Source organism: Zea mays, chromosome 7 (genome assembly GCF_902167145.1).
Source record: "Zea mays cultivar B73 chromosome 7, Zm-B73-REFERENCE-NAM-5.0, whole genome shotgun sequence".
NCBI lineage: Eukaryota > Viridiplantae > Streptophyta > Magnoliopsida > Poales > Poaceae > Zea > Zea mays.
In genome coordinates this window covers 36,928,548-37,000,636 of record NC_050102.1, presented here as the reverse complement: position 1 = coordinate 37,000,636, position 72,089 = coordinate 36,928,548, and positions in this window count along the sequence as shown.

Genomic DNA, 72,089 nt, shown 5'->3' with positions numbered 1-72,089 from the left:
CGACACTATGGTCTTCGGAACACCATGCAGACTAAGAATACGAGCAATGTACAATTGGGCATAGACAGTAACCGGGTGATCTGTCTTGTCTGGCAGAAAATGAGAAATTTTCGTAAGCCGATCAATTATAACCCAGATAGAATCATACCCTTTTGTAGTCCTGGGTAATCCCACAATGAAGTCCATACTAATATCTTCACATTTCCATGTTGGGATAGGTAAAGATTGTAATGGACCAGCAGTCTTCATGTATATGGCCTTGACACGTTTACAAGTGTCACATCTAGCCACATAGCGTAATTTCAATTTTCATATTTGCTCACCAATAGAGACGATGTCAGCCAGAAGAACACATAAGGTTCCATGTGTGCAATTTGCTTCTTCTGATGACACTGTACTATCTGAGTCTGTTGGACGGCAATTATGCAACTTTACCCAAACAGAATCAGATGCACCATCTTGGGTAAAACACACAGAAAGAGGTTTACCAACAAGTGGTTATAGCACACGAGACGGGTGTGAATGTCGAATAACATCACGATCAACTCGTGTTAGCCAGGGAATCCAAGCCTACGAAAGGTGAGATAGATTCAGGAAAAATCACCAGCGGAGGGATCTGTAGATGCGGACTTTGCAACTAGTCCATTTTGTCCAGCACTAATCATGGCTCAACTTGGTCACACATGCTGGAAAAGCACATGTGAGGCGATCGAGACACGACTAGAGCGATAATTAGGTGGTTATTGGTCGACTTAATCTGGATTTTTGTAAGTACTTTGTTTAGAGTGGGTTAGACCAATGTGATTTCAGGCAAATCGATAAAACGATCTCTAAACTCAACCTTTGTTTCAAATGCAGTTACAAGTTAGTCAAAACCAACTTGTTGAACTACTTTTGACATTGAGTAAGTCCTCTCAGTACCATCGGTAAGCCAAGGGCTGAGAGTTCACATTTGCTAACAGGAAATCCTGCACTTGGTTAGAAATCTATTTGGTCATGTTGTTCATCCGTTTCTTTCATGCGAGATGAATTATCCACTTGGTTAGGGAATACATGGATTAAATAAGAGCGAATGAACAAACTCCTGCATTTCAGCAGCAGGGGAAACAAATCTTTATTTTGAGAGCTAATCAGTTGTTTTCTTACACTAAAAAGCTCCAAGGCTTCACCTTTACACAAAGGATGTAAAGGGAACTTGTATGAGTAGTCACTACCAAGATCAAAAGAAATAAGACCACACATGAAAGTGGTATGCCCTTTTGATCCAAAGGAAATGGCAGATGTTGCTTGATCTCTTCACAAACAACATAGAAATTGTTTCAGGGAAAGGTCAAGGGAAGATAACACATCAGTGTAATTCCATAATGGATCATGACTAGAGACCTCGATACCGACATGCGCCAAGCAGCAAAATCTTGTGTGCACATTCACAGGAGGCTCTCAGTTTCGCCGCGGTACCATAAGTCCTTAACCATGACACCATTACAAAACTGGCACCAATAATGAATCTCATGTGGTAAGAACAATTTGCGCAAAGATAACATATCGATATAGTCTAATAATGGATTATGAGTACTAACGGTGATACCAGCGGGTGCCAAGTAGCGCAACCATGTGTGTGCATCCACAGGGGCCCTCGGTTTCATCGCGGTGCCATCGGTTTTAGTCATAACACCAATGCCAGACGTAACCAATAAGAAATCTCATGCGACACTAATGGATTGGGCAAGGGTGACAATATACAAAGAGATACTCTACCAGTAAAAATGGTTACAAGTAGAGAACCAAGTAGATCATGGCCCGAGGAAGCGAACAAGGCATGGCCATAATCTAAACTTGATGAAAGAAGTATGATGGGAGACTGTTAATTCAGCCCAAGCATATTTCTATGCCCATCATAGAGATCACAAGGTCAAGGATTAAGTTGGTATGCCTTCGATAGATATGAAGAAACCAAAGGCATCAATTTCAAGAAAATGGTCGGACATGTTTTTCCTAGGTTGGGTTAATAAAGCAACATGGCGATCCGCAAGGAGAGGCCAAATACAATGGAGACCTCAACCTGCATCAACTGAACAGGAGAATGGTGCTAAAAGGAGACACGACTTGAGATCCTTGTTTGAAGTCCAGGTACATTTTAGGTCCGACAAAGAAATTATCTAGGCATTTATTTGTATGGGTGTGGTCATGGAGTGATAACGAAAAATTCAACTTTGGGTCGGATCACGGTTCACTAAATACGAATATAGCCCAATTTTGGGTTTAGGCAATCAAGTCACCAACTCTCTATTGGTCATAACTCAACCTGATGGCTCTTAGATCAGGGTTGAGAATTACTTTATGCTGGGCTAACCAGTTCATGCACAAGATAACATCTATGTCTTGGCCTTTCAGAACAACCATATTAGTAGGAAAGTCCCGTCCGGCCAATGTTACGGGCACTTGATAAGCCACTTCTTTTCACTTTTGGTAGCTTTACTGTCGGGCGGGGAAGACCATTCGTCAACCAATCTTCATAGAGGGAGGGGGCCTGAAAAGGTCCAGTTCACCATCAAGTGCTTCTCCCTCTACTCTAGAAGGTCCGGCTTCCATCCCGACAGGATCCGCAGGGACGTTTGGGTGCAGTTGTGAATACAACACATGAACTTCTTCATGTAGTGTATTATAATAGACCTGCAGTTATCCATGGCTAAGCTAAGCTCCTTCACGCGGGCTCGAGCTTTGGCTTCCTTAGCCCAGGCAAGAGGACGAGAGTTAACCGCCCAATCGAGCGCTAGATCTCGTTTCTCGAGTTGGTCTTGCAAGTAGCGGATGGCTGCTCTCAACTCGTTTATTCTTTCACCATCCACGACCCATAGATCATTCCTGTGATGGAGTTCTGATTGAAACTGTTCGACTTGTGCTTCCAGATCCCAGATAGGATCATTGCTACCACTGCTACTTTCTTCATGTCTTGGGGCAAGTTAATGGCGGGGTACGCCAATGGGTCTAGTAGATTTGCGCGCGGTCTTTCTGGTGCGCGACAACATTTCTCTAAGGGGGAAATCTTATTAGTATAGTTCTTACCATGATGCATGTATAATTACAGAATCAACCGTAGTTGATTCACACCTTCTATATGTTGCACTCTTACTACCTAGTCTTTAAGATAAACTCTTTAGAATACTTAGGTAAGAAGAGAAGAGATTTTCTAGGTAAGTCTTTTGAAAATCCTTTTGAAGATGCCTCATAATATCTGCAGAGAAGGGCTTCGCTCCGATACTAGCTGTGACGGAACCTCCCAAGTAATTAGGCCCACCTACAGTTGTCCTTGTCCAACAGACATCAGACAACCATGTAGATGTTCCTGAATCACTCGACAAGTTCGGTATCTTCTTTCTTACCTTTCCAGGAACGTTTCACCCATCTTGCAGACATTATAGAACATCAGAGATATAGAAATGCAGAAGCGATTACATAAACTTACATTTATTTAGAAAGCAAGATCAAGTTATTTATTACAGACCAGAGTATAGCCTAGGAGTGCTGAGTAATATTATTACACATACCAAGGGAGGCAAAAACTCCTCCCACTAGATTTATAAAAGTTTTATGGAGGACCATGTCCTCCTGCAGCTTCACTCTTGTTTCTCTTCATTAGCAACCACCTTGGAGCAAAAGCAACAAAAGTTTGTTGCTTCCTCACCTAAAAACAACGGGGGAATAAACCCTGAGTATGGAATTACTCAGCAAGTCTTACCCGACTAAAGAAAAGACTCTCAAGGGTATGCTGGTTAAGGGAGTCAAGGTAAGGCTTTTCAATAATCAAAGACTCTATTTTGCAGAAATGCTTACTAAAGTGAATCCTTAAAAATCCAGTTTTATTTGTCAAGTTAAGTAAAATTACCTGCAACTAGAGTTCTTTCTACCCTAGTTCAATCACTTGACCTGCACTAGCCAATTTCTTTAACAAACCCTTCATCTTTAGTGGATTTCTACGTATAAGTCAGTGACCAAGTCTTAATTACCGCGAAGGTACGGCGATCTGAATCGATTATACTCAGCTGAGGATCTCCAATCACACGACATATGTAGCACTTAACCCTTGCATATGTCAACCCGCCACCGGGGTTCTTAAGACCAGATCAGGTTCACGCAAACCGAGAGCACATATACACCGCCGTCCAGCCTCTTGCTATGGAGGGTACACGCTACTCTCGCCACCACTCCACGCCCATTTCGTGTTATCTTATTCTGGCCTTAGTCTGCCCGAGTCAAGGCTTACCCATGACGAGGCATGTGACCAGTTAAAGGGTCCTCGGTCAGCAGGCCTACATCGACACGGTCCTTAATCGACTCAGACGGAGACACTACACCGAGACTCCTTTCTCGTGCAAGTCACCCGCCCGGTCTCAGCTTAATTATTTCAAACCCAAAGTTTGGTACCTGGCAGAGGTACATCTTTTCCGATGTTAAATCCATCAAGGCCTTTGACAGATCCACCATCAAGTTTTATTTTCGAAAACATCCCACCCACTTTTGCCACATCATCTTTTGTAAAAACAAAACATTTTGTTTTTCTAAAGCAAGGCTAAGCATCAAAAATCTTTTGTAAAATGGGTGATCAAGGAAGGTAATCAAATTCAAGGAAGGTAATGCAGGAATTGTTTTATCAATCAACTCCTATCACCTAATGCATCAAGCAAGTGAAAAAGATTTTAAAAACATCAAGGAAGGTGGCAAATGCACCGGGGCTTGCCTTCGTTAGTAGGTGAGTCAGGCTCGGACCCGCAGATATCAAAGTAGAAACAATTTCCGGCCTGAGATTCCGAAGGTGGTGGTGTCTTCTCTTCAGTTACTTCGATCTCTTCTTTGTTTTCTAAATATAACCATATAGGTATATATATATAAGAATGAATGCCATGTAATGCTCATGATAGTGCAAAGATAATAAGAATTTATTATCTATGTCTTGAATACAACTTTCCTTCACGAACTCCGAGAACTTAGGGTTTCCGGAGTTAGTAAAGGAGTTCAAAGGGCAGGGGGTGGGGGTTTTGGGTTCTAGTTATCAAAAATGGTTCAAATCAAAACCAAACTCTACCCAAGGCTTCTAAATAATGTGTAGAGTTCATATAAAAAGTTTGGGCATTTTTGGACTTATTATCTATTTTCTAAAAATCCAGAACTAATGTTTTAAGATATTTTAAATACTTCAAAATTCTTTATTTAATCTAAAAATCATAAAACTATTTTTATTAAATACTATAGAAAATAAGAAGTCTAGGAAAATTGGTTTCACAATTTTAGGATTTTTCTACAATTTATAACAGATTTCCAAAGCTCTACTGAAAAAGAAAAAGAAAAAGATCAAATAGTACTGGGCCGGTTCTAGCCCAGGCGGCCCAGGTCCAGGGAAAACGCGCCCGCGCGCGCGCGCGCGATGGCAGTTTTGTGAAAAGAGCCTCGGGTTCTTGGCTAACTGGAGACAGGTTCTTTCACTGTTTCACTGTGTCACTGATGATTTGCAGAAAAGTCCTCCGGTTTCTATTCCTTCGCGGGGTGAAGTCCACGACGACGGTGAACGCGGCCGCGCTCCGGTGAGCACCTGTACCGCCCGACTGGGGCAATGACTAGGGTTCCCGAGCAACAGACACGGAATTGTACCCATCCCAAACCTTTCCCCCAACCTAGTTTCACTAATGACCAATAGGTTTGCTCTGGCCACGGCGACCGTGGACATTGCGGCTAGACAGTCGTGTTCCCGGCGACCGGAGGGCTCCTAGCGCAATTGCGCGGGTCAGTAAGCATCATAGACATATGAGAAAGCTTAAACGAGGGAGAGGGGAGGATGAACTGACCGGAATGGGGCTGGTCGCGGTGAGGTGGGTTTCGGGGTGGCGGAGAACTGATTTGGGGCGAATTCAAAATTCGCGAGCTCTGCCGAACGATTGCTAACGATTCTTGGAGGCTGGGTAGCTGATGACCTTGTGGGGCTGGTGGAGGCTTCAATTTATAGGGCTCAACGGCGGTGGCTGGTGAATCGGGCGAGACGCGCGGCGGCCAGAGGAAGAAGAAGGCACTAGCGCAAGCGCTAGGTGGCTTCTACCGTGGCGGTATCTCCGGCGATCACCGGACGCTCCTAGCGTAACTATTCCTGACGTGGTAAAGCGCTCGGACACGCGGCGCAAGACCGAGCGACGGCGGTTCACCGACGTTCTTATCGGTTCCAGCCGCAAGGCAGAGGGGAAGTACGGTGGGGGGGTCACTGGAGTGGCGTCCAGCGCATGGCTTTTACCGACGGCCTTATCTGGTCACCGGCGACGTGAATCGCAACGACGGTGGCATGAATCACGGCGAAGATCAGTCGTCGGCGGTGAAGTTGCCGTGCTGGCGGCCTGATCCATTTTAGTCACTGTACCATGGCAAGTGTTCGTCAGACAACCTGATAGAGTGATTTGCAGAACCAATAACTCCCAGTTTTGTGCACTAACTCGATTGCCACTCTGTAGCAAAGTTATAGCCCTAAGATCTGGCTATAATGTTGTTATAGTAACCTCAAGCAAATTCTGGCTCGATCTTGTTTGAAATTGAGCCCCAAGTTCAGGTAATCCTACTGTCAGACCAAGTTTCAGTCATCAGTTAGCGTGACAGTCCAACTTTGGGCTTAATTATCTCTAACATATTCTCAACAACTATGCTTACTCTCTTAAGCAAAGTTGTTCTCCTAAGATTGGTCTACAACTTTGATGTGGTGCCCTAGGGCAAAAACCCTAGAATTTGAAAGATACAAAGGCTCAAAGTTGAAGCAATCACACTGATTTCAGACTTAGGCTATATAGAGGTCAAGTGGTACTTTTTTCCAATTAGCCCCAAAACTTAGGGTTTAGCTTGTAAATCTTCCCGAATGTGAACCATGTGATTTTATATGCTTTAACATTATAGTTTTTATACTTTAGTCCAAATGTGCACTGTTTTTGCACATAGGCCCCTAGGGTTTGGATTTAGGGTTTTCCAGGGTTCCAATGGGGGTTTTTGGTATCTCAGGGGTATAAAAGTGATTCAAGTTCATTCTTGGGAACATTTTATAACTATTCCCCTAAAGCTTTTAGGTTTTCTCAACTTGGGTTAAGTTTTACCCCTTCAATCCCTACTTAGGGTTAAGTTCCCTATCCAGGGTTCTATTTGCAAAATACTATAACAATACAACTTGTTTGAAATTTTTACCTAGTGAATGCACTCTAGGTGTGTCAAACATATGCAATGCCAATGCTTATGATGCCATGCTCAAGTTTTAGTAGCAGTAACACCAGGGGTGTTACACTAAGGAAGAAGAACGAGAAGCTCAACATTATGCCCAAAAACTGAAATATCCGAAGGGGGCATTAGTGTTCAATGGCAGCGGAGAGGAAGATTTTTTGTACTGTCTCCCGGATAATAAAGAGATATCCGTCTGCCGGGAGATGGGTAGAAGCTTCGGATTTCTGAAGCTAGAAGATGGGCCCTCAGTATTATCAAAGGATGAATTGGCTGACAGTTTAGCATATAATAGCATAAAGATATAAAAGTTAATTTTGTATTTTGAAAACAAGCTGTTTTATTTGCTTGTGATTAACCCCGTCCTCCTCTTGCAGGGCTTAATCCTTAGCAATGCCCTTAGAGCACAGAAAAACATTGAAGATGAAGGGTATACAATGGCTCTGAACAACCTTCGTTCGGAGGTGATTGAACTAAGGAACGAAGGTCTTGAGAAGGATAAGATATTAATTTCATTGGTAAACAAAATAAAAGAAGACGAAGCTAGTTCGAAAGCTCAAGTTGAGGCCCAAAAGAGTGAAATTGAAGACCTTCAGAGACAATTAGCTGAGGCCAAAGAAAAATGCGCTGTTGCTGAAGCTAATCGAGATGCCAGCGAATATTGGAAAAAATATTTAGAAAAGACAGTTGCTTAGCTTCGCGCATCCAAGGAAAGATGTTTTGAAAAATCTGTGGGGTGCGTGAAAAAGATGAAGACTAGCTTTGCCAATGTGGGCGCCTATTCAAACGAAGACAACTTCATACGAGGCGACCTCGAGGGTGTTATCGAGTGGATCAGCGGAGAAGCCGAAGCTTTTGAGGAAATTTTAAGTGATCGGTGGGGATGTCTGTGCGTTCTTTGGTGCGAGAGGAGTTTCAGCTATCTTGGAGAGGGCGGGTTGCAATCATGTTAAAACCTTGGCCCAGGCTAAAGCTGCTTTCTCCGTGGATGACACGAAGGATCCCTCGACCGAAGCAAGTTTTATGGGTGGAAATTTTTTCACTGACACCAGGGAAAATGGCAGCCGAGAAATGGCTCACGAAATAATGAAGAAAAGTGAAAAAGATATTCATGAGGCTCGAGAAGTGGCGAAAAAAGCTGAAGAAGTTGCCGAGCGCGAGAGACGGATAGGTATCGTTTAATAGCTTCTAGCTTCGTCATTTGTTTTCATGACTTCGAACTAATTGATGTTTTCTACCGCAGCTGAACTACCTCCTCCACCAGAGCCATTCGACCCACTGGCCGACCCAAAAACAAAGAAAGCAATAGAAATCATTAATATGGCCGAAGCTATTGTCGACGAAGTTGTTACCAAACTGCTTAACGAAGTTGCAGAAAAAGTTCTGAAGGAAGAATAGTAGTTATTGTAAAAACATTTCTAGGATATTAATGTAACATTTGATTTACTAAGTCTGTAATATTTGATGTTTATAATTTTGAATCTAATATGTAAGTTGTTTGTAATTCAGTTCTTTGCGATGCATGAAATTTTATGTACATACCGTTTTTGAGCCTTCGGCGAAAAAACACCTTCCCTTCTTTTCATGCTTCGTAAAGAAGAGTGTTTATGCTTCGTAAGAATATCCATACTTCATAAAGAACATCCAAGCTCCATAAAAACATCAATGCTTCGTAAACAATAGACCTCTTCTTCCGTAACAGAGCTGATGAGGATGTACTTCTCAGCTTATTTTGTGCATTGGCACCTTTTCATTTTTGTAAAGCATTCTCCGAAGATCGTGTCATTGGTGTGCTATGATGTATGATGTGATGATATGCGAGATGATGCGATGATATGATGCAAAGAATGATGCTAATGCTGAAGACACGCAGCCACGCTAAAACACACAATCTCTGTGTCCCCTTAGGAACGATGAAAATCTCTTTGCCGCTTATTTTTCGGCTTCACCGCTTATTTTTCGGTGTAAGTTCTGCATCCCCTTAAGAACGTCTTTTGAACTTCTTTGCCTTCTATTTCGGCGGTATTTTTCACGTTGACTTTTCGTGCTTCGCCTTATATTTCGGCGGTATTTGGCTCTGCATTCCCTTTGGAACGACTTTTGAGCAGAAAACTTACACTGCGCTCCCTTAGGAACGACTTTTTGTAGCTTCGGCAAACTTACGCTGCGCTCCTTTGGAACGACTTTTTGTAGCTTCGGTGAAACTTGCACTGCGATTTTTAGCTCTGCATTCCCTTAGGAACGTCTTTTGAGCTTCAACAATTTTAGAGCTTCGTAAGTCTGTGAAGAAGATATATTTCATTCTAACAGAAGCGAAGCTATTACAAGAAATTAAAACTAGGTTTACATTGATTGTTCCTTATTAAAAAGAAAATGACAATGAATGTAAAAATGTTTCAGAGGTAGGATATCTCTCAATAGATGTGTTTTGACTCTGGCACAGTACTGTTGACTGTGCGAGCTTTGGATTCCTCCCTGAATTCCCGTTGCTGTTGAGAGTGCTGGTGCCCTTCTAGCTGCTGGCTTCAGGAATAGGTCGGTTGTAGTGGTGGCGGACGCGGGAGTTGTGGCCAAGAAGCCTGTGAATGGCTAGCCGAAGCGACGGAAGTTGCAGGGTGATTGTTCACATACTCTGTTATGTAAGGAGAGTGACACGAAGCAGTGTGTAAAACCTGCTTCGGCTGGTTCTGCCGAGCTTTGACTTCTGCTATTTCCTTTTGTTTCTGAATGGTGACATGGCACATTCTTGTAGTATGGACCTTGTCCTCACCACAGAATAAGCAGTAAATCTTTCTAGGCTGATCCCCAAACCTTCCTCCGAAGCCCCTGGCGCCTCTACCCCTTGGAGCTGGTGGCCTGAATGAGCTTTGCTGTTGCCCCAAAGATTGTGAGGTATACTGTGACCTCTGAGACTGACTTCTTTTGTCATCACCTTGAGTGGAGTTATGGATTGACCTGACGTGCCTCGGATGGACTCTTCCACTGAAGCCCCTGGTCATTTTGGAGAATATGTAAGCTTCCTCCCTTCTTTGGCGGAAGTCGTTGTTAGCTCGGATGTACTCATCCATCTTCTGAAGCAGCTTCTCTAGGGTTTGTCGGGGCTTCCTTGCGAAGTACTGAGCCGTAGGTCCTGGCCGGAGGCCCTTAATCATGGCCTCAATGACAATCTCATTGGGCACTGTAGGCGCTTGTGCCCTTAGTCGCAAGAACCTTCGGACATACACCTGGAGGTATTCCTCATGATCTTGCGTGCATTGGAACAGGGCCTGAGCTATGACTGGCTTCGTCTGAAAGCCTTGGAAACTTGTCACTAGCATATCCTTGAGCTTCTGCCACGAAGTAATAGTCCCTGGTCGAAGAGAAGAATACCATGTTTGAGCCACATTCCGAACTGCCATGACGAAGGACTTGGCCATGACAACTGCATTGCCTCCATATGAAGATATAGTTGCTTCATAGCTCATAAAAAACTGCTTCAGATCTGAGTGCCCATCATACATGGGGAGCTGAGGTGGCTTGTATGATGGGGGCCATGGGATAGCCTGCAGTTCTGCTGCCAAGGGAGAAGCATCATCAAAGGTAAAGGTATCATGATTAAAATCATCATACCATCCATCTTTGTTGAACAAGCCTTCTTGACGAAGCTCCCTTTGTTGGGGCCTCTGATCTTGTTCGCCTTGAGCAAGATGACGTACTTCTTTAGAGGCTTCATCGATCTGCCTTTGAAGATCAACCAGTCGCGCCATCTTCTCCTTCTTCCTTTGTACTTGCTGATGGATTATTTCCATGTCCCTGATTTCTTGGTCCAACTGCTCCTCCTGGAGTGTTGGACTAGTGGCCTTCCTTTTCTGGCTTCGGGCCTCTCGGAGAGAGAGAGTCTCCTGGTTCGGGTCCAGTGGCTGCAGTGCAGCAGCCCCTGGCGCTGAAGCTTTCTTCGGTGGCATGACGAAGGTCAGTGCTTACCGAAGGTGGTCAAAAAAGGGTTCACCGGAGGTGGGCGCCAATGTTGGGAACTTGTTCTCAAATACTATGAATTAAGAACAAGGCAACACAAGATGTTAAATGTTAATGCCCTTCATCCTTCGAAGCATTATTTCCCTTAGGATATAATGATCTTCAGACGAAGGTCATGAAGGTCATACCTTCATCATCGCAGTATATGTTAAATAAAAGAAGAAGCATATGACATATAAGAGACAACATAAACAATCATATAACATTATCAATTCATTCTTATTATATAATCAAGGAAAGGCAGGAACAATATTGAATTACAAAAGTACCTTCGACTTGATAGAAGGCAAAAAGTACAAGCGTGACGCAAAAGCAAGTACCAGACATCGTGAACAGTACGGGGGTACTGTTCATCTATTTATAGGCACAGGACGCAGCCTATGAGAAATTACATTCATGCCCTTTACATTTATTATTGACTTATAGATAAATCTATGAGGACTAGATAGCCTTTTCCCCTTTAAGTCGGTTCCTTTTTCTGCGATTGAGCCGAAGCTCCCTTGCGCGCAGCTTCGGAGCAACGACAACGTCACGATCATGCTCTTCCCATCGTATATGCTTTTATCCTGAGTTCGTAGGTACCTGTCCATAAGCCATGCTTGGAAGACATTGTTAAATTACATTTTTGAGGACCTTCGAAGGACGAAGGCCCCCAACAGTTCCCTTGTATGGTTGAAGAGTTGATTATGTTATTAGAGTATTTAGAGTCTTTGTGCTAGTAGATCCTTTGTTTTGTGTTTTGGTTATACCCTTGAGAGGAAGTATAGTCTTGGGATGTTTTATAGTATCTTCTTTACAAGTTGTATAAGCATAACCATTCATGGACATATCATTTCATGTAGAGTACCAAAAAGAAGAGGTGATTACTGAAGAAGAGTCTACTCCAGTGTCTCCTGATCAAGTGAAGGAGCAATCTAACTGGTTATTTAATAGAAGGATCTAACACCTCTTCTCTGCAACAAAGGCAAGCCCAGTGCATTTGCCCCTTCCTTGTAATTTTAAAAGACTTTTATATACTTTAAGTCTTGTGAAATGTGCATTAAGTTTATAGGAGTTGCTTGTAAACTATTTGATGCATTGACTACCTTGATATCCATTCCTTTTATAGATACTTCTTTGGAAGTATCAAATATTGTTTACAAAGTTGCTTAGCCCTGCCTAGAAGTAAATCTAGTAGATAGAGCTTGTCCTTGCAATAATGCCTAGCTCAGGGTTTATCCTAAGAAAGGATGGCTCTACCTACAAGAATATTTTCACCAGGATCATGGGGAGATCTAATGCAAGGTTCCCTATGATGTTTTAGTCATCATAAGGTACCCAAATAAGTACTAAGGATGAAAATACTTAAATCGAGACTTGGGCTAGAAACAGGTGATGTTCTGCCCAGGTTAATTAAGGATTATAGCGAATGTAAGCTTGATGATTGAGGACTATAGTAACTAGCCATATGCCCTGGTATAGGACAGGGTAAGTCTAATCTCAGATTGACCAATACCAGAAAGGCTACCACGCAGTGGAAGTGGAGAGATGGCGAGAGTAGCGTGTACCCTCCGTGGCAAGAGGCTAGACGGTGGAGTAACTGTGCTCTCAGTTGGCGTGAACACAGTCTAGTCTTGAAATAGCAGGGGCGGTGTAACACCTAGAATTTGGGAGTATAAATTTTCTTCCCTAATATTCACCAAATTCAGGTGTTACCTTCTCTCTCCTTTTCCCTTTCGCTTCTTTCCCTCCTTTTCAAAATAGTGATGTAGGGAAGACTAGTTTACAATTTGGATTTACGCTTTATGAATATATGTGAGTGTGAATATGCCAACTCGAATGTTTTTGTTTAATATTCGTTAAATATAAAAGTGTCATCAAGTTAGTAGTTCTTGCGAGTCGCACGTGCGCTTTTGCGCATCGTCATGCGCAATTTCGAGCGTGCCGTTTTTGGGTAGTCGTAAATGCGAGCTATATGTCACGTGCATGTTTAATTGATCTATTTTCTTGTATGGTGTACTATTCCTTTTCTGATTCAAAGATGTGAATGTACGTTTGCACTCGTATAGATAATGGTTCATTTGCGAGTCTGAGGAAGTTACAGGAGAAGACCCTGAGCAACAACTGGTTGGTGAAGGCAAGTGTCCTCTGACCTGTCTATGTCCTACTCACTCTATAATTCATCTCCCCTCATTACATAATTAATACCTAAGGATTTACTAGTCTTTGTTCACCCTGTCCTTGATTACCTATTTGGGTTAGGCTATTTATGATTAGCTTTATGCTAGCACTCAACTCTAATTAATGAACATGATAAGATTACTTATAATACGATGTTTATTCCTGGATATGATTATGGCATTGTGACACTAAAGGGGACTCGAGCTATTTCTTGAGTACCTCTCCGTAACGACTTGTTTGTTGGATGACCACCCAAGAAAACAATGCAACCATGAGGGTGGTATGGGACACCCTTAGCTAATTAATCAGGGGACTGAGGTTTAGTTTGCTTCACCGTTGTGCCGTCAATGGGACTCGGTGTACATTTCTTGCTCTACCGAGGGTGGACTGCCCCTTGGGGAGGAGTACTGTGCATTTAGGAAACCTAATGGACAGCTATATTTTGGGGAATCTTTATAAAGGCTTCGTAGTGAATCCCTAGGCGCTCACCTCGGGAGTGAACAAGGGTCTTGCAAACCTAGGCTAGAGAGGGAATCACGGCTCATGAGTAAAGTGTGCGACCTCTGCAGAGGGTTAGAAAATGATATATTAGCCATGATCATGGTTAAGAGCGACCTTGGGAGCTCCTTTGATTAGAGATACTATGGTTACAGATGATAATGAGGATGATGGCTTTAATGATGATGGCTCTAATTATGAATTCAGGTATTTTCTCCACAAGTAGGTATCTTTTGGGATAATTGCTTGGGTCTTTATAATAAAATCTAGCTTCTACTAGTAATAAAAATCTGACAAACTAAAAACGTTTGCCTTGAGCTTAACTCCACATAAAGCTAGTCCACTTCAGCCAAATGGGGCATCTACTGAGTACGTTGATGTGTACTCATCCTTGCTTTAACACAAAACACTAGGTTTCCCCACTGCAACCCCTGCTCAGGAGAAGACGAAGGTGTGGCAGAAGATTTCATGGAGTTTCAAGACTACAATGAGTTCTAGACTTCGATTAGCGACAAACCACCAATCGGTTGCCTGTGAAGGCCTTATCTTACTACGTTTCATTTAGCACTTTTATTTCTGTTTAAGTTAATGACTATGTGAATGTCTTCGACATCATGATGTAATAAGTTAATACCTCTTTACACTATTATTTGAGCAATGTGTGATGATGTCCAGTTATGTAATCATTGTGTAGGTGATTTCTGATCCTAACACATACATGGTTCGCATTCGGTTTGCCTTCTAAAACCGGGTGTGACATAAGTGGTATCAAAGCTGTGCTTACTGTAGGACCGCCAACCTAGAGTAGAACGACTGTTTTAAGGATTATGGACCCTTATTCTCACCTTGACCCTTGGTGTCACTTCAAAAGTCGATCGCCTCGACCAACCCTATGTTCTACTACCATATATATATTATACCTTCTAAAATTTTATCTTATTTTATTTCCTATTCTTTTTATGGTTTACTTGCTGATCATATTAGTTCTGTTATTACTCTTTTGCTTACAATGTCTTTTGTAGATGGCTCGCCTTAGGCACACAACACGAAAGTCGGTGATCCCTTTCCTGCCCTCTCGTCTTGCGGAGCGCCTGCTTTACCACACAGTGACTAGTCAGTCGAGTCACTTGGAGAGGCTGCACCACTGCCTACTTGAGGAGCAGGAACGTCAGTGCTAGGAGAGGGAGCAACGGGACTCTTCCTCCCCGCCTCAGCAAGAGTTGGAGTCGGTGATGCGTCCCTCTCTTGTGCCTCGGCTGGAGGTGCCCCTGCATCACCATAGGGCACCCCAGCTACTGGAGTAGCTGCTGGAGGAGACCCCGACAAAGACAACAATGGTGGCGGCTCAGACCATAGTACTGAGCTCTCAGAGGAGTAGGAGCCAGAAGAATGGGTCGCCCGACCCATCACTCGTGATGCCGCTCGCTGCTGTCACTTCCATGATGCGCTCAACATCCTGCTGCGCGGGGCCTTTGACCGGCACACTTGGTCAATCGAGTATCGCTGCGTGATCTACCAGCATAGTCGCGGGATGTACCCAGACCGCTGGGAGGCTACCTGCTTGGTGAACCTTCTAGAGGATGACCTACGAGGTGCAGAGGAATACTCAGAGCACCATGCCATCTCTGAGTGGGTCACTGCCGAAGCAGCCATGCAGGATGCTGCACGACATGCGCTTTCGCAGTATTGCTCATTGTTCAGTGGGGTGGCTGATGGTCTTAACCTAAAGTACTACCCCCACCATTCAACTGGCAGTACCAGGAGTGTGACTGTATCACCTGTTGGTGAGGGTAATCCTAGGTTGGGCAGCATAGTCAACCTAGCCGGCGTGCTCAACACTAAGCTGGACCACACCCTGGACGAGCTGAGTAGGGCTCGTACTGAGATCGCAGAGCTGCGGGCTGAGCGCGCAGCACGTTGTCACTAGGAGGATGGTTCTCCTGCCCCCGCCGAGACTCAGTACCCGTACCGCTCGCCTCCATGTGGACACCATGCCTATAACACCCCCGTTTGCAGGACCAATATAGATTTGGAGCCTTAGATCACTAGCGTCGGAGTTTGTAATAAATGCTTAAGTCAAGTGTGTTAGTCTTCGTCAGTCTTAGTTAGTCAAGATAGTTTGGTTATCCTATAGTTTTTATGCTTGTCATGATGAACAGATGTTGGATTTGGATCTTTGTAATGATTGTCACCAGAATGTGGGTGTCCCCTATAGTTTGGTTTAGCTAGTAATGTTAATAAAGTTAGTTATTTAGTTGGGAATTATCTGAGAACCTGTGTTTGATTGTGTTGAGAATTAGTGAAGATGCTTGTTGATTCAATGTTATGGAGAACTCTGTATCCCTTTTCTTATGCTAAAAGATTGTAGGATCAATTCTGATGTGTGAGTGCCTTCCGTAGATGTCTGACAATAGGCACCGAGGAGGGAGGCGCACTTAGCAGGAACAACATGCCCCACAGGATGAGGCACTCTAGCCGTTGCCTCCTCCACCACCCCTAATGATAGTGGAGCAAATGTTCTTCATGTAGACCCAGGTAGTGCAAGCTATCGGGCAGACTTTGGTAGCCATGCAACAAGCGCAACAACAACCTCAGCCACACTCGCAGATGTAGATGTCGCAAATGTCAAGAGATAAGCGTGCAGAGTTCATGAGAGGTGATCCCCCTGTGTTCACCTACTCTGTCGTCCCCATGGACGCCGAAGACTAGTTGCGTACCGTGGAGCGGGAGCTACACATTCCTCAATGCAATGATAGAGAGAAAGTCTTGTATGGTCCCAGTTTGCTAAGGGGAGCAACTCAGTCCTGGTGGGAGTCCTACCTCGCCAACCATGCCGACCCCGAAGCTATCACTTGGGAGGAATTCAGAGAAAACTTCCGCCGGTGTCATGTTCTAGAAGGTCCGATGATCGTGGAGAAGGAGGATTTTCAGGCACTAAAGCAATGACCCATGTCCGTCAATGAGTACATAGATAGATTTCTACAGCTATCCTGCTATGCTCCTAAAGACATCAACACTAATGCCAAGAGGCAATACATGTTCATGAGAGGCCTGGTTGATCCCATGCACTACCAGACGATGAATCTTCCCCACCTTCCAGCACCTGATCGATTGAGCAATCATGACTGAAAGAAAATGCAAGGAGATGGAAGACCAGAAGCATAAGATGAGCGGACCCCAGTTCGGGTGCTACAACCGCCCTCGTTTCTCAGACAGTTCATCTCAGCAGTATAGGCATGGCCACCCACATGGATATCATCAATAGAACCAGCGTCAGAACCAACAACAGATTTAGAGGCAGTATCAGCAACCAAAGCAGTACTGTCAGAACAGTCACCCGTGAGGAAATCCATACCAGAGGTAGAGTAATCAGGCACCTCGCATTCGTGCCCTAGCAGCCAATCAAAACAGTCAGGTAGCCCCAGTGCAAGGAGGAGGCAAAGGATGCTTCCACTATGGAGAGCAGGGCCACTGGGCGATGTAGTGTCTGAAGAAGATGGCTCAACCGCAGCCGGCCCCTAATGCCCAGCAAGACAGAATGGACCACAACAAGGAGCAGTCAACCGTGGTTAGATGCTCTACAACCATGAGAGACTGAACCATCTGGAGGCCGATGCAGTCCAAGAAACATCAGACATGATAGTAGGTACATTCTCACTCAAATCCCATCTCGCAGAAGTGCTATTTGATACCGGAGTAACACATTCATTTGTTACTACATCATGGGTAGAGGCGCATAACCTCCCAATAACCACAATGACAACACTAATACAAATTGATTCGGCTAGTGGAAAAGTTCGAACCAATAGAATATGCTTGAATGTAAGGGTGAAAATAAGGGGGATAGAGTTCCCCACTAACTTGATAGTGATGGGTACTCAGGGGATAGATGTTATCCTATGGATAAATTGGTTAGATAAGTACCAAGCAGTTATCAGCTGTGATAAGAGAACGGTGAAGTGGTGTCCTCATTAGGAGAGGAGGTGGTGACTGAACTGATTCCGCCCGAGTCAAGAATAGGAGGTTGCCACCAGATGACAATTGATAACAAAGGAGGCTAACCCACTCGAGGCCATCAATGTTGTGTCGAAATTTCCAGATGTATTCCTTGAGGACTTACCAGGTATGCCACCTGAGCGAAAGGTAGAGTTCAAAATAGAGCTTATCTTTGGCACCGCCCCCATTTCCAAGAGAGACTATAGGGTATATGGACCATAATTGGTGGAGCTCAAGAAGCAGATAGATGAGCTGTCATTGAAGGGTTACATCAGGCCAAGTATCTCACCTTGGGCCGCTCATGTCCTATTCGTGGAAAAGAAATATGGCACCAAGAGGATGTGCATCGACTACATAGCTTTGAATGAGGTCACCATCAAGAACATGTATCCCCTGCCTAGAATAGAAGATCTGTTCGACTAGTTGAGAGGAGCTAGAATAGAAGATCTATCCGAAGCGACACAAGGGGTGCGTTGCATCATGTATTTTGTTATCCTTCTCTTACATTTGTCTGAAGGCTTTTGCAAAGATAATGTCTTCTACACTACCGTGTCTACGAGGACATTGTGAACCAAGAACCCTTTGATAACACACGATATGACCATGGCATCATTGTGAGGGTAATCCTTGAGCTGAATGTCTTCTTGAGAAAAGGTGATTGGTACATGAGACCATTTGGACTTGATGGAGGGTCCTTGCACTCTGACATGTTGTACCCTTCTCTGTGCTTCCTTCTTCTATTTCTTATTGGTTGGTTCGGAACTTGAACCGCTTGTGACTGGGAGCACCAGCTTCGTAGCCAAAGGTGACATAGCTCGATCACCTTGTGAAGCCATTATCGTGGTCATGGAAGTGAGTTCACTGGAGGTGGGCGCCAATGTTGTTCACTTGTTCTCAAATATTGTGAATCAAGAACAAGGCAACACAATTGTTAAACATTAGGGACCTTTGTCCTTTGAAGCATTATCTCCTTTCGGATATTATGATCTTCATACGAAGGTCGTGAAGGACATGCCCTCATCATTCATAAAAATAAAAGTTGATACACACGAGAGGTATTATCCATTCATATATTAATTCCATGATAAACATATAAACATTAACATAATTTATATTACATTGATACCTTCGGTTTGTTTGAAGGTGATGACGCGAGAGCAATTACAATCCAGCGTGAACAATACGGGGGTACTGTTCACCTATTTATAGGCACGGGACGCAACCCATGTAAAAATACAATAATGACCTCAGCATATACTTATAATCCTAATGCCAAACATCAGGGATTAACCAGTCTTTTCCTCTTCGACTCAGCATTATGCCTTACCATCTTCACCACCTTAAGCCGAAGCTGGTCACCTTCGGCTTTCCCACACATATTCGTTGTAGCTTTGGCATTCGTTCTTGTCGCCTGTAGACAATATCTTCGTCTTGAGGACCTTCAGTAGAGAAGAAGACCCCCAACAGTTATGTCCTTTGGCTTGATGAATGCGCCATCGTTCTTCATGTATCTGATGAACACTATGTTCATGGATTACCTAGATAAGTCTATGGTGGTGTTTATCGACGACATTCTCATATATTCTCAAAGTGAGGAAGAGCATGTGGATCATTTGAAGATGGCATTGCTAAGGTTATGAGAACATCAGTTATATGCGAAGGTGAGTAAATGCGAGTTATGGATTCATGAAGTCATGTTCTTGGGTCACATCATAAGCAGAGATGGGTTAGCTATGGATCCAAAGAAGGTAGCAGACATTCTAAACTAGAAAGCACTGAAAGATGTTCGTGGAATCAAGAGTTTCATTGGAATGGTCAAATACTATCGGCATTTCATTGAAGGTTTTTCAAAGATTGCTAGACCCATGATAGCCTTGCTAGAAAATAAATTCGAGTTTAAGTGCACTCAGAAGTGCCAAGAGGCGTTTGAAGCGCTGAAATAGAAGTTAACTACAACACCTGTCTTAGTTCTGCCTGATGTTCACAAGCCATTCTCGGTGTATTGTGATGCTTCTTACAGTGGTTTGGGATGTGTGCTGATGCAAGAGGGAAGAGTTGTTGTGTACTCGTATCGACAACTAAAAGTCCATGAAAGGAAATATCCAACCCACGACCTGGAGTTAGCAGCATTGGTTCATGCTTTAAAGACATGGAGGCGCTACCTGTATGCGTAGAAATGTTATGTATACACGTATCACAAGAGTGTGGAATACATATTCACCCAGTCAGAGCTAAACATGAGATAGCGAAGATGGTTGGAGTTGATCAAGGATTACGAGCTAGAGATACATTACCATCCAGGTAAAGCAAATGTGGTGGCAGATGCTCTAAGCAGAAAAAGTCAAGTCAACATGATGGTCGTTCACCCGATGCCCTATGATTTAGCCAAGGAAGTTGACAGACTATGCCTCAGATTTTTGAACAACACGCAAGGAGTAACAGTTGAGTTGAAACCCACCTTAGAGCGGGAAATCAAAGAAGCGCAAAAGAACAATGAGAAGATCAATGAGATCCAGCAGCTAATCTAGAAGGAAGAGGCAAAGATTTTTGAGAAGATGTAGAAAAGGCGTGGTGTGGTCCAAAGACCGCATTTGTGTTCCCAATATCAAGTCTATTTAGAAGTTAATCCTTAGAGAAGCCCATGATACATCCTATTCCATACACCCCGGGAGTGAGAAGATGTATCAGGATCTAAAGAAGAAATTCTGGTGGTACGGAATGAAAAGTGTGATATCCTGGCCCCTGGGATGGGATGTCCTGGCCCAAGGCTTAATAGAATTAATAGAGTAAGTCGTATCAACAAGGTGAATCTGCTTTTTCGGAAGCCTATGTCGAAAGAACCTCCAAGTTAAGCGTGCTTGGCTTGGAGCAATTTGGGATGGGTGACCGACCGAGAAGTTTTCTCGGGTGCGCATGAGTGAGGACAAAGTGCGCACAGAAGACCCGTGTTGGTATGTGGAGACAATATATGATCCTAGAAAGCTGCCAGGAGTAAGTACCGTCGGTTCGGGGATTGGACGGGGTGTTACAAGTGATATCAGAGCTGACCCTCGCGGTTTCACGGGCGTGTGTGGGCTAGGGGGTTCGGGTATATGGCGCATGGCGCATGTGGGCCCGGAGTGGTCACATGGCATGTCATATGATGACACTAGACATACAGACGTGGCCAAGAGGGAAGGTTCCTAGATTGGGGTTGACCGACGAGGACGTCGGTCTTCTAAGGGGGTGGATTGTGATATCCTGGCCTCTAGGATGGGATGTCCTGGCCCAAGGCTTAATAGAATTAATAGAGTAATCATATCAACAAGGTGAATCTTTTTTTTCGGAAGCCTATCTCGAAAGAACCTCCAAGTTAAGCGTGCTTGGCTTGGAGCAATTTGGGATGGGTGACCGACCAGGAAATTTTCTCGAGTGCGCATGAGTGAGGACAAAGTGCGCACAAAAGACCCGTGTTGGTCTGTGGAGACGATATATGATCCTAGAGAGCTGCCAGGAGTAAGTACCGTCGGTTCAGGGATTGGACGGGGTGTTACAAAAAGAGAGATTACATAACACGTGGCTATATATGATAGTTGTCACAGAGTCAAGGCAGAACATCAAAAACCAGTTGGTCTATTGCAGCTGCTACAAATTCCTCAATGGAAATGAGATGAGATCTGTAACACTATAAAAACCAATAAATAAAAATAGTACAGTTAGCTTACTGATGGTATTTGTGTAATGAATTTTATTTTAAGTGTTTGTTATTTATTTGCATTTGGAATGATTTTTGATTGGTCATAATTGATTTTGCATATTGAATATCATTTCTTCTTAAATGAAAATCCAAATAATTAATATAATAATTATTAGTCCAAAAATAAATATTTTATTTATAAATAATTTTTGTTTAATTATTATGAATTTTATGGTTATTTAAAATATGTTTTTGAAATTAGAAAATAAAAAAATAGAAAAATAAAAAAACTAAACCCTAACCGTAACCCTAAAGCCCACTAGGGGCCCAACAAGGACCAGCGCCGCGCCCTAGCCAGCACCGTGCGTCGCTGCCAGACCGAGCACGCGCCCAGGCGCCCAAGCCGCCCGCGACACCAAGCGCCCAAGACCCCGACCACGCCCGCCGCCCGCCGCCAGCCGAAGTGCTGCCTACGACCGAAGCCTCAAGTCCCATGTCCGTTCTTCATTGCGAGTAAAGAAGCTTCAATGGAGCCGTTTCTCCTCTCCCTTACTCCCTCCCTCCATTGATGGCCTTGAACCTGCCGGCCATACCTCTCTCTCCCCAGCACCCTCTCCCTATAAAATCTGCCGAGCCCTTGCTCCTCCCTACACGAGCTCTCTTCCTCCCCGAGCTCCCTCACTCTCTCTCAATCTCCTCGCCGTTAGAGCCACCACCGCCGTCGCCGGAGTTCGCCACACCGTTGCCAGAGCCCGTGGAGCTTGCCAGAGCTACGCACCCGTCGTACCGAGCCTTCGCCTAGACGCACGCCCAAACCCGTCCGCCGTTTGTCCCAAGGTTGAAGACAACCCCAAAATGTTGATTTATTTTCTAAATCATGTTTTGAATTAATTTATGGATCTTGTGAATTATCGTTGTAATATTGAGATGATTTGGTGATTCATGTGTATGATTTTTAGAGATTTCGATGTATACGTGTAGCCAAAATCGAACCCCACGACAATGCTTTGAATATGTGTATGATTTTATAATTTTAAAAATGATTACGATCACGATTCACTACCTCGGTGATTTTCATACTAGAATACGTCTACAATTAAAACTCGCTTTAGCACATGGAATGATATTGGTTAGTAGTGATATAAGAAATTGAAATAGGTACTAAGCCACGTATTTTCGATCAAATGAAAATATAGATGTTACTAGTCATGATAAATGTATTCATAAGTATAGCAATTAATTACTTAGAATTAGTAAAATACTTATTTATGTCATAATAACCATAAAAATGTGATTAAAAGTCCGATTTAATAATTTACAATTAATTCTTAGTATATTAATGTCAGAAGAATTATAAATAAACAATTTTTAGTTATACGTATAAATTCTATTTAGAAAAGAAAGAAGAAAACCGAAAGAGTAGAATTTATAATAATGTTAAAATGACTTAACTAGACACTCATACTTTTCTAATAAAGGAATTGATAGTTATGTTGGTAAACACATTTTTCTTACTAAAGAATTAGATAACTTGTTTCTAGTTTAAAATGACCTTTTAATAGATATCATATTTAACAAGGTTCGTTATAGATGTTTAAGTATAGCCGTATTAAATAGAAACTTAAAAGAATATGTAGACCATATGTTTCTTAATGAAAATAGAAGATAAATATATGTCCAATTAATAGATTATTTATATTTTCTTAATTAAAAGATAACAAGGGTCATTGCTTTTATAAACTAAAATGATAGTTTATACATAATTTCCTTTCTAATGAATTAAATCATTTGTTCCTACGATAGAATTAAAGATAATTAATAGATTAATTATCCTGTATCATAATTTATTAATTAAACCTATAGTCAATTTGTTCTTAACTAGATTTATGGCATGATTAATGATTTCATAAAATTTACTCCACATTATAGACGAATCACTTAGCTTTTCCTAAAGGATAAAATAAAGTAATAAGAGTTTAAGTTCTTTTATAACTTAAAATGTTACTTTATATATTGACTTCAAATATAAATATAGACTATGTGTTTTCTAATGAAATTAAAAGATAGTTATTTGTTCATTATCTTTTGCATGAAAATCCACTTAAGGGCCTATAACCTAACTTCTCATAGAATAGGTGTTTAATAATAATGATCTTTTCACATAATACCTATCATCATAAGTGAATGTTTAACAATGATTATAAGATGTTCCATAATGCTTCCAAAAGTAATAATGTATTTCATAGCCCATTAACCTTAGATATATAACATCTATCTTTTCTAAAAGGATAAAAAAGTTTAATATTGTTATAACATGTTTTATCATCTTATAAACCCTTAATCTTAGACATATCACATATGACGTTTTATAAAAGATTAAATTGGTGAACCAAATATTTGTATATTTTAACTAAGATATTTTTAAGCTCATGTCTTGTTTTATAAAGTATAGAACACACATTTTTGAAAAGAATACCTTTTTATTATAACCTTTGTGTGTAATGTTTTTGATAAGTGAAAGCTCTTTTCGTTAGGCTTTCTTTTAGCTTTATGTATGGTGAATGTTGTATGTTATTGAGTGGTGTTTGTTCTTCTTGTTTGTTTGTGTGATATTCAGTGGTTGATCTAGTAGTTAAGAATCAAGATCTATTCCTATCCGTGGAAGAAACTCAAGTTTTCAATAAGCAAGGCAAGTGGACTTCTCCCTCTACATACTATGTTTGATCCCAAACAATACATTTAATAAAGTTTACTCTTGGATATATATGCATAATTTGATGGGTTACCTATTCGGATACACCTAACCTTTTCTACCGTATTCCTTGATCAAACTTGGGTATTATACTTTACCTTCGTAGTTATGCTATTGCTACAACTTTAAATTTATGCAGTCACTCCCACTATGGGAGCTACAGTCATTTTCGGCGGCCAGAAACCGCCGAAAATAAGGCATGTGCCTCCAAAAATAAGCTATTTTCGGCGGCCTTAGGCCTATTTTCGGCGGTTCTTGGCCGCCAGAAAAAATCAGCCGAAAATAAGCCTTTATTTTCGGCTGCCAGGGAGCAGCCGCCGAAAATAGCTATATATTAACTTCAAATATAAATATAGACTATGTGTTTTCTAATGAAATTAAAAGATAGTTATTTGTTCATTATCTTTTGCATGAAAATCCACTTAAGGGCCTATAAACTAACTTCTCATAGAATAGGTGTTTAATAATAATGATCTTTTCACATAATACCTATCATCATAAGTGAATGTTTAACAATGATTTATAAGATGTTCCATAATGCTTCCAAAAGTAATAATGTATTTCATAGCCCATTAACCTTAGATATATAACATATATCTTTTCTAAAAGGATAAAAAGGTTTAATATTGTTATAACATGTTTTATCATCTTATAAACCCTTAATCTTAGACATATCACATATGACGTTTTATAAAAGATTAAATTGGTGAACCAAATATTTGTATATTTTAATTAAGATATTTTTAAGCTCATGTCTTGTTTTATAAAGTATAGAACACACATTTTTGAAAAGAATACCTTTTTATTATAACCTTTGCGTGTAATGTTTTTGAAAAGCGAAAGCTCTTTTCGTTAGGCTTTCTTTTAGCTTTATGTATGTTTAATGTTGTATGTTATTGAGTGGTGTTTGTTCTTCTTGTTTGTTTGTGTGATATTCAGTGGTTGATCTAGTAGTTAAGAATCAAGATCTATTCCTATCCGTGGAAGAAACTCAAGTTTTCAATAAGCAAGGCAAGTGGACTTCTCACTCTACATACTCTGTTTGATCCCAAACAATACATTTAATAAAGTTTACTCTTGGATATATATGCATAATTTGATGGGTTACCTATTCGGATACACCTAACCTTTTCTACCGTATTCCTTGATCAAACTTGGGTATTATACTTTACCTTCGTAGTTATGCTATTGCTACAACTTTAAATTTATGCAGTCACTCCCACTATGGGAGCTACAGTCATTTTCGGCGGCCAGAAACCGCCGAAAATAAGGCCTGTGCCGCCAAAAATAAGCTATTTTCGGCGGCCTTAGGCCTATTTTCGGCGGTTCTTGGCCGCCAGAAAAAATCAGCCGAAAATAAGCCTTTATTTTCGGCGGCCAGGGACCAGCCGCCGAAAATAGCTTATTTTTGGAGGCCGCCATAACAACCGCAGAAAATAATTTATTTTCGGCGGTCGCCAGGCCAGGCCGCCGAAAATACTATCTACCGAAAATAGTGTTCTTATTTTCAGAGAAAAAAATTGGGAAAATTGCAAAAATAACAGCAAATTTATAATATAATCACAATAAAAATAACAGAAACATTAAAACCACAATTGCACAATTCACAAATAGTGCACAATATAATCACACACACTAATCAACAAACACATATACCACTAGTACATTCCACATATACCACATATGCCTTCCCTAAACATATAAGACATATATAAACACACTAATCAATAATATTAATCAAACGCACAAATCAACAAACACAATTACAAAAATATATTAATTTCGGCGGCAATTAAATAAAAGGCCACCGAAAATCCAAAATAAAATACGCAAAATAAAATACCTTAATGAAGGCGAGGTTGACGGGAGCCGAGGTCGACGGGATGGCGCAGAGCGCGGCATGGTCGGCGGTGCGTCGGTGGCGTCGGCTGCGGGGCATCGGGCTTGGCGGCGGCACGGGCGGGCGGCGCTGCGGGTGCGTCGGGCGCGGCGTGGTGGGACGGGGGCGGCTGTAACACCCCGGGATCCACAAACACCCCAGAATGCTACTAAACTACACATCTAACATTCGTATATAAAATTTCCACAGCATCTCCCTTGAAAATGGCATAAACGGGGAAGCAACAAAGTATAAATAGATATCATGATAAGAAAACATAATAGACATTAATAGTCTGCTAGCAATGGGAAGACAACCATAACGGCATGAGCTAAATTATCCAGTGTGCACAACTAGTTAGAAACAAACGTCCTTTGACAAGAAGCTTCTAATTAAATCATGACTGCGCCTAATCAGTGTTATTATAAGAGTGAAGGTGGATGTGCTGCTACTTCCCACTTCCCTTGATGAGCAACAAGCACCTGCATTGAGTAATGCAAGAGTGAGATGAAACATCTCAACAAGCGAATAATTTTGACGAGATCTTTAAACCACAAATTGAATTCATCAACATTTTAAAAGAGTCACAATTAAAATCAGAAATACTTGTAGATATGGAACTCAGTAGTCCCACTATAACCAATACCATCTCATTTTCTCGAACAACCACAATAGGTTCTATAACACTTCCGTGCGTCAATAATACCTGCAAATATCACTTCAATGTATGCATAGGAATGCAATGTGTAGGTGCTCTATCTTCATACCTCTGAGAGTATAAAACCACATCATCTGCAAATATCACTTCAATGAATGCATATGAATGCAATGCATATGTCCTCTGCCTTCATACCTCTAAGGGTATGAAGCCGCATCGTACCCCTCCTCGGGCAACGTACGATGCTAAATTGTACCGGTACGGTCAGACCATAGGTCACGACAAAACTTCAGATGCAAATGAGTCATGCAATGTATATGGCATGTTGCATTTATCAATAACCTTCACTTCCTTCAGATACAATACAAACCTCAAATAATACTTCATTTACCTTCAGATACAATACCAACCTCAAATAATACTTCATTTACCTTCAGGGGTGTGAATTAATCTCATGAATCATACTCGAATCACAATCATCATCAATATATGATTGAGCATCAGTATAATGCAAGCAAGTAAAGCATCACCATAGAGTCCAATTATAAAAGAATCCAATACTTCTGAATATTAGAGTGTAGGCAATAGAAATAACAGGTTAGAACGGAAGCAACCACCGCTACATTCACTTGCCTTCATCGAAGAAGAAGAAATGTACTAGACATGATCTGGAGTATAGCCACGTGCTAGCGGGCATAAAACTTAGTACAAATATTTCACAAACATTTGCCATCAATCAACAAAACACTCCTACACTTGAAACCAAGACCCAGTGGAAAGACTCTCACCCTGAACCACATGCCATACAGCAGCAGCGCTGTTTGTTAATTTTGTATCTTTAAAATTAAAACAGCGGTGATATCAAACAAATACTCTAGGAGTATCTACACAAAATACTCTACAACTTCAGTATTCAATGGATAATTAAATTCTGCCATCTACAAGTTCTAAAACATCTGACAAGATAACTGACTGAATCTGTTTTAGACAGCAGTATGGTTAACTTTAAAATTCGATATCTCCCAAACTACTGAACCAAAAATTATGAAATTCTGTTGGAAGTAAGAACTTTTATCCCTATACAAAAGTCTCCATAGTTGGAAGAGCCAATTTGGCCATTTACTAGATGAAACCCACCAGTGAACAGACCCACTCATTTTTGTCAGGCAAACAGGAACAGCCACAGTAAAACAAACATAACTGGAGTTTCACAAATCATATGAATGCACTCTTTAACAATCTGGAAAGCTTATGAAATTATCTACAACTTCTTTTACCAACCCACAGTTTAATTCTGTTGATAAAATTGCCTAACTCTTAAGAGAACAGATTCTGCACAGAATTATAAGACTGAAAAACTGCTATAATCAAACTGTCATAACTTTCTGTTCTGATGTCCGATTGAGGTGTTCTTCGCGGCCACGGAAAGATCTACAAATTATCTACGACTCATATATAGACTTTTTATTTTTTTGAGGCCACTAAGACCACGGAAAACTGACATGAACAGAAACTATCGAATCTGCCATTCTGCAGAAATTAAATTCGAGATCAAAACCTAACCCCACATCTAATCCAACCTCTAATCCTTCAATCCACATGATCCACAACCTCCAAAAGCATATAATTATAGGGAGGAACAAGGATTCTATCCTTACCTATGGTTTCCCCAAGAAAATCTGCAAGAGATGGGGGTAGAACATCTCCTTGATCCTCTCTTCCTCTTCAATCCATCTTGCTCCTCCTCTTCTCGATCCTTGCTGCGTGGGGGGAGATCTAGAGGGAGGAGGAAGTAGTGGAGGGTGGCTGCAAGGGGAAGGGGGAGGGGCGGCCAAGGGTGGGGAAAAGGGGGGGTTGGCGGCCAAGAAAAGGGAAAAATAGGGGGGCGACCACTAGGGTTTTGTGGGAAAAAGAAACGACGCATCAGATGTCTCTTGACTTTGCATCCAACGGCCCACAACTCTTTCCCCACATCCACGCACCGAAAATAAACCTTTGGCAACATTTTTTTTGGGATATTACACTCTACCCCCCTTAAAAAGAATTTGTCCTCGAATTCGACCACTCCAAGCAAAACACCCAAGGTACCCCATATAGCACCACCATTCGAAACATGGGTCCATTATTGGTCTTAATTAACACAAGAACTTCTACCTTGGACTAATTGTCTAAGGAAACTACACAACCTGACATCAAGCATGAACCAACATGTAATGAAGCTCAAACCAAGTCATAGATGCAATCAACACTACGATTTCACAACATCGAATTTGGATGCAGCCATACATCAGCATCAATGTCTTAAAACGACACTCTTTTATGAAGGGGTAATATGCACTAAGCACAACATTTACCAACTTCAACAATTCATTTTAATTCAATGGTAAAACGTCCACACCAGATGAATGTATAAGAAGATCAAACACCTCACCTCACAGCACGACGAAACAAGTAGTTCTATTGAAACAAAACTCCTAATCTTCCTAAACCTTGTTCTTGCCATAATGAAAAGATAATCATGTAATCTAACATACTTTGCACCCCACCAAAAGGGAGAAAATCTATAGAACTAATGGAGCAATAAAGCCGACAAGAAGCCAATAAAATCTTGTGCGGCACAGTTCATCGAAGAAATGTCAAAAACTCTACATAGAGCACTGACAGCCCAACAACAACACAATACTTGCTTAACCCATGTCACTATACTTCATTCAGCATCTCAACTAAGAAAATATCCAACTACTAAAGTTAACATACACATAATATGAGTCTTCATCTATTGTAGTTCAGAAACTTACATTTCATTCTATCATATGATGCACTTAGAGTACCAGACATAAAGGGCCAATACTAACCCTGTAATCCTTCACACATTTGGCAAACATCCCAAGCTGATGTAAAAACCACATCATTTAGGAATAGGTGAATAACCACACACAACCAACTCTAGGCTAGGCAATGACTTCATTCAAACCAAGAGATAAGTGGTCCAACAATGGCTCCACAAACATGCATCGGGAAGAGAACCATCAAATCCTCAACGTATTCATACATAATCAATGGATCAAGAAAAATCAAAGATTTATTCTACAATTATCATGACTAACATGCAACCACTTTAAACATCTAGGCTTTGTGGCTACTAAAACACACGATAGAAGAGAGACATGTAAGCCATTCTGGCTATGTAAAGACTTCCCCTAAAATCCATATACAAGTACCAATATTCATTTCTTTCAAAACTGGTTTCTCAACATAAACAATCATTCTTTGCAAAGATAGTTGGAGCTATCCACCAACCGCTCAACAACTTAAATTCAAATTGATGATTACCTTGTACCCCAAAACACGCAATTCACACTCCTCTTAGAAACATCCTCAGTCAAGCATATATAACAATATTATTGTAATAAAACTCAACCATGAAAAACATAGTGAAAACATCATAGGCATACTTGTATATCACAAGCATAATAACAACTTCATTCTCACAAATGATCAGCGATATTTACCGCAATAATAAAACAATATCAAAATTTCAGAAATAAATTATATCAAGCATTAAGCCATAAACAACTTACCACATCACCGTAAAGGAATCGAGAGGGGTGAAATTATTGTCATCTGCACTTCAAAGTCACTAATATATATCAAAGATACTTGAACCCATACCCTTCCTATATGTGCAAGTGTGTCAAATTTATCTTCAAATTGCCAAGAATCTAAAGCCTAAGCTTTGATACCAACTGTAACACCCCGGGATCCACAAACACCCCAGAATGCTACTAAACTACACATCTAACATTCGTATATAAAATTTCCACAGCATCTCCCTTGAAAATGGCATAAACGGGGAAGCAACAAAGTATAAATAGATATCATGATAAGAAAACATAATAGACATTAATAGTCTGCTAGCAATGGGAAGACAACCATAACGGCATGAGCTAAATTATCCAGTGTGCACAACTAGTTAGAAACAAACGTCCTTTGACAAGAAGCTTCTAATTAAATCATGACTGCGCCTAATCAGTGTTATTATAAGAGTGAAGGTGGATGTGCTGCTACTTCCCACTTCCCTTGATGAGCAACAAGCACCTGCATTGAGTAATGCAAGAGTGAGATGAAACATCTCAACAAGCGAATAATTTTGACGAGATCTTTAAACCACAAATTGAATTCATCAACATTTTAAAAGAGTCACAATTAAAATCAGAAATACTTGTAGATATGGAACTCAGTAGTCCCACTATAACCAATACCATCTCATTTTCTCGAACAACCACAATAGGTTCTATAACACTTCCGTGCGTCAATAATACCTGCAAATATCACTTCAATGTATGCATAGGAATGCAATGTGTAGGTGCTCTATCTTCATACCTCTGAGAGTATAAAACCACATCATCTGCAAATATCACTTCAATGAATGCATATGAATGCAATGCATATGTCCTCTGCCTTCATACCTCTAAGGGTATGAAGCCGCATCGTACCCCTCCTCGGGCAACGTACGATGCTAAATTGTACCGGTACGGTCGGACCATAGGTCACGACAAAACTTCAGATGCAAATGAGTCATGCAATGTATATGGCATGTTGCATTTATCAATAACCTTCACTTCCTTCAGATACAATACAAACCTCAAATAATACTTCATTTACCTTCAGATACAATACCAACCTCAAATAATACTTCATTTACCTTCAGGGGTGTGAATTAATCTCATGAATCATACTCGAATCACAATCATCATCAATATATGATTGAGCATCAGTATAATGCAAGCAAGTAAAGCATCACCATAGAGTCCAATTATAAAAGAATCCAATACTTCTGAATATTAGAGTGTAGGCAATAGAAATAACAGGTTAGAACGGAAGCAACCACCGCTACATTCACTTGCCTTCATCGAAGAAGAAGAAATGTACTAGACATGATCTGGAGTATAGCCACGTGCTAGCGGGCATAAAACTTAGTACAAATATTTCACAAACATTTGCCATCAATCAACAAAACACTCCTACACTTGAAACCAAGACCCAGTGGAAAGACTCTCACCCTGAACCACATGCCATACAGCAGCAGCGCTGTTTGTTAATTTTGTATCTTTAAAATTAAAACAGCGGTGATATCAAACAAATACTCTAGGAGTATCTACACAAAATACTCTACAACTTCAGTATTCAATGGATAATTAAATTCTGCCATCTACAAGTTCTAAAACATCTGACAAGATAACTGACTGAATCTGTTTTAGACAGCAGTATGGTTAACTTTAAAATTCGATATCTCCCAAACTACTGAACCAAAAATTATGAAATTCTGTTGGAAGTAAGAACTTTTATCCCTATACAAAAGTCTCCATAGTTGGAAGAGCCAATTTGGCCATTTACTAGATGAAACCCACCAGTGAACAGACCCACTCATTTTTGTCAGGCAAACAGGAACAGCCACAGTAAAACAAACATAACTGGAGTTTCACAAATCATATGAATGCACTCTTTAACAATCTGGAAAGCTTATGAAATTATCTACAACTTCTTTTACCAACCCACAGTTTAATTCTGTTGATAAAATTGCCTAACTCTTAAGAGAACAGATTCTGCACAGAATTATAAGACTGAAAAACTGCTATAATCAAACTGTCATAACTTTCTGTTCTGATGTCCGATTGAGGTGTTCTTCGCGGCCACGGAAAGATCTACAAATTATCTACGACTCATATATAGACTTTTTATTTTTTTGAGGCCACTAAGACCACGGAAAACTGACATGAACAGAAACTATCGAATCTGCCATTCTGCAGAAATTAAATTCGAGATCAAAACCTAACCCCACATCTAATCCAACCTCTAATCCTTCAATCCACATGATCCACAACCTCCAAAAGCATATAATTATAGGGAGGAACAAGGATCCTATCCTTACCTATGGTTTCCCCAAGAAAATCTGCAAGAGATGGGGGTAGAACATCTCCTTGATCCTCTCTTCCTCTTCAATCCATCTTGCTCCTCCTCTTCTCGATCCCTGCTGCGTGGGGGGAGATCTAGAGGGAGGAGGAAGTAGTGGAGGGTGGCTGCAAGGGGAAGGGGGAGGGGCGGCCAAGGGTGGGGAAAAGGGGGGGTTGGCGGCCAAGAAAAGGGAAAAATAGGGGGGCGACCACTAGGGTTTTGTGGGAAAAAGAAACGACGCATCAGATGTCTCTTGACTTTGCATCCAACGGCCCACAACTCTTTCCCCACATCCACGCACCGAAAATAAACCTTTGGCAACATTTTTTTTGGGATATTACAGCGGCGCTGCGGGGCGACGACCGACGCTGCGGGGGCGTGGGGCGGCGCGTCGGGCCGTGGGCTGCGCTGCGGGGGGCGCCGCTGTGGGGGGCGGCGCGACGGGCTGCGCGACACGGTTGGGCGGCGTGGCGCGAGCGGCGGCGCGATGAGAGAGAAGAAATAGAACAGAGAAGAAGGAATCGGCCACTTTTTAAAAACCTAATTTTCGGCGGCCAGGGACCAGGCCGCCGAAAATTAGGTTTTTAAAAAGTGGTCGGTTCCTTCTTCTCTGTTCTATTTCTTCTCTCTTCTCTAAGAGTGGCCGCCGAAAATAGGCCTATTTTCGGCGGCTGTGTCAGACGACCGAAAATACCACCTTATTTTCGGCGGCCCACCCCTGGCCGCCGAAAATAATGGGGTCCGCCGAAAATGTTCCACAGTGTTGTTGTGTCCTGTTTATGATATTAATGTTCCAAATGGTAAGTTTACATAATTACTGTTAATTTGATGATTAAACAAGATCATATGATTTAATTGGAACATGGAATGACCACCTGGGAAAACAGTGCTACTATGAGGGTGGTATGGGACGCCCTTGGCTAAATAACTAGGGAAGTCTTATGTTGGGTGCTGGTCGTGGTCGGCAGGAACGGGAGCATCTGGCAAGCGCTTATATTTCTGGCTCATGCAGATTGGATACGGGCATAGTTCTCAAAGCTTTACCCTGCAGACTGGACTATAAGTTGGTTTACGTTAGATGTGCTCTATGCAGTTTGACCATTTCCAGCATTTGCATAATGAGGACTCTAGGGAAAAGCCTCGTAGTGAGACCCTAGTCATTCACCTCGGAAGTGAATACAGGTCTAGCTAACCCGGGCTAGAAGGGAATGGTCAATAATGGGTAAAGACGCGCCACCTCTGCAGAGTGTAAAACTGATATATCAGCCGTGCTCACGGTTATGAGCAGCCTGGACTCCTCACATGATAATTGAACTTGAGGATGGAAATAAATCGAGATCCGATGATCTGCCAATGGTTTGCTTAATTGGGTTCACTTAAGTGTTTTTGATATACTCTTATACTTTTGTTTAATGGGAATACTTGGGATTCACACTTATTAGTAAGACATGTGTTGTTAATAAAATGTTGACCAACTAAAATGCTTACTGCTCAACCTTCGCCTCACCTTGTTAAACTTGCATTAATTTTCCCCCACTTGCTGAGCCCCGACCATAAGTGAGCTCACCCTTGCTTAAATTTTGATTAGAAGTTTGCAAATGAAGTTATGTTTCTGAGCTCCATGGATGCTAGTCTAGTGATACCCTCGGTCATCTTCCTGTGGATGGATGTCCATGTTTCGTTGTACTTTGATGAATAAAGGTTAAGACATCATGTCTGTTCAAAGTGTAATATGTTAATATAATCGTTATTTATGCTTTTATGCATTGTTCTTTTGATATATTACACTTGTGACGTCAACATATGTGTGGAAATAGATCCTGGCACACATATGCGATGCACCCGGCTCTGCCCCTCGGAAACGGGTGTGAGAAGATCGGGATGGACTTCATAGTTGGATTACCCCGCACTCGAGCCGGCTATTACTCTATCTAGGTAGTAGTGGACCGCTTAACAAAGGCGACTCACTTCATACCTGTCAAGACCAACTACAACAGTGCAGTATTAGCAGAATTATACATGTCCTAGATTGTCTGTCTACATGGTGTGCCAAAGAAGATAGTGTCAGACCGAGGAACACAGTTCACCTCTCATTTCTGGCAGCAGTTGCATGAAGCCTTGGGTTCACATTTAGATTTCAGTTCAGCTTATCACCCACAGGCACACGAATAGACTGAAAGAACTAATCAGATCCTAGAAGATATGATGAGAGCCTACGCGTTACAAGATAAGTCAGAATGGGACAAAAAATTACCCTATGCAGAATTCTCCTACAATAATAGTTATCAGGCTAGTTTAAAGATGTTATGGTTCTAGGTACTTTATGGAAAGAGTTGCAGAACTCTGTTGCACTGGGATCAACCTAGAGAGAGGCAAGTGTTTGGGCCATTGAAAGGGAATTAGGCTTACACCTATTTTCCTAATTGATTTTGGTGGTTGAATTGCCCAACACAAATAATTGGACTAACTAGTTTGCTCTAGTCTATAAGTTATACAGGTGCCAAAGGTTCACACTTAGCCAATAAAAATACCAAGAAATGGGTTCAACAAAAAGAGCAAGGGATAACCGAAGGCAGCCCTGGTCTGGCGCACCGGACTGTCCGGTGTGCCACCGGACAGTGTCCGATGCACCAGGGGACTTCACGCTGAACTCCTCACCTTCGGGAAAATCCAGAGGCGCTCCGCTATAATTCACCGGACTGTCCGGTGTACACCGGACAGTGTCCGGTGCCCCAGAGGAGAGCGACTCTAGAACTCGCCAGCTTCGGTAATTTGCTCCGCTATAATTCACCGGACATGTCTGGTGCACACCGGACTGTCCGGTGAGCTAGCGGAGCAACGGCTATTCGGCGCCAATGGTCACCTGCAGAAGCATTTAATGCACGCCAGAGCGCGCAGAGGTCAGGCACGCGCGAAGTGGCGCACCGGACACTCTACAGTGCATGTCCGGTGTGCCACCGGACAGCCAGGCAGGCCCAGCAGTCAGAGCTCCAACGGTCGGAACCCAACGGCCTGGTGACGTGGCTGGCGCACCGGACACTGTCCGGTGTGCATAGGACTGTCCGATGCACCATGCGACAGACAGCCCCACCAAACGACTAGTTTGGTGGTTGGGGCTATAAATACCCCCAACCACCCCACATTCAAGTCATCCAAGTTTTCCTACTTCAACTACTTACAAGAGCTCTAGCATTCAATTCTAGACACACCCAAGTGAACAAATCCTCTCCAAACTCCACACAACGCCTTAGTGATTAGTGAGAGAGATTTGCTTGTGTTCTTTCGAGCTCTTGCGCTTGGATTGCTTTCTTCTTTGATTCTTTCTTGCGATCAACTCAATTGTAACCAAGGCAAGAGGCACCAATTGTGTGGTGGCCCTTGCGGGGAAGTTTTGTTCCCGTTTGATTGAGAAGAAGAAGCTCACTCGGTCCGAGGGACCGTTTGAGAGAGTGAAAGGGTTGAAAGAGACCCGGTCTTTATGACCACCTCAACGTGGAGTAGGTTTGCGAGAACCAAACCTCGGTAAAACAAATTCGTGTGTCACACTCCTTATTCGCTTGCGATTTGTTTTGCACCCTCTCTCGCGGACTTAATTATATTTCTAACGCTAATCCGGCTTGTAGTTGTGATTAACTTTGTAAATTTCAGTTTCGCCCTATTCACCCCCCCTCTAGGCAACTTTCAATTGGTATCAGAGCTCGGTGCTTCATTAGAGCCTAACCGCTCGAAGTGATGTCGGGAGATCATGCCAAGAAGGAGATGGAGACCGGCGAAAAGCCCACTACAAGCCACGGGAAGGCTTCATCGGAAGAGTCCCGCAAAAAGGGAAATGGGAAGGAGAAGAAAGCTTCTTCCCACAAGTCACATCGGAGTGGCGACAAGATAAAGAAGATGAGGAAAGTGGTCTACTACGAGACCGACACTTCATCACCATCTACCTCCGGCTCCGACGCGCCCTTCGTAACTTCTAAGCGCCATGAGTGCAAGAAGTTTAGTAAGATCCCCTTACGCTATCCTCGCATTCCTAAACATACGCCTTTACTTTCCATCCCATTAGGCAAACCACCAACTTTTGATGGTGAAGATTATGCAAGGTGGAGTGACTTAATGCGATTCCATCTAACCTCACTCCACAAAAGTATATGGGATGTCGTTGAGTTTGGTGTACAGGTACCATCCGTAGGGGATGAGGATTTTGATGAGGACGAGGTGGCCCAAATTGAGCACTTCAACTCCCAAGCCACAACAATACTCCTCGCCTCTCTAAGTAGGGAGGAGTACAACAAGGTGCAAGGATTAAAGAGCGCCAAGGAAGTTTGGGACGTGCTCAAAACTGCGCACGAGGGTGATGAACTCACCAAGATCACCAAGCAGGAAACGATCGAGGGGGAGCTCGGTCGGTTCCATCTTCGCCAAGGGGAGGAACCACAAGACATGTATAACCGGCTCAAAACCTTGGTGAATCAAGTGCGCAACCTCGGGAGCAAAAAGTGGGATGACCACGAGGTGGTTAAGGTTATTTTAAGATCACTTATTTTCCTTAACCCTACTCAAGTACAATTAATTCGTGGCAATCCAAGATATACACTAATGACTCCCGAGGAAGTAATCGGGAATTTTGTGAGCTTTGAATTTATGATCAAGGGCTCACGGAAGATCAACGAGCTTGACAGTCCTTCTACGTCCGAAGCTCAACCGGTCGCATTCAAAGCGACGGAAGAGAAGGAGGAGTCTACACCGAGTAGAACACCCATCGACGCCTCCAAGCTCGACAACGAGGAAATGGCGCTTGTCATCAAAAGCTTTCGCCAAATCCTCAAGCAAAGGAGGGGGAAAGATTACAAGCCCCGCTCCAAGAAGGTTTGCTACAAGTGTGGTAAGCCCGGTCACTTTATTGCAAAATGTCCTATCTCTAGTGACAGTGACAGGGGTGATGACAAAAGGGGAGAAGAAAGGAGAAGAAGAGGTACTACAAGAAGAAGGGCGGCGATGCCCATGTTTGTCGGGAGTGGGACTCCGACGAAAGCTCTAGCGACTCCTCCGACGACGAGGATGCCACCAACATCGCCGTCACCAAGGGCCTTCTCTTCCCCAACGTCGGCCACAAGTGCCTCATGGCAAAGGACGGCAAAAAGAAGAAGGTTAAATCTAAATCCTCCACTAGATATGAGTCTTCTAGCGATGATAATGCTAGTGATGAGGAAGATAATTTACGTACTCTTTTTGCCAACTTAAACATGCAACAAAAAGAGAAATTAAATGAATTAATTAGTGCTATCCATGAGAAGGATGATCTCTTGGACACCCAAGAGGACTTCCTTATTAAAGAAAACAAGAAGCATGTTAAAGTTAAAAATGCTTATGCTCTAGAAGTAGAAAAGTGCGAAAAATTATCTAGTGAGCTAAGCACTTGCCATGAGATTATAGACAACCTTAGAGAAATGAGAATGCTAATTTGTTAGCTAAGGTTGATTCTAATACTTGTAATGTTCCAATTCCCAATCTTAGAAATGATAATGATGATTTGCTTGCTAAGATTGAAGAATTGAACATATCTCTTGCTAGCCTTAGGAATGAAAATGAAAAATTAATTGCTAAGGCTAAATATTTTGATGTTTGCAATGCTACTATTTCCGACCTTAGAAGTAAAAATGATATATTGCATGCTAAGGTCATAGAATTAAAATCTTGCAAACCCTCTACATCTACCGTTGAACACACTACTATTTGCACTAGATGTAGAGATGTTAACATTGATGCTATTCATGATCACATGACTTTAATTAAACAACAAAATGATCATATAGCAAAATTAGATGCTAAAATTGCCGAGCATGACTTAGAAAATGAAAAATTTAAATTTGCTAGAAGCATGCTGTATAGAGGGAGACGTCCTGGCATTAAGGATGGCATTGGCTTCCAACAAGGAGGCAATGTCAAACTTAATGCCCCTCCTAAGAAGTTGTCCAACTTTGTTAAGGGCAAGGCTCCCATGCCTCAAGATAACGAAGGTTACATTTTATACTCTGTCGGTTATCCTGAGAGCAAAATTAGGAGAATTCACTCTAGGAAGTCTCACTCTGGCCCTAATCATGCTTTTATGTATAAGGGTGAGACATCTAGTTCTAGGCAACCAACCCGCGCTAAGCTGCCTAAGAAGAAAACTCCTAGTGCATCAAATGATCATAGCATTTCATTTAAAACTTTTGATGCATCCTATGTTTTAACTAACAAATCCGGCAAGGTAGTTGCCAAGTATGTTGGGGGCAAGCACAAGGGGTCAAAGACTTGTGTTTGGGTACCCAAAGTTCTTGTATCTAATGCTAAAGGACCCAAAACCATTTGGGTACCTAAAGTCAAGAACTAAACATGTTTTGTAGGTTTATGCATCCGGGGGCTCAAGTTGGATCATCGACAGCGGGTGCACAAACCACATGACAGGGGAGAAGAAGATGTTCTCCTCCTATGAGAAAACCAAGATCCCCAACGAGCTATCACATTCGGGGATGGAAATCAAGGTGTGGTCAAAGGATTGGGTAAAATTGCTATATCACCTGACCATTCTATTTCCAATGTTTTTCTTGTAGATTCATTAGATTACAATTTGCTTTCCGTTTCTCAATTATGCAACATGGGCTACAACTGTCTATTTACTGATGTAGGTGTCACTGTCTTTAGAAGAAGTGATGATTCAATAGCATTTAAGGGAGTGTTAGAGGGTCAGCTATACTTGGTAGATTTTGATAGAGCTGAACTCGACACTTGCTTAATTGCTAAGACTAACATGGGTTCTATGGCACCGCCGACTAGCCCATGTTGGGATGAAGAATCTTCACAAGCTTCTAAAGGGAGAGCACATTTTAGGATTAACAAATGTTCGTTTTGAGAAAGACAAGATTTGTAGCGCATGCCAAGTGGGGAAGCAAGTTGGTGCTCATCATCCACACAAGAACATCATGACGACCGACAGGCCACTGGAACTCCTACACATGGATCTATTCGGCCTGATCGCTTACATAAGCATCAGCGGGAGTAAGTACTGTCTAGTTATTGTGGATGATTATTCTCGCTTCACTTGGGTATTCTTTTTGCAGGAAAAATCTCATACCCAAGAGACCTTAAAGGGATTCTTGAGACAGGCTCAAAATGTGTTCGGCTTGAGGATCAAAAAGATTAGAAGCGACAATGGGACGGAGTTCAAGAACTCTCAAATTGAAGGATTTCTTGAGGAAGAGGGCATCAAGCATGAGTTCTCTTCTCCCTATACCCCACAACAAAATGGTGTAGTGGAGAGGAAGAATAGAACTCTATTGGACATGGCAAGAACCATGCTTGATGAGTACAAGACTTTGGATCGGTTTTGGGCCGAGGCAGTCAACACCGCCTGCTACGCCATCAACCGGTTGTATCTACACCGAATCCTCAAGAAGACGTCATATGAACTCCTAACCGGTAAAAAGCCCAATATTTCATATTTTAGAGTCTTTGGTAGCAAATGTTTTATTCTTGTTAAAAGAGGTAGAAAATCTAAATTTGCTCCTAAGACTGTAGAAGGCTTTTTTCTAGGATATGATTCAAACACAAGGGCATATAGAGTCTTTAACAAGTCCTCCGGACAAGTTGAAGTTTCTTGTGACGTTGTGTTTGATGAGACTAACGGCTCTCAAGTAGAGCAAGTTGATCTTGATGAGATAGGTGATGAAGAGGCTCCGTGCATCGCGTTAAGGAACATGTCCATTGGGGATGTGTGTCCTAAGGAATCCGAAGAGCCTCCAAATGCACAAGATCAACCATCCTCCTCCACGCAAGCATCCCCACCGACTCAAAATGAGGATGAGGCTCAAGTTGATGAAGGAGAAGATCAAGCAAATGAGCCACCTCAAGATGACGACAATGATCAAGGGGGAGATGTACATGATCAAGACAAGGAGGATGAAGAACAAAGGCCGCCACACCCAAGAGTTCACCAAGCAATCCAACGAGATCACCCCGTCGACACCATCCTCGGCGATATTCATAAGGGGGTAACAACTAGATCTCGTGTTGCACATTTTTGTGAGCATTACTCTTTTGTTTCCTCTATTGAGCCACACAGGGTAGAGGAAGCACTACAAGATTCGGATTGGGTGGTGGCAATGCAAGAGGAGCTCAACAACATCACGAGAAATGAGGTATGGCATTTGGTTCCACGTCCTAATCAAAATGTTGTAGGAACCAAATGGGTGTTCCGCAACAAGCAAGACGAGCATGGTGTGGTGACAAGGAACAAAGCTCGACTTGTGGCCAAAGGATACTCCCAAGTCGAAGGTTTGGATTTCGGTGAAACCTACGCACCCGTAGCTAGGCTTGAGTCAATTCGTATATTATTGGCCTATGCTACTTACCATGGCTTCAAGCTTTATCAAATGGACGTGAAGAGTGCCTTCCTCAATGGACCAATCAAGGAAGAGGTCTATGTTGAGCAACCTCCCGGCTTTGAAGATAGTGAGTACCCTAATTATGTTTATAGACTCTCTAAGGCGCTTTATGGGCTTAAGCAAGCCCCAAGAGCATGGTATGAATGCCTTAGAGATTTCCTTATCACTAATGGATTCAAAGTCGGAAAGGCCGATTCTACTTTATTCACTAAAACTCTTGAAAATGACTTATTTGTATGCCAAATTTATGTTGAAGACATTATATTTGGGTCTACTTACGAGTCTACTTGTGAAGAATTTAGTAGGATCATGACACAAAAATTCGAGATGTCTATGATGGGGGAGTTGAAGTATTTCTTAGGATTTCAAGTGAAGCAACTCCAAGAGGGCACCTTCCTAAGCCAAACGAAGTATACTCAAGATATTCTAAGCAAGTTTGGAATGAAGGATGCCAAACCCATCAAGACACCCATGGGAACCAATGGGCATCTCGACCTCGACACGGAAGGTAAATCAGTCGATCAAAAGGTATACCGGTCGATGATAGGCTCTTTACTATATTTATGTGCATCTCGACCGGATATTATGCTTTCCGTATGCATGTGTGCAAGATTCCAAGCCGACCCTAAGGAAGCTCACCTTACGGCCGTAAAACGAATCTTGAGATATTTAGTTTATACTCCTAAGTTTGGGCTTTGGTATCCTAGGGGATCCACTTTTGATTTACTTTGTTATTCGGATGCCGATTGGGCGGGGTGTAAAATCAATAGAAAGAGCACATCGGGGACTTGCCAGTTCTTGGGAATATCCTTGGTGTCTTGGGCTTCAAAGAAGCAAAATTTCGTAGCTCTTTCTACCGCCGAAGCCGAGTACATTGCCGCAGGACATTGTTGCGCGCAACTACTTTGGATGAGGCAAACCCTTAGGGACTATGGTTACAAATTAACCAAAGTTCCTCTTCTATGTGATAATGAGAGTGCAATCCGCATGGCGGATAATCCCGTTGAGCATAGCCGCACTAAGCACATAGCCATTCGGTATCACTTTTTAAGGGATCACCAACAAAAGGGTGATATCGAGATTGCATACATTAATACTAAAGATCAATTAGCCGATATCTTTACCAAGCCACTAGATGAACAAACTTTTAACAAACTTAGGCATGAGCTAAATATTCTTGATTCTAGGAACTTCTTTTGTTGATTTGCACACATAGCTCATTCATATACCTTTGATCATGTCTCTTTCATATGCTATGACTAATGTGTTTTCAAGTCCATTTCAAACCAAGTCATAGGTATATTGAAAGGGAATTGGAGTCTTCGGCAAAGACAAAGGCTTCCACTCCGTAACTCATCCTTCGCCGTCGCTCCGGGCAACTCTCCATGTTTGGGGGAGAGAGCATGAGTCCGAAGCAAAAGGACTCCGTCTTTGGTATAATCCTCACTCATTTATTTATGACCAAAGGGGGAGAAAGTAATTACAAGGGCTCTAATGACTCTGTTTTTGGCGATTCATGCCAAAGGGGGAGAAAGTATTAGCCCAAAGCAAAAGGACCGCACCACCACCTCTAATTTTAAAAAGATTTTCAATTGGTAAATTTCAAATTGGTACCTTTTTGTGTTCAAAAGAGGAAGAAGTTAGTATTTTCAAAAATGATATCCTAAAACCCTCTTGAACACTAAGAGGAGGATTTCATCTAGGGGGAGTTTTTGTTTAGTCAAAGGAAAGGCATTTGAAACAGGGGAGAAAATTTCAAATCTAGTAAATGCTTCTCAAAATTCTTACTCATTTACCTTTGACTATTTGTAATAGACTTTGAAAAGGATTTCCAAAACATTTGCAAAAACAAAACATGTGGTGTAAGCGTGGTCCAAAATGTTAAAAACAAAGAAACAATCCATGCATATCCTATGAGTAGTTATATTGGCTCAATTCCAAGCAACCTTTGCACTTACATTATGCAAACTAGTTCAATTATGCACTTCTATATTTGCTTTGGTTTGTGTTGGCATCAATCACCAAAAAGGGGGAGATTGAAAGAGAATTAGGCTTACACCTATTTTCCTAATTGATTTTGGTGGTTGAATTGCCCAACACAAATAATTGGACTAACTAGTTTGCTCTAGTCTATAAGTTATACAGGTGCCAAAGGTTCACACTTAGCCAATAAAAAGACCAAGAAATGGGTTCAACAAAAAGAGCAAGGGATAACCGAAGGCAGCCCTGGTCTGGCGCACCGGACTGTCTGGTGCACCACCGGACAGTGTCCGGTGCACCAGGGGACTTCACATTGAACTCCTCACCTTCGGGAAAATCCAGAGGCGCTCCGCTATAATTCACCGGACTGTCCGGTGTACACCGGGCAGTGTCCGGTGCCCCAGAGGAGAGCGACTCTGGAACTCGCCAGCTTCGGTAATTCGCTCCGCTATAATTCACTGGACATGTCTGGTGCACACCGGACTGTCCGGTGAGCCAGCGGAGCAACAGCTATTCGGCGCCAACGGTCACCTGCAGAAGCATTTAATGCACGCCAGAGCGTGTAGAGGCCAGGCACGCGCGAAGTGGCGCACCGGACACTCTACAGTGCATGTCCGGTGTGCCACCGGACAGCCAGGCGGGCCCAGCAGTCAGAGCTCCAACGGTCGGAACCCAATGGCCTGGTGACGTGGCTCGCGCACCGGACACTGTCCGGTGTGCACCGGACTGTCTGGTGCACCATGCGACAGACAGCCCCACCAAACGGCTAGTTTGGTGGTTGGGGCTATAAATACCCCCAACCACCCCACATTCAAGTCATCCAAGTTTTCCTACTTCAACTACTTACAAGAGCTCTAGCATTTAATTCTAGACACACCCAAGTGATCAAATCCTCTCCAAACTCCACACAACGCCTTAGTGATTAGTGAGAGAGATTTGCTTGTGTTCTTTCGAGCTCTTGCGCTTGGATTGCTTTCTTCTTTGATTCTTTCTTGCGATCAACTCAATTGTAACCAAGGCAAGAGGCACCAATTGTGTGGTGGCCCTTGCGGGGAAGTTTTGTTCCCTTTTGATTGAGAAGAAGAAGCTCACTCGGTCCGAGGGACCGTTTGAGAGAGGGAAAGGGTTGAAAGAGACCCGGTCTTTGTGACCACCTCAACGGGGAGTAGGTTTGCGAGAACCGAACCTCGGTAAAACAAATCCGCGTGTCACACTCCTTATTCGCTTGCGATTTGTTTTGCACCCTCTCTCGTGGACTTAATTATATTTCTAACGCTAATCCGGCTTGTAGTTGTGATTAACTTTATAAATTTCAGTTTCGCCCTATTCACCCCCCTCTAGGCGACTTTCAACCGACAATTTGCTCGAGGCCGAAGAGAATATCAAGATGGTTCAGGAGAATCTGAAGATAGCATAGTCAAGGCAGAAAAGTTATGTTAACACAAGAAGAGAACTGAGTTTTGCAGTGGGAGATTATGTCTATCTAAATGTGTCACCTATCAGACGAGTCAGAAGGTTCGGAGTCAAAGGCAAGCTAGCACCCCGATATGTTGGGTCGTACCAAATTCTAGCAAAGTGTGGAGAAGTGGCATACCAACTCAGCTTACCGGAAAGTTTGTCAACGGTGAACGTCGTCTTCCATGTGTCTTAGTTGAAGAATTGTCTGCGAGTGTCATAAGAGCAGTTGCCAATGGAGCGCCTGGGGTTCCAAGAAGACCTGACATAAATCGAGAAGCCAATGCAGATTCTAGAGACTGTAGACAGAGTCACCTAGAGGAACACCATCAGAATGTACAAAGCCAGATGTGGTCACCACTCTGAGTAAGAAGCAACATGGGAACACGAAGAAGACCTAAAAGCCAAGTATCCCGAACTCGTTGCTGGCCAACCTTGAATCTCGAGGCGAGATTCTTTTAAGGGGGATAGGTTTGTAACACCCTGAATTTGGGGGTATAAATTTTCTTCCCTAATATTCACCTAATTCAGGTGTTACCTTCTCTCTCTTTTCCCCTTTCGCTTCTTTCGTTCCTTTCAAAGTAGTAGAGGGATTCATGTCCATACCATATGTAAATAAAACCCTAAGGAGTTGTGTAATGTTGCTGCATTCTGGGGCACATATATGTTTTGGTTGAAAAGTGATTTTGTTGTGCATCCGTTTAGAATTGTGAGTGTTTCTCAAGTTTGAAAAGGAAATATAAAAAATAAGAAAAAGAGAAAACTAGCAGCGCCTCCCATCTCTCCTAGGCTCGGCCTGCTCGGCTAGTTGCGCTGCCCAGCTCGCGCATCGCGTGGCCCACCCGGCGCCTTGCTCGCGGCCCAGCTCCCCCCTCGCAGCCCACCAGCGCGTGCCTAGAGCTAGCCTGCTCAACCCAGCCGTAGCCCCTACCCCGCGCCTCCCTGCGTCCTACCAGTGCGTGCGTGCGCTCCTCCGCGCGCGGCCCGGCCACCCCGCGCAGTGCCAGCCCACGGCTGCCACGCGCATGAGCGCGCTGCGAGGTGCACCAGGCCACCATTGTAGGTCTTCCCCAACTGTCTCCTCCCCTTTTCTGCTGAGCATGTGCCCACTATTAAGTAATCCTAGTTAGGGTTATGTGGGCAAATACCTGCTTTGCCCCTGAGGGGTCTCACATATCTATATAAGGAACCTGTACACCCCCTCATAATACAGAGAGGAGAAAGAGGGCAGAGGCCCAACCCTATATCATGTGTCTCGTGTGTTACTCTATCGTGCTTCTGGGAAGGGAGACGTGTTCTCTACAGCTTCTCGCGCCTCTACTACTGACGGGAGGGAAGGGAGCAGATCTGGTGATCCGTGGTGACATGGTTCTCAACACGTTATCAACACGCTCTACCTCGATGTTGCTGCGAGATCAGACCTGCATCAACTCTCCATCAAGCCGGTAGGTCTCTGGCCTTGCGGAACTCTCCTACGCGAGAGACTTCGATTTTCCTCTACGTAATCGATCGGTATGGCTTATAGATCGGATATAGTGTTCTTATCTACTTTTGTGCATGCGCTGCGATCCCTGCTCCATGGACTCGCCGTCATGGTGTTGAGCCTGTGCGGCCGTCGGCATCGTGAGTGGCTGCACTAAAAAAATGGTTCGGGTCAAAGCTAAATGGTTGCATGCAACATGCTGAAAGCCACTGGCGGCTTTTTTCTGTACCTTGTCAAAGAGGTTGCCTGGTATTGCGGTGGCTGAGAAAGAAATTTAAAAAAACCAAGCCAAAGCCGCATGCTTGCATGCAGCTGATCGACTAGAGGTGCATGCATAGGAAACTTGTGAGCGGTGGAAGAAAAAATATCTCTCCATTATACATGTTTTAGTTTATATACATGCTTCATGCTATTTTATCCTATTTTCCTAATGAAAATAATAAATAGAATCAAGCATGGTTTGTGTTGCGATTTCTACTTTAATTAATTATTTCTAGTCACAACTAATTAATAGAAAAAATGTGTGCTTAAATATGTGAATATTTTTTTACACCAGATGTGTTATGTTTATGGATTAAATCTGGTATTATTTTTCTACTTTTAGTTCCATAGTAAATAATTAGCAGAAAGATATGAAGGCTCTATTATGCATTCTTAAATCGCTCTAAATATTTATATTGCGTTGAGATTTTAAACTCACGATGAGCGATTAAATTGTATAGTTGATACTCGGACACGCCGATCAGGCTGCGTTATTAATCGGCTGAGTTATGGCATTGGCTGTGCCCTGGCAACATGACACAGCATTTATGTCGTTCGAACTTGGTTGCGTCATGTGATTGCTATGTCGCGCTCTCGCTTAATCGGATCGCTCCCGTTGAGTCGGATCGCTATCGCCGAATCACACATTTTTTGCAGGCCATGTAGGCACTACCCATGTGTTGCAATTATTGAGCCACAATTGTGCCTGTTGCGTATATTGTGTGCACTTATCGTGTATGCTGACTACCGAGCCACAATTGCATCTATTGTGCTTGTTCCAAAGGCTTGTTGTGTTGTCATAACCCTAATGGCCGCACATGCATTGACGTCAGATACACTAGAGCTTGTACTCGCATGGATTGTGGTGTGTTATTCGAGCCCCTTAAGTCACATTATTTTGCAACCTTCGTAAACAATTTTGTTTGACTCTATATTTTATTTGATTGTGTTATGGCATCATATATTTATATATATCGCCAAGAGGCCATAACAACTATATCAAGCTCTATAGTGCTTAGAAAATATGAGAAATTAAATTGAAATACAATGAAACACAGATAAGTTAATTCTCTGCTCTCACCTCATGCATAAAGTTTTATATGAAGTAACCTGAAGATATATAATATAATGCATGAAATCCTTTTTGGCATATAAGACATCACAAATTGGGATTATATTTGTAAGCAAAAAGACCTTACCAAATAATTTAAGACCAGAAATCTCAGTCATACATTGCTCAACCAGATGTTAGCACATTGCTCTCTTTGTCGCTGAATGACATGAAGCAAACTATGAGATAAAAGGACATGTAATGCCAGCAACACGAAGTTGCGAGTATACCGAGAGGTTATTCTGAGAAATTTTTCACTCTGTTGGTGTGAAAACCATAGTGTATTCCCGTTGAACCACTTTACTCGTTCTATCTAGGACCTCTATGCTTGTGTCGCATACATCTCTCAGAATTGTAAATACTTATAGTCACTGAATTGACTCGGGATAGTCCTTTGACAAGTTTGGTATACACTTTAAGCTAAATGGTAAAGGTCGGTCCTGAATGGACACATACCTGGGGTTTATGTAGCTGAACTACACTGAATTCCACCCTTTGGCATGCTTACCATTATCTACCTTTGATCTACTAGAAGTGAGAAGAGTAGACAAATAACTATGAAATCCCACATCACCGCAGAGCTTGAAGCTAAATTAGACATTAACATGTCCTTGGTCCTCGGAGCCAGAAGAATCATATGTCTTGACCACTAGTCTACTAGTGATGATAATTTGTGATAGAAATATGAAGATCTTGTAGAGACCTGTTGTATCCTCTCTACTCCTGATGATTTCTTCGTATGAGAGCAATAATATCTGTTGTTCAAGATGGATCCTAGGCGGATACCAGTATTGTTTCGTTCTTTCCAAGCAGTTATCATCATTTGCTTCATCAAAAGCTAGTTATATGGTGTTTTTTCCCAGATAAAATGAATTCTTGGCCTTGTCTGTTCTATTCCAAAGCTACTCTTTTTGCTGAACAATGAAGAGATCGAGATAATGCTATATAGAACAATTTGGTATATAATATGAGGAGAAATGTTTGCCCTGCTGGCAACACCACAAATAATTAACTATTGTTATAAGTTCTCTCTCAAAATTATTATACCTAAAAATGTTGCATAAATCAATACCCAATTTTAGAGCAGTATGAGTAATTGGGTAAAACATGGGCAGTGATAAAAACGAGTTGGACTATACATCTCTGCATATAAAAATCTTTGCTTGGCAGCATTGGCCTGATGCCGTGCACTTCACTACCAATATAAACACACACATTTTTCCTATGTGCTTAAAAGCACAATGCAACCAGTGAATGTCTTTGTGAGCGTTAGACCCTGATGGTCATTTTACTTGTTGATCTGAAGTCAACTAATGGCTCCAAACGACCAGTGGTATGCATGAGCCCCTGAAGGACCCTTATGGATAAATTAGTGTTGCGCATATCAGTCTAAATCTTAATGATTGACTATGCATTTGGTAGTAATAACAATAAGTTTGCAGAATTGTAACCATGAAGCAACTTGTTGTTGCGTGTCTCGCTGGATGTTGAGACTAACCCTTCATGTTGAAGGACAAATATGTAGTATTCATGCCACTACATTAATCTAAGTCCAAAACTCACTGCATAAAACCCCTATCTGTAATATGCGTAAGATTTCCCAAATAAATCACCATAATAGCATACATTGCCCACAACTGGATGATTGTGGTTGGGGATTTTATCTGTATGCTTTTAGAACATCTCGACATTAGGGGAGGAATGCCCATATAGTGTAATGCTTCAATATTATATTAAACACACAAAAGGCAAACTGAATCTGTCGTTCGGTGTGTACTCCTGTGTATATGGAGTTTGCTAGAAATCGTTGAGGAGTAACCATATTGGTCTGAATGCTTCTACCTGATGTAGATGTGGATATACCCGGGATTAATATCATATCCACATTTGAATTATTGGTATTTGATCTATTCTCGGGGACGCTTGCGAATATGATCCATCGGCCTTAGTCAAAGCATAAGTTCTGATTGCAGATTCACGTGGTCTGTAATAACTCTCCTCCGATGAACTTGCCCTGCTGGTGATTTGCCTCACGAAGAGGTTCATCTTGATGATGAAGTTCCTAGCAATGCGCGCAATATCATTGTGCTGGGAATACGGAACAATGAATCTTTCGTTTTGGGAAATGACGGAGATCATTATTAAATGTGGGAGACAAATGTGTCAACACCTATCTTGCCTCTGTATATTGCAAAGGGATCCAAAACAAAGTCCTAGGCATGAGTGCTTTAAGCTCTCTTATCGGGTCATTGATAAATGCAATCTAGGCTGAACCAATAATCGCAAAATGAAAGTCGTGAGCTTGAAGTTCGGACATTTATGGGCACTATTGAAATAATGTGTGGTGAATGCGATGGTTCAAGTGGTCTTGTGAGAGATCCATCCCACATATATGTTGAATAAACATTGTTCCGCTATGTAATATATCTGGCAAATTGCATGAATTAAAATATGCAGTTAATAGGTTTCTGAAGATCCATCATGAGATCCTATGAGGATTCATATATTTGATTTATAAATATGCAACACATAAATCTCGTACCGAATAATACATTGCTTACGAATGAACACTCTCTTATGTAGAGAGAATATCTCCTAGATGAGATTGTAGTTCCTTAATGGAGCCTTTCCAGAAGAAATAAAGTCCGTGTTAAACACCAAAGTTTGATAATCCCTATAAAGGGATAAAGACCCATACAGACCCAAAAAGGAATAAGATGATGTATCAAAGGACTTGAAGTTCACCGAATAAGCACATGTGCATTCCACGATCTTTACTCATGGTATTTTCCACTAGATGTGGAATTACGGTATCCTCTAAAGCCACGATGGCAGAAACCTATAAGGTTTAGGTGTTACTGGCAAAATATCCCCATTGTGCCAGAATGACAGACTATAACGATATATCTGGTCGATGAAAAATCCCTGATGGATTATGATCTTTGATGGACTTTTGTTACACCATCATAGATGTTGCAAAGGATGAACGCCTAGAGTGATGTGTCATATTTAGAATATGTACTATTGCAACTATATTATCCACTAAGTCCTATTGAAGGACATGTTATTTGCTTTGCACAACTATGTATAAATTGTGGTGTAAGATGGAAAATGATAGCACCCCAACCTCATCCATTCTCATTATTCTAGATGAATAATGAGACATATATCTTGAAGAATATGCTTGAGTTATGAGGGATAACGACTTTGACAGATGTCATCGTCAGGGGGAGCGAATGCTTATATTGATCACACTCGTGAGACAATAAATGTCATATTCTATGCCCTTAAGGCATGAGCTTGATGACCAATATGTGAACCCTTATGGAACTTTCTATCAAATATATAGATCCAGTCGATCGAACACCAACAGTCAAAGTGGCTTATTTATATTGATACGTGCACTTACCTCGTATATCCTAGAAGTGAGTAGAGGTAAACTTCCTGAAATAGTCCTTGCAAGGATATGCAATCCGTTTGCTAAATCTTTATGTGCATATACTTCTAGAAGAAGATGTTTTGCGTTATTGATACGGTTTTGCAAGGATCAGGGGGAGCACATTTCTAAAGTTAGCCCTTGTAGAAGATTCGATAGAATCTAGATCCCAGAGGATCGAAATCTGTCCCGATGACAGCTGGTGTACTCTTTTTCCCTAGGTGAGTTTTCTTGAAGTTTCTCACATGAGGTTTTAACGAGGCAACAAAGTGCAAATGCAATTTGTATCACCATGCACTCTTTCTCCACATTTTTCCCACTGGGTTTTTCGGAGTTTTAACGAGGCATGTGTTGGTCGCGGTATTCGCCCAAGGGGGAGTGTTAAGTAACCCTAGTTAGGGTTATGTGGGCAAATACCTGCTTTGCCCCTAAGGGGTCTCAAATCTCTATATAAGGAACCTGTACACCCCCTCATAATACAGAGAAGAGAAAGAGTGAAAGGGAAATGTGCCTTTGGGAAATTTCTATAATGTTTTGGTGATTAAGTGCCCAACACGTTTAATTAAGTTCTTATGTGACAAATAAAGAGAGAAATGCAAATCAAGGCAAAAGGTATGTTTCTAGACTTGGTTAATTGTTTTATGCACTAACATGGTTATCCAAGTGATAGAAACAGTGACTAAAGAAGAAGAGAGGAAAAGGGAAGGACTTGGCTCTGTGTAGCCAAAATCCAGCTCGGTCTGGCACACTGGACTGTCCGGTGGTGCACAGGACTGTCCGGTGGTGCACAGGACTGTCCGGTGGTGCACAGGACTGTCCGGTGGTGCACCGGACAGTGTCCGGTGCACTAGGATGGTCTCCGGTGAAAGTGCCGATCTCGGGATTCGACGGCGACGTACGGCTAAAAATCACCGGACTGTCCGGTGAGTCATCCACGACGAACTCGTCGCTCTCGGGAATGAAGAAAGGCGATGTGGCTAAAATACCCCGGACTGTCCGGTAAGCCAACGGTCGCCAGCGCCAACGGTCGGCCGCATAATCTGCGGGCGACGCGTGGTAGCTCCAACGGTCGGCAGGGGGCACCGGAATGTCCGTTGGGCACCGGACAGTGTCCGGTGCGCCACCGGGCCCGAAGCTGCAACTGTCGACTGTGTTTGATTTGGAAGGAAATCGAGCACCGGACATGCTACAGTAGCTGTCCGGTGGCGCACCGGACTGTCTGGTGCGCCACTCGACAAAAGGCAAGGATAGCCTTCCATGTTGATCTTCAACGGCTCCTAGCTACCTTGGGGCTATAAAAGGGACCCCTAGGCGCATGGAGGAGGACCCCAAGCATTCTCTGAGTATTCAAAAGCATCCAGACTCCGCTCCCGCGCATTCGCTTCATTGTGCTAGTGATTTGGGCTCCATTCGAGTAGTGCACTCTCTGATTTGTCATTTGAGCTCAAGTCATCACTTGTGTGCGTGGTTGTGCTGCGTATTTAAGTCTTGCATGTGTTGCTTCTCCCAACCTTACTCTATGCCTTCTTTGTGATCTTTATTGTAAGGGCGAGAGACTCCAAGTTGTGGAGATTCCTCGTAAACGGGATAAAACTCTAAAGGAAAAGACCGTGGTATTCAAGTTGATCATCGGATCACTTGAAAGGGGTTGAGTGCAACCCTCGTCCATTGGGACACCACAACGTGGAAGTAGGCAAGTGTTACTTGGCCGAACCATGGGATAAAATCGCGTGTCTCTTGTGTTGCATTCTCTGTGATTGTTTTGTCCACAAGAACTCGTCTCAAAACTACTTAGTCGCACTAACATTTCTATTACTAAGTTTTGTCGCTATTTAGTGTTTGATTTTACAGGATCACCTATTCACACACCCCCCTCTAGGTGCTCTCAATTGGTATCAGAGCTGTACTCTTCATTTAAGGGACTAACCGCCCGAAGAGATGGATCCTAAGGGAAAGGGGATGGTGGTCAACGACAAGGAGAAGGAGTCCCTCTTCAATGAGCCAAGGGACGACAAGCCCACTGACTCAGGATCGAGTCACAAGAAGAGGGACGGGAAGAAGAAGAGGCGCATCAAGAAGATCATTTACTACGACAGCGATGCCTCCTCTTCTTCACCAAGAGACGACGACGACGACTCTTCATCAAAAAAGAGAACGGTTAATCAAAACTACTCTTTTGACTACTCTCGCATGCCATACAATTCAAATGCACATCTACTTTCAATTCCCCTTGGAAAACCTCCACATTTTGATGGAGAGGACTATTCATTTTGGAGTCATAAAATGCGTAGTCATTTATTTTCTCTCCATCCTAGCATTTGGGAAATTGTAAAGAATGGGATGCACTTCGATAGTACGGATAACCCTGTGATAATTAATGAACAGATTCATAAAAATGCCCAAGCTACTACTATCTTGCTAGCTTCACTTTGCAGGGATGAATATAATAAGGTGAGCGGCTTGGACAATGCCAAGCAAATCTGGGACACCCTCAAGATATCTCATGAGGGAAATGATGCCACCATGATCACCAAAATGGAGCTGGCAGAAGGCGAGCTGGGGAGATTCTCGATGATCAGGGGAGAGGAGCCAACTCAGACTTACAACAGGCTCAAGACCCTGGTCAACAAGATCCGAAGCTATGGAAGCACAAGATGGACGGATCATGATGTCGTCCGACTCATGCTAAGGTCATTTACTGTAATTGACCCCCATCTTGTCAATCTTATTTGTGAGAATCCCAGGTACACCAAGATGACGCCCAAGGAGATTCTTGGAAAATTTGTGAGCGGGCGCATGATGGTGAAGGAGGCTCGATACGTGGACGATGCACTCAACGGTCCACTACCCGTCTACGAGCCTCAACCTGTTGCTCTTAAGGCAACCAGTAGCAAGGAGGCGCTTCCAAGCAAGGTGGCACAAGTGTAGGCTGCTGGCCTCAACGAGGATGAGATGGCACTTATCATCAAGCACTTCAAGATCACGCTTAAATGACGCAAGGAGTACCCCAACAAGAACAAAACAAAGGGAAAGCGCTCCTACTTTAAATGCGGTAAGACTGGTCACTTTATTGCAAATTGTCCCGATAATGATAGTGACCAGGGACAAGAAAAGAGTGGGAAGAAGGAGAAAAAGAAGAACTACAGGAAGGCAAAGGGCGAGGCGCATCTTGGAAAGGAATGAGACTCGGACTGCTCCTCTTCCAACTCTGACGACGAAGGACTTGCTGCCTCAGCCTTCAACAAATCCTCACTCTTCCCCAACGAACGCCATACATGTCTTATGGCTAAGGAGAAAAAGGTACGTGACACACCCAAGTACACTTCATCTAGTGATGAAGAATCCTCCGATGATGAAGTAGATTACACTAGTTTATTTAAAGGTTTAGATAGAGACAAAGTAGAGAAAATTAATGAATTAATTGATGCTCTAAATGAAAAAGATAGATTGCTAGAGAAGCAAGAAGATATTTTGTATGAAGAGCATGACAAATTTATTAGTGTTCAAAAATCTCTTGCTCTAGAAATTAAAAGAAATGAAATGCTATCTTCTGAGTTGTCTGCTTGCCATGAATCTGTTTCTAGTTTAAGGAGTTTAAATGATGAATTAAATGCTAAGCTAGAGGAAGTTAATAAATCTAGTTCATGTGTAGAGCATGTTGTTATTTGTAATAGATGTAAGGATTTTGATGTTGATGCCTGTAATGAACATATTGCTTCTATCACTAAATTAAATGATGAGGTGGCAAGTCTTAATGCTCAACTTAAGACGTGCAAAATTGATTTTGATAAATTAAAGTTTGCTAGGGATGCCTACACTATTGGTAGACACCCCTCAATTAAGGATGGACTTGGTTATCGAAAGGAAACCAAGAACTTAACAAGCCAAAAGGCTCCCATTCTCAACAAGGAGAAAGGGAAGGCCCCTATGGCTAGTAGTCCTCAAAGGAATCATGCTTTTATTTATAATAGGAAAATTGCTAGGCATAGTAAGAGTTATGTTCATACTACCTACAATAATTCACATGCTATGTTTGCCTCTAGCTCTACTTTTGTGTATGGTAGAAGTAGGCCTAGGAAAAATCATGTTATGCATCATGTGCCTAGGAAAATGTGTAATGAACCTACTACCGTTTTTCATGCTTGCAACACTTCATTTGTACTTTCATGTAAGAATGAAAAAGTGGTTGCTAGGAAGTTTGGATCCAAATGCAAGGGAGACAAGACGTGTATTTGGGTTCCAAAAATTATTGTGACTAACCTTGTAGGACCCAACAAGAGTTGGGTACCTAAAACCCAAGCTTAAATTCCTTGCAGGTTTATGCATCCGGGGGCTCAAGCTGGATTATCGACAAAAGATGCACAAACCACATGATGGGGGAGAAGAAGATGTTCACCTCCTATGTCAAGAACAAGGATTCCCAGGATACGATTATCTTTGGAGATGGGAACCAAGGCATGGTCAAAGGCTTGGGAAAGATAGCCATCACCAACGAGCACTCCATATCGAATGTATTTCTAGTAGATTTGCTTGGTTACAACCTTCTGTCTGTAAGTCAATTGTGTCGCATGGGTTACAATTGTCTTTTTACAAACGTTGATGTATCTGCCTTTAGAAGAAGTGATGGTTATTAGCTTTTAAGGGTGTATTAGACGGCAAACTCTACTTAGTTGATTTTTTCGAAAGAGGGGGCCGATCTAGATGCATGTTTAATAGCTAAGACTAGTATGGACTGGCTGTGGCATCGCCGTCTAGCACATGTTCGGATGAAGAACCTTCATAAACTTCTAAAGGGAGAACATGTGTTAGGACTAACCAATGTTTGTTTCGAGAAAGATAGGCCTTGTGAAACATGTCAGGCAAGGAAATAGGTGGGAAGAACTCATCATAACAAGAATGTGATGACAACATCAAGACCACTGGAGCTCCTTCACATGGACCTCTTCGGACCCGTTGCCTACCTTAGCATCGGGGGAAGTAAGTATGGTCTTGTCATTGTTGATGATTTTTCCCGCTTCACTTGGGTGTTCTTTTTGCAGGAGAAATCAGAAACCCAAGGGACCCTAAAGCACTTTCTAAGGAGGGCTCAAAACGAATTTGAGCTAAAGGTGAAAAAGATAAGGAGCGACAACGGGTCCGAGTTCAAGAATCTGCAAGTTGAGGAGTATCTTAAGGAGGAAGGCGTCAAGCACGAGTTCTCCGCTCCCTACACACCACAGCAAAACGGTGTGGTAGAGCGGAAGAACAGGACACTTATCGACATGGCGAGAACGATGCTTGGAGAGTTCAAGACACCCGAGCGGTTTTGGTCGGAAGCTGTGAACACAGCTTGCCACGCCATAAACCGACTCTATCTGCATCGCCTTCTTAAGAAGACCTCCTACGAACTCCTTACCGGTAACAAACCCAATGTCTCCTACTTCCGTGTATTTGGGAGGAAATGTTACATTTTGGTGAAGAAAGGTAGACATTCTAAATTTGCTCCCAAGGCAGTAGAAGGGTTTTTACTAGGGTATGACTCAAATACAAAGGCGTATAGAGTCTTCAACAAATCATCGGGTTTGGTTGAAGTCTCTAGCGATGTTGTATTTGATGAGACTAATGGCTCTCCAAGAGAGCAAGTTGGTCTTGATGACATAGATGAAGATGATGTTCCAACGCCGCAATGCGCACAATGGTGATTGGTGATGTGCGACCACAGGAACAACAGGAGCAAGATCAGCCATGTTCCTCCACAATGGTACATCCTCCAACTCAAGACGGTGAACAGGTACCTCAAGAAGAGGGACAAGATCAAGGGGGAGCACAAGAAGAAAACGTGATGGAGGAAGAAGCACCACGTGCCCCTCCAACTCAAGTCCGAGCAACGATCCAACGACATCACCCCGTTGACCAGATTCTGGGTGACATAAGCAAGGGAGTAACTACTCGCTCAAGATTAGCTAACTTTTGTGAGCATTACTCGTTTGTCTCCTCTATTGAGCCTTTCAGGGTAGAAGAGGCCTTGCAGGATCCAGATTGGGTTTTGGCCATGCAGGAAGAGCTCAACAACTTCAAGAGAAATGAAGTTTGGAGCCTGGTGCCACGTCCAAAGCAAAATGTTGTGGGAACCAAGTGGGTGTTCCGCAACAAGAAAGACGAGCACAGGGTGGTGACAAGAAACAAGGCTCGACTTGTGGCAAAAGGTTATGCCCAAGTCGCAGGTTTGGATTTCGAGGAGACTTTTGCTCCTGTGGCTAGGCTAGAGTCTATTCGAATTTTATTAGCCTATGCCGCTCACCACTCTTTCAGGCTATTTCAAATGGACGTGAAGAGCGCTTTCCTCAATGGGCCAATAAAGGAGGAGGTTTACGTGGAACAACCCCCTGGCTTTGAGGATGACAGGTACCCCGACCATGTGTTCAAGCTCTCTAAGGCGCTCTATGGACTTAAGCAAGCCCCAAGAGCATGGTATGAATGCCTTAGAGATTTCTTAATTACTCATGCCTTCAAGGTTGGGAAAGCTGATCCCACTCTTTTTACAAAGACTTGTGATGGTGATCTTTTTGTCTGCCAAATTTATGTCGATGACATAATATTTGGTTCTACTAATCAAAAGTCTTGTGAGGAGTTTAGCAGGGTGATGACACAAAAGTTCGAGATGTCGATGATGGGCAAGTTGACCTACTTTCTTGGGTTCCAAGTGAAGCAACTCAAGGACGACATCTTCATCTCCCAAACGAAGTACACACAATATCTTCTCAAGCAGTTTGGGATGAAGGACGCCAAGCCCGCAAAGAAACCGATGGGAACCGACGGGCATGTCGACCTCAACAAAGGAGGTAAGTCTGTTGATCAAAAGGCATACCAGTCTATGATAGGTTCATTGCTTTATTTATGTGCTAGTAGACCGGACATTTTGCTAAGTGTATGCATGTGTGCTAGATATCAATTCGACCCCAAGGAATGTCACCTTGTGGCCGTTAAGCAAATTCTTAGATATTTAGTTTCTACGCCTTGCTTCGGGATCTGGTATCCAAAGGGGTCTACCTTTGACTTGATTGGATACTCAGACTCCAATTATGTCAGGTGCAAGGTTGATAGGAAGAGCACATCAGGGACGTGCCAATTTCTAGGAAGGTCCCTGGTGTCCTAGAGTTCTAAGAAACAAACATCCGTTGCCCTATCCACCGCTGAGGCCGAGTATGTTGCCGCAGGACAGTGTTGCGCGCAACTACTTTGGATGAGGCAAACCCTCCAGGACTTTGGCTACAATCTGAGCAAAGTCCCACTCCTATGTGACAATGAGAGTGCAATCCGCTTGGCGGATAATCTTGTTGAACACAACCGCACTAAGCACATAGATATCCGGCATCACTTCCTGAGGGATCACCAGCAAAAAGGAGATATCGATATTTTTCATATTAGCACCGAGAACCAGCTAGCCGATATCTTCACCAAGCTATTGGATGAGAAAACTTTTTGCACTTTGCGTAGTGAGCTAAATGTCTTAGATTCGCGTAACTTGGATTGATCTATAGCATACATGTGTTCTATGCCCTTGATCATATTACTTTACGCATTTACATTATTCGCTGTATATTTGTGGTGCTCAAGTTGTACAAGACCTCCCCGGACCTCACAAGTCCATATGCATATGATGCACATATTTAGGGGGAGATATGCTACAACTTGACCCTTTGAGACTAACCTTTGTGTTTGAGTATACTTGATGTAGTCTCAAAAGTGCATTGAAAGGGAAAGGTGAACTTGGACGATGGAAAGACTTCCACTGCACTCCGGTATTAGTGTACTCACTTCCAAGTTCATACTTATGCTCTCATTGCCTTTTTACTCTTAATTGACATTTTTGGTGAGGCAATGGGGTTAAAGAGCCAACAATGATCCCGTTTTGGTGCTTAATGCCAAAGGGGGAGAAATTAAGGCCAAAGCAAATGGATCAGCTACCACTTGTGAATTTTGAAAACAATAGAGTTAGAACGTTTGATTTGTCCAAAATACTCTTATTGCAAACTTTGATCTCTTGTGGGGGAGAATTTTGATTATGGGAAAAAGGGGGAGTTTTTGGCACTTGATCAATTTCACTCTTGGATTATCTCTCTTTGTGCCCAAACAAGCGTGTTTGACTTAGAGATAGGAAAATGAATTTGACTTGCAAAAACAAACCAAGTGGTGGCAAAGAATGATCCAAATATGTCAAATCTTGTGCAAAAATGATTTGGTCCTCATTTGCATTGATGTTGCACTGATTTTGGTTGCTTTTTGATGTGTTGGCATAAATCACCAAAAAGGGGGAGATTGAAAGGGAAATGTGCCTTTGGGCAATTTCTATAATGTTTTGGTGATTAAGTGCCCAACATGTTTTATTAAGTTCTTATGTGCCAAATAAAGAGAGAAGTGCAAATCAAGGCAAAAGGTATGTTTCTAGACTTGGTGAATTGTTTTATGCACTAACATGGTTATCCAAGTGATAGAAACAGTGACTAAAGAAGAAGAGAGGAAAAGGGAAGGACTTGGCTCTATACAGCCAAAATCCAGCTCGGTCTGGCACACCGGACTGTCCGGTGGTGCACCGGACAGTGTCTGGTGCACCAGGATGGTCTTCGGTGAAAGTGCTACTCTCGGGATTCGATGGCGATGTACGGCTAAAAATCACCGAACTGTCCGGTGGTGCACCGGACTGTCTGGTGAGTCATCCGCGGCGAACTCGTCGCTCTCGGGAATGAAGAAAGGCGACGTGGCTAAAATTCACCGGACTGTCTGGTGGTGCACCGGACTGTCCTGTGAGCCAACGGTCACTAGCGCCAACGGCCGGCAGCGAAATCTGCGGGCGACATGTGGCAGCTCCAACGGTCGGCAGGGGGCACCGGACTGTCCGATGTGCACCGGACAGTGTCCGGTGCGCCAACGGGCCCGGAGCTGCAACGGTCGACTGTGTCCGATTTGGAAGGAAATCGCGCACCGGACAGACTACAGTAGTTGTCCGGTGGCGCACCGGACTGTCCGGTGCGCCACTCGACAGAAGGCAAGGTTAGCCTTCCATGTTGATCTTCAATGGCTCCTAGCTACCTTGGGGCTATAAAAGGGACCCCTAGGCACATGGAGGAGGACCCCAAGCATTCTCTGAGTATTCAAAAGCATCCAGACTCTGCTCCCGCGCATTCGCTTCATTGTGCTAGTGATTTGGGCTCCATTCGAGTAGTGCACTCTCTGATTTGTCATTTGAGCTCAAGTCGTCACTTGTGTCCTTGATTGTGCTGCGTATTTAAATCTTGCGTGTGTTGCTTCTCCCAACCTTACTATGTGCCTTCTTTGTGATCTTTATTGTAAGGGCGAGAGACTCCAAGTTGTGGAGATTCCTCACAAACGGGATAAAACTCTAAAGGAAAAGATCGTGGTATTCAAGTTGATCATCAGATCACTTGAAAGGGGTTGAGTGCAACCCTCGTCCATTGGGACGCCACAACGTGAAAGTAGGCAAGTGTTACTTGGCCGAACCACGGGATAAAATCGTGTGTCTCTTGTGTTGCATTCTCTGTGACTGTTTTGTCCACAAGAACTCGTCTCAAAACTACTTAGTCGCACTAACACTTCTATAACTAAGTTTTGTGGCTATTTAGTGTTTGATTTTACAGGATCACCTATTCACCCCCTTCTAGGTGCTCTCAAAGAGGCCAGAGGCCCAACCCTATATCATGTGCCTCATGTGTTACTTTGTCTTGCTTCTGGGAAGGGAGACGGGTTCTCTACAGCTTCTCACGCCTCTACTGCTGACGGGAGGGAAGGGAGCGGATCTGGTGATCCGTGGTGACGTAGTTCTCAACACCCACGACGCAAGGCCCAACAGTTGTGCCTCTCCCCTAGATAGCCGCGCTCATTGGCCTACATCGCATCTCGGTCCCCTTCGTCGAAGTCATGTGACACCGTCGTCGGAACTCGGTCGCGCAGATGACGAACCTCTCATCCCCCTCTTCTTTATTGACCCTTCCTCATTTGTGTGGTCGAGGCAGTCCCCTGTGGCCACACCCTTCGCGCCTCTCGGGCCCTCGCCCACCCCATCTACATGGCCATCTGGTCATGGCCGAGCCGCCCCTGCCCCTGCACCCTCGGCGAGCTCCCCTTAGGCCTGGGCGCGGTCGATCCGGCCCACTGCGCCCCCTCCCCCTCTCCCAGCGCGGTCCCCCCTTAGGCTCGGCAACTAGCCAGTCGGCCGAGGACCCCAGCCCTCGGGTCAGCTCGGTCTTGCGTGAGGAGAGGAAGAAGAGGTCCATTTTTGCAAAAAAGGCCCTAAAGAATCACGTAAATAACTTAGTTTTTCTGAGTCTTGGCGATCTCATTTGTTAGCACCGGAGTCTATGGTTAATTGCGAATATATCCTGGTCCTTTAAATACACATATCTTTTGCGTTATTAATTTGTTTCTGTTCCAGTCACGATAGTTTTGTAATAATATCATTTGTATGTTAACAATATTAGTTTGTCACAACGCATGCTTACGTTAATTATTTAATTAATTGTTGATCTAATGATTATTAAAATAGCAATCTAGCAAAGACTAGTTTACAATTTGGATTTACGCTTTATGAATATATGTTAGTGTGATTATGCCAACTCGAATGTTTTTGTTTAATATTCGTTAAATATATATGTGTCATCAAGTTAGTAGTTCTTGTGAGTCGCACGTGCGATTTTGCGCGTGCCGTTTTTGTGTAGTCGTAAATGAGAGCTATATGCCACGTGCATGTTTAATTGATCTATTTTCTTGTATGGTGTATTGTTTATTTTTTGATTCAAAGATGTGAATGTATGTTTGCATTCGTATAGATAACAGTCCGTTTGCGGAGTCCGAGGAAGTTGTAGGAGAAGACTTTGAGTAGCAACAGGTTGGTGAAGGCAAGTGTCCTCTGGCATATCTATGTTCTACTCACTCTATAATTCATCTCCTCGCATTACATAATTAATACCTAAGGATTTATTAGTCTTTGTTCACCCTGTCTTTAATTACCTATTTGGGTTAGGTTGTTTATGATTAGCTTTATGCTAGCGCTCTACTCTAATAAATGAACATGATGAGATTACTTATGATACGGTCTTTATTCCTAGATATGATTATGGCATTGTGACACTAAAGGGAACTCGAGTTGTTTCTCGAGTACCACTTCGTAAGGAATTGTTCGTTGGACGACCACCCGGGAAAACAGTGTAGCCATGAGGGTGGTATGGGATGTCCTTAGCTAATTAATTAGAGGAATTGAGGTACAGTTTTCTTCACCGCGTGCCGTCAATGAGGCTCAGTGTACATTGCTTACTCTACCGAGGGTGGTCTGCCCCTTTGGGAGGAGTACTGTGCATTTAGGAAACCTAATGGGAATCTATATTTTAGGGAATCTTTGTAAAGGCTTCGTAGTGAATCCCTAGTCGCTCACCTCGGGAGTGAACAAGGGTCTTGCAAACCTAGGCTAGAGAGGCAACCACGGCTCATGGGTAAAGTGCGCGACCTCTGGAGAGGGTTAGAAATTGATATATCATTCAAGCTCACGGTTAAGAGCGATCTTGGGAGCTCCTTTGATTAGAGATACTATGGTTACGAATGATGATGAGGATGATGGCTCTAATTATCAATTCAGGTATTTCCTCCATGAGGAGATATCTTTTGGGATAATAACTTGGGTCATTATAATAAAATCTGGCTTCTACTAGTAATAAATATCTAACAAACTAAAAGCATTCAGCTTGAGCTTAACTCCACATAAAGCTAGTCCACTTCAGCAAATAGGGCATTTGCTGAGTACGTTGATGTGTACTCATCCTTGCTTTAACACAAAACACTAGGTTGCCCCCACTGCAACCCCTGCTCAGGAGAAGATGAAGGAGTGGCAGAAGATTTCCAAGAGTTTCAAGACTACGATGAGTTCTAGACTTGGATTAGCGGCAAACCCCTAGTCAGCTGCCTTTTAAGGCCTTGTCTTACTACGTTTCATTTAGCACTTTGATTCTTGTCTAAGCTAATGACTATGTGGATGTCTTTGACATCATGATGTAATAAGTTAATATATCTTTACGCTATTATTTGATCACTGTGCAATGATGTCCAATTATGTAATCGATGTGCATGTGAATTTCTGATCCTCGCACGTACATGGTTTGCATTCGATTTGCCTTCTAAAACCGGGTGTGACAGGCGGGTTGGCATATGCAAGGGTTAAGTGCTACATATGTCGTGTGGATAGAGATCCTCAGCTAGGTAAATCAATTCGGATTACCGTTATATCCTCGGATAATGGAGACTTGATCACTGACCTGCAATCTAGGTCATGGATGGAATAATGATAAGTAAAAATAATGTTGTGTTGGTGAGATGATGAGATTAGACTAGATGCAAACAAGGTATATTAATACTTAATCTAGCATTAAAATGTTGAAAGTAAGGACTCATTTTAGTAAGCTTTTCTGCAAACTATTAAAGTTGATTCTTGCTAAAAGCCTTTCCTTGATTCCCAAATCCAGTATATCCTTGAGAGTCTTTTTCCTTAGTCAGGTAAGACTTGCGAAAGTACACTTCATACTCAGAATTTTCAAACCCATGTTGTTGTAGGTAATTAGGAGTCCCTGTGGCTAAAAGATGCTTCCAATCTTTAAGAAGGAATAGTAGATTTGTGTTTGAGCTCTGGAAAGGTTCTACCTTCATGGTTTTGTATTTTGGTTATGCACTTTGAGTAATATCAGGACTTGTGATAATTCTTTCTATGTAATAAAACTCGAGTTCTGGAAATGTAAAGAATGTTTGTAAAGTCTTCCGCTCTATCTCCAAAGTGTGTGTATATCGAATGTGATTACTATATGTCGGGGACCATAATTAGGGGTACCCTCAAGACGCCTAATTCTCAGCTGGTAACCCCCATCAGCATAAAGCTGCAGAGGCCTGATGGGTGCGATTAAGTCAGGGATCAGTCCATACGAGCGACTTGATCACGCCTCGCCCGAACCTAGCCTCGGACAAGGGCAGCCGACCCCGAGAGACTTCCGTCTCGCCCGAGGCCCCCCTTTTAACGGCGGACACATCTCCGGCTCGCCCGAGGCCTTGCCTTCGCTAAGAAGCAACCCTGACTGAATCGCCGCACCAACCGACCGAGTCGCAGGAGCATTTAACGCAAAGGTGGCCTGACACCTTTATCCTGACACGCGCCCCCCGGCAGAGCCGAAGTGACCGCCGTCACTTCGCCGCTCAACTGACCGGTCTGACAGAAGGACAGCGCCGCCTGAGCCACTCCGACCGTAGTGCCACTTGACAGAGTGGGACTGACAGGCAGTCAGGCCTTGCCGAAGGCGCCATAGGGAACTCCGCTCCGCCTGACCCCAGGGCTCGGACTCAGGCTAAGACCCGGAAGACGGCGAACTCCGCTCCGCCCGACCCCAGGGCTCGGACTCGGGCTAAGACCCGGAAGACGGCGAACTCCGCTCCGCCCGACCCCAGGGCTCGGACTCGGGCTAAGACCCGGAAGATGGCGAACTCCGCTCCGCCCGACCCCAGGGCTCGGACTCGGGCTAAGACCCGGAAGACGGCGAACTCCGCTCCGCCCGACCCCAGGGCTCGGACTCGGGCTAAGACCCGGAAGACGGCGAACTCCGCTCCGCCCGACCCCAGGGCTCGGACTCGGGCTAAGACCCGGAAGACGACGAACTCCGCTTCGCCCGACCCCAGGGCTCGGACTCCGCCCTGGCCTCTGCCGAACGACCTCCGCCTCGCCCGGCCCAGGGGCTCGGGCTCAGCCTCGGCAACAGAAGACAGACTCGACCCCAGCTTCGGAGGAGCCCCCACGACGCCCGACCTAGGGCACAGGCCCGCCACGTCAACAGGGAGCGCCATCATCACTCTACCCCGAGCCGACTCGGGCCGCAGAGAACAAGACCGGTGTCCCATCTGGCTAGCTCCACCAGATAGGCAATGATGGCGCCCCGCGTGCCCTGTGACGACGGCGGCTCTCAGCTCCCTTACGGAAGCAGGGGGACGTCAGCAAAGACTCGACCGCTCCGACAGCTGTCCCTCCGCCAAGCTCCGTTGCTCCTCCGACAGCCACGACATCACGCCAGCAGGGTGCCAAGATCTCTCCGGCTGCCACATTGGCATGTACTTAGGGCGCTAGCTCTCCCTCCGCTAGACACGTAGCACTCTGCTACACCCCCATTGTACACCTGGATCCTCTCCTTACGACTATAAAAGGAAGGACCAGGGCCTTCTTAGAGAAGGTTGGCCGCGCGGGACGAGGACGGGACAGGCGCTCTCTTGGGGCCGCTCGCTTCCCTCACCCGCGTGGACGCTTGTAATCCCCTACTACAAGCGCACCTGACCTGGGCGCGGGACGAACACGAAGGCCGCGGGATTTCCACCTCTCTCACGCCCGTCTCCGGCCACCTCGCTCTCCCCCCTTCGCGCTCGCCCACGCGCTCGACCCATCTGGGCTGGGGCACGCGGCACACTCACTCGTCGGCTCAGGGACCCCCCGGTCTCGAAACGCCGACAGTTGGCGCACCGGGTAGGGGCCTGCTACATGCTGACGAACAGCTTCCCGTCAAGCTCCAGATGGGCAGTCTCCAGCAACCTCTCCGGCCCGGGACGGTGCTCCGTTTCGGGAGTCTTGAGTTCATGTCCTTCGACGGCAGCTACGACATGATACTCCTTCCACCGCCGCGCGACAACGACAATGGCGGCCGACAACCCGCCCGCCGGCGGCGGAATCGACGACATCTTCCCCGCGTGGTGGAAGAGCAGCATTCGAGCTCGCCCCGTCCTCTCCCCCGCCAACGGAGGAGGAGGCGGGGCAACCAAGGCCAAGCGGGAGGCCGCACTTCGTCGGCCGTCGAGCGAATCGACGTACCCAGCGCACCAACGGGAGGCACGCCGGGCGTCGACCTCGCGTTCGAGACGAAGGCAAGCGCCGTCCCCCCGCGACGCACTCAACCCGAGCAAGAAGACGACGCCAGCGCGCTCGCGGAGGGCTTGCAGGACGTCGCCCTTGTACCTGAGACGACGGTGCAACCAGTCCCCGATGTGACTACGTCGCTCCTCGTCGACCAAAAGGTACGGACTAATTCCCATCCTACGTCATTTCGACTCGGCCTCAACCCGCCTAGCGACCTCGCTTTGGCGGGCACTCTCGTTGAGGCGAGTGCAACCCCACTGGGGTTTCGTGTGCAGTCACCTTGGGACCGTTTGACGGACGTCTCGACCTACGGGCCCTCTGGGTCCGAGGAAGATGACGCTCCCAGCATCTGTTGGGATTTCTCCGGATTTGGCAACCCGAGTGCCATGCGGGACTTCATGACCGCATGTGACTACTGCCTCTCCGACTGTTCCGACGGTAGCCGCAGCCTTGACAACGAGGACTGTGGCCCAAGCCGTGAATGTTTCCACGTCGAGCTGGGGGATCCCTCCGAAGGCAACCATCTTGGCATGCCGGAGGACGGTGATCTTCCTAGGCCGGTGCCTCGTGCTGACATCCCGCGGGAGCTAGCTGTGGTCCCCGTTCCGGCGGGGGGTCACGACCCACAGCTCGAGCAAGTCCGCGAGGCGCAGGCCAGGCTCGACGAGGGAGCAGGATCGCTTGAGCCGGTCCGCCGGGACGTCGGGCAGGTATGGGCGGGCCAACCCCCGGCCGGAGAAATGCGTCACCTGCCCCAAGGTTTCCAACACCGCGTCGCCAACGACGTCAGGGTCAGGCCGCCGCCCGCATCCAGCGGGGTCGGTCAGAACCTGGCAGCCGCAGCGATGCTCCTCCGCACGATGCCGGAGCCATCAACCACCGAGGGTCGGCGAATCCAGGGAGAGCTCAAGAATCTCCTGGAAGGCGCTGCGGCCCGACGGGCCGAGAGCTCTGCCTCCCGAAGGCAGGGGCACCCCTCAGAACCTCATTCCGCGACTTCCCGATTCATGCGGGAAGCCTCGGTCTACACCGGGCGCACGCGCAACACCGCGCCTGCGGCCCCTGGCAACCTCGGCAACGAGCACCACCGTCGCGACCGTCGGGCCCACCTCGACGAAAGGGTGCGCCGAGGCTACCACCCCAGGCGTGGGGGACGCTACGACAGCGGGGAGGATCGGAGTCCCTCGCCCGAACCACCTGGTCCGCAGGCCTTCAGTCGGGCCATCCGACGGGCGCCGTTCCTGACCCGGTTCCGACCCCCGACTACTATCACGAAGTACTCGGGGGAAACGAGGTCGGAACTGTGGCTCGCGGACTACCGCCTGGCCTGCCAACTGGGTGGAACGGACGACGACAACCTCATCATCCGCAACCTCCCCCTGTTCCTCTCCGACACTGCTCGCGCTTGGTTGGAGCACCTGCCTCTGGGGCAGATCTCCAACTAGGATGACTTGGTCCAAGCCTTCGCCGGCAATTTCCAGGGCACGTACGTGCGCCCCGGGAATTCCTGGGACCTCCGGAGCTGCCGGCAGCAGCCGGGAGAGTCGCTCCGGGACTACATCCGGCGATTCTCGAAGCAGCGCACCGAGCTGCCCAACGTCACCGACTCGGATGTCATCGGCGCGTTCCTTGCCGGCACCACCTGCCGTGACCTGGTGAGTAAGTTGGGTCGCAAGACCCCCACCAGGGCGAGCGAGCTGATGGACATCGCCACCAAGTTCGCCTCCGACCAGGAGGCGGTCGAGGCTATCTTCCGAAAGGACAAGCAGCCCCAGGGCCGCCCATCGGAGGAGGCTCCCGAGACGTCTACTCCGCGCGGCGCCAAGAAGAAAGGCAAGAAGAAGTCGCAATCGAAACGCGACGCCGCCGACGCGGACCTTGTCGCCGCCGCCGAGTACAAGAACCCTCGGAAGCCCCCCGGAGGTGCTAACCTCTTCGACAAGATGCTCAAGGAGTCGTGCCCCTATCATCAGGGGCCCGTCAAGCACACCCTCGAGGAGTGCGTCATGCTTCGGCGCCACTTCCACAGGGCCGGGCCACCCGCGGAGGGTGGCAGGGCCCGTGACGACGACAAGAAGGAAGATCACCAAGCAGGAGAGTACCCCGAGGTCCGCGACTGCTTTATGATCTACGGTGGGCATGTGGCGAATGCCTCGGCTCGGCATCGCAAGCAAGAGCGCCGGGAGGTCTGCTCGGTGAAGGTGGCAGCGCCAGTCTACCTAGACTGGTCCGATAAGCCCATCACCTTCGACCAAGCTGACCACCCCGACCACGTGCCGAGCCCGGGGAAATACCCGCTCGTCGTCGACCCCGTCATCGGCGACGTCAGGCTCACCAAGGTCCTGATGGACGGGGGCAGCTACCTCAACATCATCTACGCCGAGACCCTCAGGCTCCTGCGCGTCGATCTGTCCACCGTCCGGGCAGGCGCTGCGCCCTTCCACGGGATCATCCCTGGGAAGCGCGTCCAGCCCCTCGGACGACTCGACCTTCCCGTCTGCTTCGGAACGCCCTCCAACTTTCGAAGGGAGACCTTGACGTTCGAGGTGGTCGGGTTCCGAGGAACCTACCACGCGGTACTGGGGAGGCCATGCTACGCGAAGTTCATGGCCGTCCCCAACTACACCTACCTGAAGCTCAAGATGCCGGGCCCCAACGGGGTCATCACCGTCGGCCCCACGTACAAACACGCGTTCGAATGCGACGTGGAGTGCGTGGAGTACGCCGAGGCCCTCGCCGAGTCCGAGGCCCTCATCGCCGACCTGGAGAACCTCTCCAAAGAGGTGCCAGACGTGAAGCGCCATGCCGGCAACTTCGAGCCAGCGGAGACGGTTAAGGCCATCCCACTCGACCCCAGTGGCGACACCTCCAAGCAGATCCGGATTGGTTCCGGGCTCGGCCCCAAATAGGAAGCAGTGCTCGTCGACTTTCTCCGCGCAAATGCCGACGTCTTTGCGTGGAGTCCCTCGGACATGCCCGGCATACCGAGGGATGTCGCCGAGCACTCGCTGGATATTCGGGCCGGAGCCCGACCCGTCAGGCAGCCTCTGCGCCGATTCGACGAGGAGAAGCGCAGAGTGATAGGCGAGGAGATCCACAAGCTAATGGCGGCAGGGTTCATCAAAGAGGTATTCCATCCCGAATGGCTTGCCAACCCTGTGCTTGTGAGGAAGAAAGGGGGGAAATGGCGGATGTGTGTAGACTACACTGGTCTCAACAAAGCATGTCCGAAGGTTCCCTACCCTCTACCTCGCATCGATCAAATCATGGATTCCACCGCTGGGTGCGAAACCCTGTCCTTCCTCGATGCCTACTCAGGGTATCACCAAATCCGGATGAAAGAGTCCGACCAGCTCGCGACTTCTTTCATATCGCCCTTCTGCATGTACTGCTATGTCACCATGCCGTTCGGTTTGAGGAATGCGGGCGCGATGTACCAGCGGTGCATGAACCATGTGTTCGGCAAACACATCGGTCGCACAGTCGAGGCCTACGTCGACGACATCGTAGTCAAGACAAGGAAGGCTTCCGACCTCCTCTCCGACCTTGAAGTGACATTCCGATGTCTCAAGGCGAAAGGAGTCAAGCTCAATCCTGAGAAGTGCGTCTTCGGGGTGCCCCGGGGCATGCTCCTAGGGTTCATCGTCTCCGAGCGAGGCATCGATCGAAGCCAATCTGGAGAAGATCGCAGCTATCACCAGCATGGGGCCCATCAAGGACTTAAAAGGCGTACAGAGGGTCATGGGATGTCTCGCGGCCCTGAGCCGCTTCATTTCACGCCTCGGCGAAAGAGGTCTGCCTCTGTACCGCCTCTTAAGGAAGACCGAGTGTTTCGCTTGGACCCCTGAGGCCGAGGAAGCTCTCGGGAACCTGAAGGCGCTCCTTACAAAGGCGCCCATCTTGGTGCCCCCAGCTGATGGAGAAGCCCTCTTGGTCTACGTCGCCGCGACCACTCAGGTGGTTAGCGCCGCGATTGTGGTCGAGAGGCAAGAAGAAGGGCATGCATTGCCCGTTCAGAGGCCAGTCTACTTCGTCAGCGAGGTACTGTCCGAGACCAAGATCCGCTACCCACAAGTTCAGAAACTGCTGTATGCAGTGATCCTGACGAGGCGGAAGTTGCGACATTACTTCGAGTCTCATCCGGTAACTGTGGTGTCATCCTTCCCCCTGGGGGAGATCATCCAGTGCCGAGAGGCCTCGGGCAGGATCGCAAAGTGGGCGGTGGAAATCATGGGCGAAACGATCTCGTTCGCCCCTCGGAAGGCCATCAAGTCCCAGGTGTTGGCGGACTTCGTAGCTGAATGGGTCGACACCCAGCTGCCGACGGCTCCGATCCAACCGGAGCTCTGGACCATGTTTTTCGACGGGTCGCTGATGAAGACGGGAGCCGGCGCGGGCCTGCTCTTCATCTCGCCCCTCGGGAAACACCTACGCTACGTGCTACGCCTCCATTTCCCGGCGTCCAACAATGTGGCCGAGTACGAGGCTCTGGTTAACGGGTTGCGGATCGCCATCGAGCTAGGGGTCAGACGCCTCGACGCTCGCGGTGACTCGCAGCTCGTCATCGACCAAGTCATGAAGAACTCCCACTGCCGCGACCCGAAGATGGAGGCCTACTGCGATGAGGTTCGGCGCCTGGAAGACAAGTTCTACGGGCTCGAGCTTAACCACATCGCTCGGCGCTACAACGAGACTGCGGACGAGCTGGCTAAAATAGCCTCAGGGCGAACAACGGTTCCCCCGGACGTCTTCTCCCGGGATCTGCATCAACCCTCCATCAAGATCGACGACACGCCCGAGCCCGAGGCACCCTCGGCACAGCCCGAGGCACCCTCGGCTCAGCCCGAGCCACCCTCGGCTCAGCCCGAGGCGTCCTCGGTTCAGCCCGAGGTACCCTCGGCCCCCGAGGGCGAGGCACTGGACGTCGAGGAGGAGTAGAGCGGGGCCACGCCTGATCGAAATTGGCAGACCCCGTACCTGCAATATCTCCGCCGAGGAGAGCTACCCCTCGACCAAGCCGAGGCTCGGCGGGTAGCGCGACGCGCCAAGTCGTTCGTCTTGCTGGGCGATGAGGAGGAGCTCTACCACCGCAGCCCCTCGGGCATCCTCCAGCGATGCATCTCCATCGCCGAAGGTCAGGAACTCCTGCAAGAAATACACTCGGGGGGCTTGCGGCCATCATGCAGCGCCTCGAGCCCTTGTCGGGAATGCTTTCCGGCAAGGCTTCTACTGGCCAACGGCGGTGGCTGACGCCACTAGAATTGTCCGCACCTGCGAAGGGTGCCAATTCTATGCGAAGCAGACCCACCTACCCGCTCAGGCTCTGCAGACGATACCCATCACCTGGCCCTTTGCTGTATGGGGTCTGGACCTCGTCGGTCCCTTGCAGAAGGCGCCTGGGGGCTACACGCACCTGCTGGTCGCCATCGACAAATTCTCCAAGTGGATCGAGGTCCGACCCCTGAACAGCATCAGGTCCGAGCAGGCGGTGGCGTTCTTCACCAACATCATCCATCGCTTCGGGGTTCCAAACTCCATCATCACCGACAACGGTACCCAGTTCACCGGCAAAAAATTCTTGGATTTTTGCGAGGATCATCACATCCGGGTGGACTGGGCCGCCGTGGCCCATCCCATGTCGAATGGGCAAGTAGAGCGTGCCAACGGCATGATTCTACAAGGGCTCAAGCCCCGGATTTACAACGACCTCAACAAGTTCGGCAAGCGATGGATGAAGGAACTCCCCTCGGTGATCTGGAGCCTGAGGACAACGCCAAGCCGAGCCACGGGTTTCACACCGTTCTTCCTGGTCTACGGGGCCGAGGCTATCTTGCCCACTGACCTGGAATACGGCTCCCCAAGGACGAGGGCCTACAACGATCAAAGCAACCAAGCTAGCCGAGAAGACTCACTAGGCCAGCTGGAAGAGGCTCGGGACAAGGCCTTACTACACTCGGCGCGGTACCAGCAGTCCCTGCGACGCTACCACGCCCGAGGGGTCCGGTCCCGAGACCTCCAGGTGGGCGACCTGGTGCTTCGGCTGCGGCAAGACGCCCGAGGGAGGCACAAGCTCACGCCCCCCTGGGAGGGGCCATTCGTCATCGCCAAAGTTCTGAAGCCCGGAACATACAAGCTGGCCAACAATCAAGGCGAGATCTACGGCAACGCTTGGAACATCAAACAGCTACGTCGCTTCTACCCT